This window comes from Scyliorhinus torazame, chromosome 8 (assembly GCF_047496885.1).
Source record: "Scyliorhinus torazame isolate Kashiwa2021f chromosome 8, sScyTor2.1, whole genome shotgun sequence".
Lineage (NCBI taxonomy): Eukaryota > Metazoa > Chordata > Chondrichthyes > Carcharhiniformes > Scyliorhinidae > Scyliorhinus > Scyliorhinus torazame.
In genome coordinates this window covers 220,830,157-220,902,245 of record NC_092714.1, presented here as the reverse complement: position 1 = coordinate 220,902,245, position 72,089 = coordinate 220,830,157, and the positions used below count along the sequence as shown (strand labels likewise).

At 49.1% G+C, this 72,089-nt stretch overlaps 1 protein-coding gene across 1 annotated transcript; it reads right to left on the bottom strand.

Moving 5' to 3' along the window:
* Window positions 1–22,205: 22,205 nt before the first annotated feature.
* On the bottom strand, window positions 22,206–61,712 carry LOC140428389 (CCN family member 3-like). The gene is made up of 5 exons (XM_072514795.1): window positions 61,585–61,712; window positions 60,344–60,560; window positions 49,910–50,158; window positions 34,577–34,791; window positions 22,206–23,342 (listed from the first exon to the last, which is right to left on the bottom strand). The coding sequence occupies exons 1-5, from the start codon at window positions 61,642–61,644 to the stop codon at window positions 23,091–23,093; spliced, it is 993 nt and encodes a 330-aa protein (XP_072370896.1). The 5' UTR covers window positions 61,645–61,712; the 3' UTR covers window positions 22,206–23,090.
* Window positions 61,713–72,089: the final 10,377 nt, after the last annotated feature.

The following is a 72,089-nucleotide window of genomic DNA, read 5'->3' as shown; positions in this document are numbered from 1 at the left end:
CACACAGTCACCCGAGGCGAAATTGAACCTGGGCCCCTGGAGCTGTGGGGCAGCAGTGCTAACCACTGTACCACCGTGCCATGTGGTAGGGATTTTTTTTCCCCCTTGGGTTTTTTGGTCCGTATTAATGATGATCACTTTGAATTCAACGTTTTATTTGATTATTTGAGGTTTTTCCAATGATATGAAAATGATTCCTATTGCTATCACATGGCTCCTGGCATACTGAGTGAGTGACTATGAAAGATGTATGGGAGATAGAAAATGTAAAACGAGAGTTGTAAGCCACAAAATCAGATTTACTTACAGAGGTGCAAAAGAATCAGGTGAATTTGGTACATATGAGCAAATTCCAAATGGAAACTGAGAAAGCTTATCTAGAAAAGGAGCGAGCTGTTAGTGAATGACACTCAGCCCACAAAGAAATTAAAAGGGTGAATAAGAAATGTGCTCATTTACAAACAGCCATAAAAGCATCAAATGAGTAAGACCTTTCAACATCAAACTGCTAACTACAGATGGCAGCATGAGAGAGAAAGGTTGAAGCCACAACTCCAGATTTAGGGGGATCTGATGTGCACCTCGGAGCTGTAGAATCAAAGAATACAGTGCAAGGTGAGGTAGATTGGGGTGAACTGGGGGAAGCCGCGCAAAACTACAGCGATCAGGAGGACATCAAGAGGCCTGACCCTCCTCCTTGGTCTGAACATCCTAGCCCCTCCGCTCCGCAACCAATTTCTATGAACCCCATCACAACAACACAGACCAGGGACATGGGGCGGGATTCTCCACTCCCACGCCGAAGTGGCCGCACCGCCGTGAACGCCGTCGAGTTTCACGACGGCGCAAAACGGCTCCGGTCCCGACCGATTCAGGCCCTGACAATGGGCCAGGATCGGGGCCGCGTCATCTACACGCGCCAGGCCTTGTCGCCCGCGTAAAAGTGGCGCCGCATAGATGACGCGGCCGGCGCCACATAACAGGCGTCATCTGCGCATGCGTGGTTGCCGTCCTCTCTAAGTCCGCCCCGCAAGAAGATGGCGGATGGATCTTGCGGGGCCGCGGAAGGAAGGAGGTCCTCCTTCAGAGAGGACGGCCCGACGATCGGTGGGCACCGATTGCAGCCCACCCCACAGGCCGCCCCCCCCCCCAGCATTCACGCACCGCTCACGATGGCAGCGACCAGGTGTGGACGGCGCCGGGGGGGAACCCGCTGTTTCGGCCTGGCCGCTCGGCCCATCCGGGCCTGAGAATAGCGGGGGTGCCGGAGAATCGCCATTTTGGGTGTCTCCGGCGATTCTCCGGCCTGCGGCCCGCGAAACTCGACCGGCCGTTCCCGCCGCTTGGGAGAATCGTGGGAAGGCGTCGGACAGGCGTCCCGGGAAATTTTAGCGGCCCAGGCGATTCTCCCAACCGGCGTGGGAGTGGAGAATCGCGCCCATTGAGTCTGACACTCCACATACAGTGGCCCAGTTAACAGAAATAGCAAAAGTGATCCCGGTATATGAACCATCTGCAAATCCTTAAAAGTTCTTTAATTACGTCCATCTACAGCGGGTCTGGTTTGTGCCCAAAATGATCCAGACCATTATACTGAGAAAACAGAGCTTAGACACACCAGGCCAATAAATGGGCCATGGACGAATTTGCAAATAGACTATGTGGGCCCCTTGCCACGTTGTAAGTGGGGCGGGGGGTTAGAAATACATTTTGGTCACCATTGAAACCTTCAGCAAATAGATTGAAGCATTCCCTACCAGGACACAGCAAAGGTAACAGCCAATGTTCACTGCCCAGGTGATGCAGAATGCAATGACTCAGCTTGGAATGAAACAGAAATTCCACATAACCTACTCCCACAGTATAGCGGTATAGTGGACAGAATGAAACTGACTTTGAAAGACATAGAACATAGAACATAGAAAATACAGCACAGAACAGGCCCTTCGGCCCACGATGTTGTGCCGAACCTTTGTCCTAGATTAATCATAGATTATCATTGAATTTACAGTGCAGAAGGAGGCCATTCGGCCCTTTGAGTCTGCACCGGCTCTTGGAAAGAGCACCCTACCCAAACTCAACACCTCCACCCAACACCAAGGGCAATTTGGACATTAAGGGCAATTTATCATTGGCCAATTCACCTAACCTGCACATCTTTGGACTGTGGGAGGAAACCGGAGCACCCGGAGGAAACCCACGCAGACACGGGGAGGACGTGCAGACTCCGCACAGACAGTGACCCAAGCCGGAATCGAACCTGGGACCCTGGAGCTGTGAAGCAATTGTGCTATCCACAATGCTACCGTGCTGCCCTTGAGAACAAATAAATCTACACTATATCATTTTACCGTAATCCATGTACCTATCCAATAGCTGCTTGAAGGTCCCTAATGTTTCCGACTCAACTACTTCCACAGGCAGTGCATTCCATGCCCCCACTACTCTCTGGGTAAAGAACCTACCTCTGATATCCCTCCTATATCTTCCACCTTTCACCTTAAATTTATGTCCCCTTGTAATGGTTTGTTCCACCCGGGGAAAAAGTCTCTGACTGTCTACTCTATCTATTCCCCTGATCATCTTATAAACCTCTATCAAGTCGCCCCTCATCCTTCTCCGTTCTAATGAGAAAAGGCCTAGCACCCTCAACCTTTCCTCGTAAGACCTACTCTCCATTCCAGGCAACATCCTGGTAAATCTTCTTTGCACCTTTTCCAAAGCTTCCACATCCTTCCTAAAATGAGGCGACCAAAACTGTACACAATACTCCAAATGTGGCCTTACCAAAGTTTTGTACAGCTGCATCATCACCTCACGGCTCTTAAATTCAATCCCTCTGTTAATGAACGCGAGCACACCATAGGCCTTCTTCACAGCTCTATCCACTTGAGTGGCAACTTTCAAAGATGTATGAACATAGACCCCAAGATCTCTCTGCTCCTCCACATTGCCAAGAACTCTACCGTTAACCCTGTATTCCGCATTCATATTTGTCCTTCCAAAATGGACAACCTCACACTTTTCAGGGTTAAACTCCATCTGCCACTTCTCAGCCCAGCTCTGCATCCTATCTATGTCTCTTTGCAGCTGACAACAGCCCTCCTTACTATCCACAACTCCACCAATCTTCGTATCGTCTGCAAATTTACTGACCCACCCTTCAACTCCCTCATCCAAGTCATTAATGAAAATCACAAACAGCAGAGGACCCAGAACTGATCCCTGCGGTATGCCACTGGTAACTGGGATCCAGGCTGAATATTTGCCATCCACCACCACTCTCTGACTTCTATCGGTTAGCCAGTTTGTTATCCAACTGGCCAAATTTCCCACTCTCCCATGCCTCCTTACTTTCTGCATAAGCCTACCATGGGGAACTTTATCAAATGCCTTACTAAAATCCATGTACACTACATCCACTGCTTTACCTTCATCCATATGCTTTGTCACCTCCTCAAAGAATTCAATAAGATTTGTAAGGCAAGACCTACCCCTCACAAATCCGTGCTGACTATCCCTAATCAAGCAGTGTCTTTCCAGATGCTCAGAAATCCTATCCTTCAGTACCCTTTCCATTACTTTGCCTACCACCGAAGTAAGACTAACTGGCCTGTAATTCCCAGGGTTATCCCTAGTCCCTTTTTTGAACAGGGGCACGACATTCGCCACTCTCTAATCCCCTGGTACCACCCCTGTTGACAGTGAGGACGAAAAGATCATTGCCAACGGCTCTGCAATTTCATCTCTTGCTTCCCATAGAATCCTTGGATATATCCCGTCAGGCCCGGGGGACTTGTCTATCCTCAAGTTTTTCAAAATGCCCAACACATCTTCCTTCCTAACAAGTATTTCCTCGAGCTTACCAATCTGTTTCACACTGTCCTCTCCAACAATATCGCCCCTCTCATTTGTAAATACAGAAGAAAAGTACTCGTTCAAGACCTCTCCTATCTCTTCAGACTCAATACACAATCTCCCGCTACTGTCCTTGATCGGACCTACCCTCGCTCTAGTCATTCTCATATTTCTCACATATGTGTAAAAGGCCTTGGGGTTTTCCTTGATCCTACCCGCCAAAGATTGTTCATGCCCTCTCTTCGCTCTCCTAATCCCTTTCTTCAGTTCCCTCCTGGCTATCTTGTATCCCTCCAATGCCCTGTCTGAACCTTGTTTCCTCAGTCTTACATAAGTCGCCTTTTTCCTCTTAACAAGACATTCAACCTCTCTTGTCAACCATGGTTCCCTCACCCGACCATCTCTTCCCTGCCTGACAGGGACATACATATCAAGGACATGGGGCGAAATTCTCCGGTATCGGCGCGATGTCCGCCGACTGGCGCCCAAAACGGCGCAAATCAGTCGAGCATCGCGCCGCCCCAAAGGTGCGGAATGCTCCGCATCTTTGGGGGCCGAGCCCCAACCTTAAGGGGCTAGGCCGGCGGCGGATGAATTTCCGCCCCGCCAGCTGGCGGAAAAGGCCTTTGATGCCCAGCCAGCAGGCGCAAAATGACATCTCCGGGCGGCGCATGCGCGGGAACGTTAGTGGCCGCTGACGGCATTCCCGCGCATGCGCAGTGGAGGAAGTTTCTTCCGCCTCCGCCAACGTGGAGACCGTGGCGAAGGCAGAAGGGAAAGAGTGCCCCCACGGCACAGACCCGCCCGCGGATCGGTGGGCCCCGATCGCGGGCCAGGCCACCGTGGGGGCACCCCCCGGGGCCAGATCGCCCCACGCCCCCTCCCAGGACCCCGGAGCCCGCCCGCGCCACCTTGTCCTGCTGGTGGGACAGGCATTTTAGCGTGGGGGGTCCTGCCATCCGGCGCGGCGCGATTCCCGCCCCCGCCGAATATCCGGTGCCGGAGAATTCGTCAACCGGCGGGGGCGGGATTCACGCCAGCCCCCGGCGATTCTCCGACCCGGCGGGTGTCGGAGAATCTCGCCTCTCATTTTGAAAATTGTCCTACAAAGTAACTCTACTTGGAATGCAGTCTTGCCCTTTGACCTAAAGATAGTACAAACTACCGTATCCCGCTCAGCAGGTTTTACTCCCCATGTCCTGATGACAGGACGCCCCACGAGAGGAGTGGAAACCTTGACGAGATTGGACGTGTCACAGCCAGAATTGATGCTGTCAGCCATGGAAAGGCTGTACAACAATTGATGGATAATATCAAAGCTGCCCATATGGCCGATGCAGTTAGGGTGGGACGGAAAAAGCAGTTAGGGTATGACAGAAAAAGAGGGTAGCCAAGGAAATTTTTGAGACCCACAAAATGCACTGTGAACCCAGCCCCTTTGTGAAAAGACAAAAATCCCATGTGAAGTCACACTTGGGTTGGCCAAGCTGTATGGTAGCTCCGCCCTGCAAGGCGGGGTATAAGAGCCCGTGCCGCCCCAGCAGCCTTCTTTCTGTACCTGAGCTGCTGGGGGAAACATCTAGCTTATTAAAGCCTTCAGTTAGACTACAACCTCGCTTTAGTGGTCATTGATCGTGCATCAATTGGTCAGTTTCAATCGTTATTGTGCGAAAATAGAAAATAAACCTTTGTACTTACAACACTGGTGGTCTTTATACTCGACTTCGGAAAGATTAAATAATCCAACCGGTTGCAAATGTTGTGTTTAACATAAACAAGCGTCACAGAAACTTTCTTTAATTATTAATGCAATATCCTATTAACCTTTTGAAGGCCAGAAAAAATAAACAAAGCTCATTCAACAGATTTGTCAGCACTTGAGGAAAGGATGGACAATTTAACTTTACAGGTGTGGGTGGACCCTTCAGCAACCTGCTGTTTCCAATACTTTCTGTTTTGGTATCTGTTATAACCTGCCTACTTACGATTGGCTGGGGACTAATGACTATCCCACAATCCTATGGGAGTATGAACTTCCCCAATGAGGGGGGCGGAGAAACTCCTAGTATAAATAAGCTGGCCAGTTCAGGAACCAGCAGGAAGGAGAAGGTAGCAAGGGAAGTTACTGCTACTGTTATGTATATATTGTTATAGTAAATAAACGTTATTATTTTGTATCCTTAAAACTTGTGCTGGATTCTTCGTGGCCCTTACAAAAGTATCTGACTTCCAGCATCTGCAGTTTTCGTTTTATTGTTTGTTTATGTTGAAGGTCATGTGAACAGAGGCTTACTCTTAATTGCCCTGTGTTGAAAGTTACAGAGAGAAAAACAATATAGGTACAAAAGTAAAAATATATATATTTTAAAATATTTTCCTGGAATGTGGTCATTGCTGGCAAGGCCAACATTTATTGCCCATCTTTAATTGCCTTTGAGCAGGTGAAGATGAGCCACTTTCTTCAACCACTTCACCTACAGTGCTGTTGGGGAGGGAGTTCCAGGATTTTAACTCAACAACACCTGAAGGAATAGCAATAGAGGGTGCGATTCAAGGAAAAGTTTCTAAGTGGTAGCGAGCGGGAATTGCTGTGAGCTTGCCGGCGCTCGGCCCGGCAAGATCGTCACCAAAATCGAACGTTAATTTGTCCACTTAAGGTGGCTCTACGGGCTTCATGCTGCAAATCAAGGCTAGCCAGCCAATTTGCCGGGACTGTGCACGACGGCCCTGTGCTAACAAGATAGAGCAGCACATAAACTGCTCTTGCACACCAACCCCCACTTAGTTCGCAGCCATGGTGCCGAGACAACTGGCCCCATAAACCAGCAATGCAGACATGGGGAGGCTCCAAGAGGCGGTCAAGGCCAAAAGGGATGTCTTGTTCCCCCAAGGGTCTCGGAGGTTAAGCCACAGGGCAGCCAGTGCCGCCTGGGACGAAGCGGCAGCAGCTGTCAGCTTGGGCAGTGTGCCCAGGAGGACCAGTAACCAGTGTCATAAGAAGGTCAACGACCTACAACAGGCAGCATTGGAGAGTTGGCAGCACTCCCCACCCCCCCACGAGAAGTTGTCCCCCAACCGTCGGGAGATGGCTCAGACTGGTGGCGGGTTGCCGGACATCAGAATGCTCACAATCTTTGAGGAACGGGCCCTGGAGGTTACGGGGGTGGCCGATGGCAGAGCGGCCACCAACGCGGATGTCAGCACACGCTGCAGAGGTGAGGATCCATCGGGCCCCACCCAGATGGACTATCATACCTGAGTTATTAATACTATACAGATTGACCCCTCTCTCCCACTGACCACATGTCCACTCTCTCATAGGACCTCCAGCTGACAATGCCAGACCATCCGGGATGGTCCCTCCCGCCAGCCTCCCCTAAGAACACCATGGAGAAGAGCTCCGAGGATGCCACCATAGATGCATCACAGCTGTCATGCCCACCCTCCACCAGCACAGAGACACGAACCTCGGTAGCAACCTTAGTGGTCAGGCTTCTGGGGCACATTCTGGTGAGCACCATACAGTTAATGATGCACATAGGGTGGAGGCAGTAACGCCTAGGCGAGACAGTAGTCAGTCTTCTGAATCCCAGGACCCAGCTGGAACCCAGTCAGATGCAAATCGAGGTTAGGGGGGTGGCTGATGACAGAGCGGTCATTGATGCGGAGGTTGGCGCACGACGCAGAGGTGAGGATGCACCGGCATCCACTGGAACAGGTTTACCTGGAGCTGATGCAGACGTTAAGGTGTGGCCGCGATATTCAGATGGAGATGTCAGCGACAATCCAGCAGGTCCATAGCCGATTGGAGGAGCCCCAGAGGCTACGGGTGCAGCAATGCATGGCACCAAGGCCAACGCAGGTTGCGTGGCGACTACAGTGGAGGGCCTGGTGCATGACGTCAGCAGCATGAGTGGAGGTGTCTAAGACGTGGCGCAGTCAGTCACCGCTGTCGCTGAGGGTCTTGGTAGACTGACTCACTGGGGGATGTGACCCAGAACCAGGCGGACCTTGATGAGGTGCTGCAGGACATGTCCCAGTCTCAGATGGGAATAGCAGCCTCTGTTGACGCTGCTGCTGCCGCAGTCTCCAGTGCCTGACCACCAGCCTGCCAGCAGCACCACTGGGGCAAGTTCCGCGGGTTCCAAAATATTATCCATACCATTCAATATCTGAAAGGAATTGGGCGAGGGTGTGAGACTGACAACAGCGATGTCTTTCATCCCAGAATCCTTCAGTCCCCCATTGATCCCACCCCCTCCCACCCAGAATGCCTTATCCACACACACATGACTGCAGCAGGGGCCCTGCTCACCGGACCCCAGACACTGTAACCCTGACACCTACACATAACATTACCTGGACCATGAGCTGGTTTCCTCCCTGTTGCACTCACCCACCCTCCAGCCGTGGACATGGCCCCGGGCCGGGGCCCTGCTCTGGGTATTCAGATGTTGACTGTTGCCTGTGTGGTGTTGCCCCCCACAGTGTTCAGGCACAGTGTCCAGGCATCTCGGTCTGATTGGGATACTAGGCAATAACTCCCACATACTAAATGGAACGCCCACCCACGGGAATCCAGTTGCGATGTGTGAGGTGCTCACTTAACTGCAATTGCCAATTCCCTATTAGCAATAGCCTTCAGCTCACGGCCAGAGGCCTCCACGGTCAGTAGGGTTTAAGGGTGGTCAGTGGGGCAGACAGGCAGGAAGAAAGGTTTCCTCCGGAATGGGTACCTTTCAAGGTCATTGATGATCATCCATTTCCCCAGGACATTAGCCTGGATTATTAGTTGACTGACATTACCACTACCCCACCAAGTCAAATGCTGCCTTGATGTTAAGGGCAATCATTCTCACATCATCTCTTGTATTCTGTATTGAAAGAGCAGTGCTTCACTGATATATATTGTTCAAATAAACATGTAGATATTGTCTTACTCATTATTAAGATATCCATTTCTAATTTATTTTGCTTATTGTTGGCTTTATCCATTATCAGTGCAGTTATGGAAGACGTAATGAATATATGACCCAAAAATTCCAATGGTTTAGTAGACCTTAAACAAGGTGAACCTGAGTCAGAATATGGGTCATAGACCACTCCACTCTTAAATCCTGCTTGAATTGTGCTGAAAGTGAGGGAGAGCATAAGATAAATCCACCTTTGTTTTGGAGGCTTCTTTGGAATTACGATTTATTTCAGGGAGGAAGTACAATTTTTCCCATTGCGATTCTCACTGAAAATTATTTATTTTTCAGAGGAGAAAGATAAGGGAAACCTGGCTTATTAGGAAGCACTGCAGAAGATCCATAACCACTTAGAGATACATTGATGCCAGCATATATCGCTCCAGAGCATTCTTCAATTAACCTGTGGACCTATGAGTCAGGAGGCCTCTGTATTCTGAAGGATGCACGTAAGTATTTGGGACATTTGCTTCCTTCCAGAAAACAAGTGCAATTGTGCAAATGAAACAATGCTCCACTGTGTAAGGGAAATCTGTAATTTCCAAACTCAAGCTGATCTGAGACATTGATAGCATTGGAAAGAAATCTATAAATGCTTCGTTAAACATTGCACCCAATGAGTCAGTGATGAACATCAGCTTTTAGTGATGAGCACTCATACACTTGCTTCCAAAGTTCATAAATATAAATCTAGTAAAGCCTCTTTTACATGTGTGAGGTTAATAAAATTCTTAATTTTTAGAACTATATACTTTGGTTCATAATATTACCTTAGTTTGGGACTGTATCTTTAAATGTAGCTTAAATGAAAGGGGTCATGTGTCTCATGCTGGAGCCTATCTGACTGCAAATTTGGGTTTAATTGATGAAGATCAAGTGGGCAACTCAGAAGGTGTGATTTAAAGTAAAAAATTGGAGTCCCATTTTGTGCGGGTTTAGCAGGGTCATTCCTGGCGAATGGGATTCTTTCTTATTTTTTTGGGAGTCGGCGGGGAACGCCCCACCGAGGCCCCACTCAGTCGCTTTTCCTGTACTGAGGAGCTCTGCTCGCCAATGCAGCAAGAGATCAGAAAAATGGTGGCCGGATCGCTCGACCCCAATGCAAATGGTGCCCCGATTTCTTGACCCCTGATGCCACCACCCCAATGCCCCGACTCACTTGTTGGGGGGGTCCTCAAGCCCCCTCCCCCGTACCCCACCTCATACGGGCAGGGAACCCCCGGGCCCGATCCCCAGCATGGGCAAAATGCCACCCAGCACATTGGCACTGTTAGCCTGACACCCTGGCAGGGCCCCTGCCAGGCTTTCAGTGCTACCTGGGCACCCTGGCAGTGCCACCCTGCCCAGATGGCAGCCACTCATAGGCCCTTGATAATGGGAGACACCATCCCCAAGTACTGTCCTGTCTGGTCCCCATTTGTTGAGATTAGTGCTAAATGGCACCCGGCTGCGGTCGCCTCAGCTATGGTGATATATCCTGGAGGCTGGTTACATCTGGCTTGGGCATAGTTAAGTGAGCAGTTAAGCTTAACTATGCAAGTCTGGATCATGCCTACAATGGGTAGGATCCAGATCGCGACATGTTGTGAGAACTCGTTAGATCTCATGGGGCGGAACCACTGTCGGGAATTCCATAAGAGGCCTCCCATGGGATTTACCGGCTGTGTCCCATCCCAATTCCAGCAGGTTGCAACCGTTAAGTCGCGTCAAAATTGTTTTATTGAAATGGAAGTGAGAAATATTTATATCTAGTGACAATGGAATCTGTTTCTAGGTCCACAATAAGAAGACCCTAAATCTCCTAAGACCCAGAAATTTGTTATCAATATCAGATTGTTAAACACCTGTCACTTTGTTTCTTAGCTGAAAGGTGATCAGAGATAACTGATTACCTTTTCTACTTGGATGCAAGACTCATGCTTCCCATTTCCATGGAGTAGGGTTTGGGGAAGATAATTTTGAGATCAGGTTACAGGCTTCCATATGAATCCAGAACTGTCACAGAGAGAAGGCAGGTGCAGTTCTTGATCTTGCGTGGTCTGCAGCCAAATGGGAAGTGGAAAGCAAGGAGAGGATAAAATCTTGCCAGGCCTGCTCCTTAAGGAGAGACAATGCTGATTCTACCATTCACCACATGGAATGTGCCTGGGAGCTCATTCTCTGTTTGAAAACCAAGTTCTTGAGTTTAAAACAAGGCCGGAGGATTTGGCTGGAGGTAGATGAGAATTCATGGGAAAATTCTCACAATGGAAGATAGCATTAGGAAAGGTGGAAGAACACGTTACAATCCTTGGGAACTGCAAATTACTTGGGATTGGTTCTGAGAGAAGTTGATTCCTGCTTAATGGAGTAATGTAACAAAATTGAGGTTTTCAGTAAATGTAGAAAGGGGCAAATGCTGTTCTGTTTTTTAAAGTATGAGTTACCGACAATAAAATAAAGTTTAGTTAATAGTGTTCTTTTTGTTATCTTCACAGTAAAAGTTTAAAACATGAAAACCTCTTGTGTGTCTTTCTTTCATCTAATAAGTGGAGGTTCAAATTTCTCTGTACAGATTATCAGTCTTTCCCGAGATCATAAACATTCTTGTTGAGATAGATAGCAAAAGTTCATGTATTGATCTAGACTAAAGGTGACATGTCTTATCATTGCTTGAGAATTAATATCATTAGACCTGAGATAAAAATTACCTTTGGCCACTGGGGTAATGAACAGAAATACTGGATTAAAGGCAGTGTACAATAAAAATGTGTATATGTATCAGCTGTGACTCAGTGAATAGTGTAATGTTCTTGTCGGATGGCCTCATTTATATTGTAGCTAAATCTATAAACGATTTATTGACATTAACTCTGGGTAAATATCTACAAATAACAGATGAATAATAGTATGAACATGCACAAGCCAGTTCTCTCCCAGCTCCCTAGTCAGTCTGAGATCACCTGACTTTAACATTCACTTATATACTAATAAGACTCCTAGTGGTCAATCATTAAATTACAACACCGCCACGATATCACTACATCCTTTGAAGGAATAAATTAATACATTATCATCAGTATATTTAGGTGTGATATCATTACCCTGTGAGTATAACACTATTAAGTTTTTTTTCAAATTTTTAAAACTGGTTGAACAAATATATACATGTAACAGCAAGCATAGTATGTAGAAATAGTCCAAATCTACAAACTGAGTGATGTACTATCAATGACGACAGACGAGAGTCGGAAGAGTAAACTGTGGCTTTAATCAGCTAAAAGACACCTGCAGGCAGCCGGTCCCAGAATGAGGGCAGGGCTGGAGGTTAGCTACCATTATACTTGCGCTCGAGGGGCGGAGACAGCAGGGACAAACCCAGACATGTAACAAACAGTAAGAACAGTAAGTACAATAAGTAACGACAATATGTACAATATAATACAGTGGTTAACCACATTCACCCCATGTTAAAAAAGAGTCCGGCGGGGGTGAAGTGGACGGGTTGAATTAGAGATCGAGTCTGTCGGGGGCTCTGACCTTCCGCTGTGATCGCCTCAGTCCCGGCTGTGGTGAGGACACTGGTGTCGGATGAAGTGTTGAGGACTGCGTATCCAGGAGCGTGTCGTCTTCCGGATAAGTAGCAACGGAGGGAGATGGTGTAGGGTCATGAGTAGCAACGGAGGGAGACAGTGTAGAGTCAGTGTAGGGGCAGTGGTGATGGTCGCTGGGGAACCTGCGGGTGCCAAGTCCCGAAGGGAGACTGTGTCCTCCGGCCCGACATGGTGTGCCACGTAGGCATATTGGGGGTTAGCATGGAGGAGAAGGACCCGTTCGACCCGGGGATCCAACTTGTGACTCCTCGCATGCTTCCAGAGGAGGACGGGCCCTGGAACCATCAGCCAGGATGGGAGCGAGACCCCTGAGGTGGACTTCCTGGGGAAGACAAACATTCTCTCGTGAGGTGTCGCATTGGTGGTGGCACACAGGATCGACCAGATGGAGTGGAGCGCATCGGGAAGAACCTACTGCCAGCGGGAGAAAGGGAGGCTTCTAAACCGTAGGGCAAGAAGTACGGCCTTCCAGACCGTCACGTTCTCCCTCTCCAACTGTCCGTTTCCCCGGGGGTTGTATCTGGTAGTCCTGCTTGAGGCGATGCCCTTGCTAAGCAGGAACTGACACAGCTCATCACTCATGAAGGAGGAACCCTGATCACTCTGGATGTCAGTGGGGAAACCGAACAAGGTGAAGAGGCCGTGCAGGGCCTTGGTGACTGTGGCAGAGGTCATGTCAGGGCACGGGATGGCGAAAGGGAAACGTGAGTACTCATCGATGATGTTGAGAACGTACACATTACGGCCAGTGGAGGGGAGGGGCCCTTTGAAATCGATGCTGAGGCACTCAAAGGGGCGGGAGGCCTTTACCAGATGTGCTCTATCTGGCCGATAGAAGTGCAGTACGCACTCCGCGCAGACCTGGCAGTGCCTGGTCATGGTCCTGACCTCCTCAATGGAGTAAGGCAGGTTGCGGACCTTGATAAAATGAAACAAACGGGTGACCCCCAGGTGACAGAGGTCATTGTGGAGGGCCCGAAGTCGATCTACTTGTGCGCTGGCACATGTACCGCAGGATAGGGCATCTGGGGGCTCATGAGGTTCCCAGGTCGATACAAGATATCATAATTATAGGTGGAGAGTTTGATCCTCCACCTTAGGATCTTGTCATTCTTGATCTTGCCCCGCTGCGTATTGTTAAACATGAAGGCAACCGACCATTGGTCAGTGAGGAGAGTGAATCGCCTGCCGGCCAGTAATGCCTCCAATGTCGCACAGCTTCCACAATGGCCTGGGCTTCCTTTTCGATGGAGGAGTGTCGAATTTCGTAGCCCTGGAGGATATGGGAGAAGAAAGCCATGGGCCTGCCCGCTTGGTTGAGGGTAGCGGCCAGAGCAAAGTCAGACGCATCGCTCTCCACCTGGAACGGGATGGACTTGCCTACTGCTACTGGCTTTGGCAATATCTGTTTTGATGCGGTTGAATGCCAGCCATGCGTCAGCCGTCAGTGGAAAAATGATGGACTTAATGAGTGGGCGGGCCTTGTCCGCATAATTGGGGACCCACTGGGCATAATAGGAAAAGAACCCCAGGCATCTCTTCGGGGCCTTGGGGCAGTGGGGGAGTGGAAGTTCCAGGAGGGGGTGCATGCAGTCGGGGTCGGGCCCTAGGACTCCGTTTTCCACAACATAGTCAAGGATGGCTCGGCGGGTTGTGCGGAAAACGCATTTCTCCTTATTGTATGTTAGGTTAAGGAGCTTGGCGGTGTGGAGGAAATGTTGGGGGTTAGCGTCATGGTCCTGCTGGTCATGGCCACAGATGGTGACATTATCCAGATACGGGAATATGGCCGGCAGCCCGTACTGGTCAACCATTCGGTCCATCTCCCGTTGGAAGACCGAGACCCCATTGGTGACGCCGAAGGGGACCCTGAGGAAGTGGTAGAGGCGGCCATCTGCCTCGAAGGCAGTGTATTGGCGGTCATCTGGGCGGATAGGGAGCTGGTGGTATGCGGACTTCAAGTCAATAGTGGAGAAGACTCGTTACTGCGCAATCTGATTGACCATGTCAGATATACGGGGGAGAGGATACGCATCGAGCTGTGTGTACCGGTTGATGGTTTGACTGTAGTCGATGGCCATCCGGTGCTTCTCCCCAGTTTTGACGACCACCACTTGGGCTCTCCTGGGGCTAGTACTGGCCTTTATGATCCCTTCCCGCAGGAGTCGCTGGACCTCCGACCTGATAAAGGCCTTGTCCCGAGCAGTGTGTCGTCTGCTCCTAGTGGCGACGGGCTTACAGTCCGGGGTGAGGTTAGCAAAGAGCGGGGGTGGGGCGATCTTAAGGGTCGAGAGGCTACAGGCGGTGAGAGGGGGTAAGGGTCCATCGAACTCCAAGGTAAGAATTTTGAGGTGGCATTGGAAATCTAGACCTAGTAGTAGGGCAGCGTAGAGTTGGGGGAGGACGTAGAGCTTGAAATTTTTGTACTCGACGCCCCATACTGTAAGGATTGCAACACAGTACCAACGGACTTCCACAGAATGTGATTCGGAAGCCAGTGAGATTTTCTGGGTCACGGGTGAAATTGGGAGGGAGCAGCGTGTACCGTATCTGGGTGAATGAAACTCTCCGTGCTCCCGGAGTCGAAGAGGCAGGTCGTCTCGTGCCGTTGATCCGGACGACCAACATGGATTTAGTGAGGTGATGAGGTCGAGATTGGTCGAGGGTGATGGAGGCAAGCTTCGGAAGGTGGGTGGGCTGATCAAGGATAGCGGAGGCCAGCGTACGATCTGGTGAGCAGGGGCTCCGGGAGGCGGCGGGGTGATTCCATGATGGCGGCCCCCATGGGTCGCACGTGGCGGGTGGCATCGAAGATGGCGGCCCCCATGGGTCGCACGTGGCAGGTGGCGTCGAAGATTGTGGCCCCCATGGGTCGCACGTGGCAGGTGGCGTCGAAGATGGCGGCCCCCACGGGTTGCACGTGGCAGATGACGTGGAAGATGGCGGCGGTCCCCGTGGGCTACACGCAGCGCTGCTGGGTTTAGAAACAGGTCAGGAATCAATGTAAGATTCAAAGCAGCTTAGCCAGTGTTCAAACGTGGCAGTGGCGTCGGCTCCTCGGGGGTCCAGCTCCAGGCGATCAGGCTTGAGCGATGGATCCATCTTAAAATTTTAGCTGATTAAATTGATGTACCATCAATGACGACAGACGAGAGTCGGAAGAGTAAACTGTGGCTTTAATCAGCTAAAAGATACCTGCTGGAAGCCGGTCCCAGAATGAGGGCAGGGCTGGAGGTTAGCTACCTTTACACTTGAGCCCGAGGGGCGGAGACAAACCAGGGACAAACCCAGACATGTAACAAACAGTAAGAACAGTAAGTACAATAAGTAAGAACAGTATGTACAATATAATACAGTGGTTCACCACACTGAGTCGATCAGGTTTTCTGCTGACTCTGTTTGATCTTCTCAAAGTTTGACCTTGCTGCTCAGAACTTGTCGATTCAATGTTCTCCATGACATCCTCATGCTCAGGAGCTGCTGAACTATCCGACACTGCAGCTTGCGTTGATTTTGACATAAATTCCTCATCCATCATGTTGCTGTGAATGTCTTCTCTGGTTTGCAAGAGTGCGCGACGATTCCTTCTTAAAACCAACCCATCCTCTGCCTGTACATTGTAGGAACGAGGTGCTACTTCTTCAAGTACAATGGCTTTTCTCGACCAATTGCTTGAATTTTCTCTTCTCACATGTCAAAGTTCTGGACACTCTATCATAGAACTGCTTTTGTTTTGAATTAACGTTTTGCATTTCCTGCTGTACCACTGCACTCTCCTACTTTTCCAAATATGGAAGGGTTGTACTGAACCTTCTGCTCATGAGTAACTCTGCTGGAAATCTACCAGGTGACAATGTTGACGCTTTGTAATGTGAGTTCGTAAATATGGATCAGATTGGCTGTCCATTACTTTCTGTAATGATTGCTTTACAAAATGTACATTTTTTCGTTCAGATTTTTGGGATCCATACCTATACAAGCATCACTGTTTTTTTGTTTCACCATGGAATTTACCATTGGTAGGTTCTTCTATCTTCTTGATAACTTGTGGTTTCGTATCTGATATGGGTGGCAGGGTAGAAATGTTATTGACATGCAGATCTACATTTTTCAGCAATTTCACTACTAATGGTTTGTACCGGTGCTTTAGATAATGCATCTTCTTCAAATGTTATCTCGTTGGCAAATGGTAGTGCACTAAAATCAGTGAAAACATCGCTGAATTTGCTTATAATGTTCTCAGAATCCTTGGAGTGTTAATCCAATCCTTTGTGGATGCTATATACCAACTGCACTCGACCTAATTCTTCACAGGACTGATCACCTAATAATGAATCCGAGCCATCGGAAACAATACAGAATGGGACGGAATAAACTGTGATCTCCACCACCACACTCAGATCACAAGCACCATAACATTTAATGTTTGAACCATGATAATCTCTCAGAGATATTTTGTGATTTCTTCTAATCGGCTGAATTTTTAGATTTTTAAAATGAGTCATGCTGATTCAGTTGGCTTTGATGCCAATGTCTAACTTCAATTGGACCACTGAACAGTTCACTTCAACTGGTAGCAGCCATTTGTCCTCATCAACCGCATTTATTTTAAATGAAGCATCAGTTTGGATTTTTTTTAGTGCTGGAGAATTGTTTGATGTCTCCCAAAAACTTTTGTTCTCTGTAATTACTCCAACAATCAATGATGTTTCATCACTGGAGACTGGGGGTGGAATCCTCTGACCGCCCCCCCCCCCCCCCCCCCGACCCCCCCCCCCCCCCCCCCCAGTCGGAGAATCCCCGGGGGGCGGAGCAGATCCCGCCCCGCCGCCGACTGCCGTATTCTCCGGCGCTGGTTTTTGGGCGGGGGCAGGAATCATGCCACGCCAGCCGGGGGCCGTTGGCAGTGGCCCCCCGTCAATTCTCCGGGCCCCGATGGGCCGAGCGGCCGTCGGTTTCTGGCCAGTCCAGCCGGCGTGGATTGGATATGGTCCAACACGGCGGGACCTGGCTGGAAGGCCGGCTGGTGCAGTCCTCGGGAAGGTGCAGGCGGGGATCCGGCCCCGGGAGGAGGGGTGGGGGGCACGGTTGCCTGGCCCACAATCGGGGCCCTCCAATCTGCGGGTGGGCCTGTACCATTGGGGCACTCCTTCCTTCCACGCCGGCCCCTGTAGGGCTCCGCCATGGCCGGCGCGGAGAAGACACCCACCTGCGCAATCGCCAGAATACGCCGGCCAGTCTGCGCATGCGCTAAACCACGCTGGCGGTTCTGCGCTTGAACTAACTTGTGCAGTCCCATCGCCGCTGGTTGGCACGGCGCCAACCCCTCCGCCGCCGGCCTATCCCCCGGAAGTGCGGAGAATTGGCCCGATGCCGGCGCCAAGAACGGCGCAAACCACTCCAGCGTCGGGCCAATTCGGCGATTGCGGTGAATCCCGCCCTTGTCTTCCATTGTGCTGACTGATCTGGGGTTGAGTTTAGACTAACAATTCTGAACAAAGTGATTTTTTTCCTTTGCATCTGGAACAAAATTTGCCAAACGCTGGACACTGCCTTAATTTGTGCCTTTGACCACATCTTTCACACAGAAATACTTTGACCTGATCTTTAACCTGTTTGTACAAGGAGCTGCAGTAGCTTTCCTGCCTTTATTTGAAAGTTTCCCTCCTTTTTGGAAAAAGTGTGGCAACCGGAGTGCTTTCCACCAAGAAGACGCCGCCATTACTGAGAAACATTTTGGAATACTGTGCTGCTAGCTCGTGAGCCTGACAAATCTTAACTGTTTGTTCCAAGGACAGCTCCAACTCCCTCAGCCGCCATTCCCTCAGCTTATTTTTATTCACGCCAAACACAATTTGGTCCCGAATCATGGAAGATTCCACTGCAGAAAAGTTACAGGTTTTAGCTTTTAACTTTAAAATCAGTGAATAAATAATCTATGGACTCTTCTGTCTTCTGTAAATGTGATCTAAACCCACATAGCGTTCATGAATTTTATTCTTTCTGGGGGTTCAATGTTCATCAAAACTTCAAATTACTTTGTTAAAATTTTTACTATCTTCATCGTTTGCAAATTTTACCGTATTAAACACAACAATTGCTTTGGGCCCTGCCGCTGTTAGGAGCATCGCTACCTTACACAAATCTGATTAATCTCCTAAATTTAAGGAGTAAGAAACAGATTAAATTATTGTTTAACATGTGCCAGTTGCTATTCACATTACCATAAAATCTGGTGGCTTCAACGACTCCATGCAGTTCATTCGTGCAGTCTGCAAAATTTTCAAATCTCTGTGGACCTCGCGGCAGGCTTCACTCGATGATGTGATTGTTTTGCTTCAGGATTTAATACACCCCCACCTGCTACCATGTAATATTCTTGTTGAATAGCCTGATTTATATGACAAGAACACTTGTAGCTAAAGCTATAAATGATTTATTAACATGAACTGTCGAACACAACCATGATATCTCTAAAAATAGCACACCCATTTTTGAATGAGAAACTGTGGGTTCAAATCCTACTGCAGGACTTGAGCAATGATCCCCCAGTGCAGTGCTGAGGAAGTGTTGCACCGTGGGAGGTGCCATCCTTCAGATGTCCTGCCTTCCTTCTTAGGTGGATATAAAATACCCTGCAGGATTATTTTGAGGAAGTGCAGGTTTCCCCATTGTCTTCGCCAATATTATCAACTCATGAAAATCACTAAAGCAGATTTTCTGGTCATTATCACATTGCGGGAGCTTACTGCACACAAATTACCTTCTTGTGTTTCCTACACTGCAACAGTGTCAACACTTCAAAGTACTTCACTGGATGTAAAGTGGGACATTTTGGCTGGGATTCTCCAATAATGGGGCCAAATTCCCATGCCCACCAGAAAATGGGAGCTAATCACTCTGGACTTTTTTCAAAAACGTCTGGGTTAATTCTCCATTATTAAGGGGGCTTGCAGGCCCTCGGCGTGCACTGCAGAGCTCCACCTGCCAATACGGGGCCCTGCAGCTCCGGCTGCACCTGCGGCACCGGCCCCATGCTACATGGCGGACCCACACTGCGGCGCGGAAGATGGTAAGCCACCCCAGATCGCGTGAGCCCGCTGATCGGTGACCCCCGATTGCAGGCCTGGACGTCGTGGAGGCCCCCCCCCTTCCCCCCCCCCGGAGACTGATCCCCCCGCCCCCACTAGGACGGCCACCGCAGCCACGACACCAAGCTCCTGCCGGGTGGAACCATACGAGAGCCACGCCAGCAGAAACTTGGCCGGTCGACCGCGGAGAATTTCAGCGGGGGCCTCTTTCAACGGTCCCGATCGGTGCCGCGTCGACCGCGCGTGCGCGGCTGGCGACGTTTCTCTGGTCACTAGAGAATCACGCGAAGGGGTCGCGGGTCCAACGCCCCATTCTCCACCCTCGCGTTGGGCGCGATTGCGGCGCGGGGGCTCGGAGAATCCCGGCCCTTGTATTTGTGACAGGTGCTAAATAAATGCAAGTCCTTTTATTAGCAGCACCTCCAAGGCCAATAGATCTTCCCTCAGGTTTGGCACTCAGAGCTGAATGTGGTACTCCAGATAAAATCTAAGCAAAGCTGTGTGCAATGGATTCATCAATTCCCTGCTTTTGTTTTTAAATCCCTTGAGATGAAGGCCAACATTCCACCAGAGGGATCTCATTTCCTGTTCCTCCATACAAACATCCAAAGAATTCTCCGAAATGTTTAATACAAATGCTAAAGATGGCCTCTTCTGACCAGGATGCTAACTCTTGGTGTGTCCGGCTGTCAAGTTATCTAGTGCTGTTAATGACATTATTGTTAGTTACTAGTAACCATACAGATTTTTGTTCTTAAATTACAAAACTCAGGTGATGTTCTTATTCTTTTAAATGTATTTTAGGATGCTTTAATCTTGATTAAAAAGGAATAACCCAATTTTAAAAAAAACTAATCTGCCTGCTCTACTCATTCTCCACAGCCCGAGTATCATTCTGCTTCATATGTTTATCTGCTTTTCCCTTAAAAGATTCCATTATTTCTCCTTGAGTCATTCCAAGCGGTAAAGCATTCTATGCTCCAACAACCCTTTTAAAGAATGTGTTCTAATATGTATCACGCTCATTGAATCATAGAATCACTACAGTGCAGAAAGAGGACAGTCAGCCCATGAAGTCTGCACCAGCCCTTGGAAAGAGCACCCTACGTTTAACCCACGCCTCCTCCCTGTCCCCGTAACCCAGTAATCCCACCTAACCTTTTGGACACTAAGGGGCAATATAGCATGGCCAATCCACATAACCTGCACATCTTTGGACTGTGGGAGGAAACCGGAGCACCTGGAGGAAACCCATGCACACACGAGGAGAACGTGCAAATTCCACAGTCACCCGAGGCTGGAATTGAACCCTGGTCCCTGGAGCTGTGAGGCAGCAGCGCTAGCCACTGTCCCACCGTGCCGCCCCTCTTACTAAAGAAAATAATATTCCCCTCCTCACACTTAATTTTTAAAACTTCCATACATTTCTTATTAAGAACTTCTAGGGGAGTAATTTTCATTTTGATTTGTGCCTTAAAATCAACAACATCAAACAACGCCATCCATTATACACCCCACCTGACATCCATTGAAGGCAACAGAAGGATACATTTGTGAGGTGTGTAATGGGAGGTCAATTGAACATCATCCATTTTACACCACGAGGCAAAGTTCAAATTACGGGGGTGCGGGAGGGACACCCCCCCGTTCCCGTCCCCCATACCGCAGCATGTTTCTCGGCAACCAGAAGCGGTCCGCCGTTGGATCTTCTGGTCCCATTACTATCAATTGGAATTCCCATTGAATCCACCACACGCCACCGGGAAACCCACGGCGTGGGTGTGCCACTGGCAGGACCAGAAGGTCTCGCCGGTGTGAACAGCCGGAGGATTTCGCCCCAATGTAATTTCTGAGATTCAAAGTTGGGTCAATGGCCAGGAAAGCAGCTTTGCTCACCCTTACGCCAGCATCACATTGTCCCGGAATTTGCAGTCGCTGGCAAATGAACAGCTTTCATCACAATCTCACTTGTCCACGGAGTTTTAGTAGGCTTTTTGAACTGCGACAAGTAATTAGAATCAAAGCAGTGCGGTGGCCTCTACCGGAGATTTGGGACCAATGGTAACCGTTCTCGCCACCAGGACCTTCTGGTCCCGCCGAAGGCGAATGCCCACCATGGATTTCCCGGCAGCAGGGGGCGGCTTCAATGGGAAATCTCATTGACAGCCAGCCAATGGCAGGTCACCTCACGGCGCCGAGATACACATCATGGGGGACGCAGAATGTCCCCCACATTGTAGCTACTGTGTATCCCCTTAGCCAATCATCTTTAAGAATCTTTACAGATATGCTTTTAGTAACATTTTGGTGCCAACGAATAAGATTTATCGCATTGTTAAGAAAGAAAATCACCTACAATTCAAACCATAAATTTCTCTGGATTAGTGACTATCCATCACATAAGTTTCTCAACTTTAAGCTCTTCATATATTTCATTGCCAAGTCTACCAGATTAGAGCACAGCTTGTGGAAGAGCAGGACAACTCAGATAGTTTACTTGTGCACGTCTGGGTGCCAGAATATACTGTGCACTTTTGTAATGCCAAGGAATAAGGAGAAATGTTGGGATTTTTGTTCGCGAACGATAACAAAAAGTAATTTAATAAATAGCTTAATTTAAAATTGTGTAAGTGAAGAAGAATTAGAACTAGTTTTTCAGAGTATTAGTGTGTGTGTAAAATGATGAAAATAGATGAATGCGTACACATCTTTTTATTTACAAAGCTAAAACATTCCTTGCCACTTGTTAGACACTGTGTAAAGTGACACGTCTTTTTAATTCATTATGATATAAAAGTAATTGGTGATAATGTGTACTGATTATATACAGAAATTTACACAAAACACATTTCTCAGACAGAAAGTTTGAGAAAATACATTCTCTTAAAACTGATTGCTGGTATACAGTCATGCAAGTGGAAATCACTCTTCAATACACGTTTGGCAAGTTATTCTTTTGCTATTGATTGATTTGAGATAAATAGTCCAATCTTCAACTATGTTGTAGCTGATGTCTCTTCTATTATGATGCTTCTGAGTGCTCATACTCACATTCTGCTGTCTGAAAGATCTTTGGCACAGTGCTCCTGCAAGCTCCTACATTGTGCAAACAATGCAGCAGTGTCCTCCTGCAGAGGGAGCTTGTCGCCCACCAAATGAATATTAGGGTGGGGACTTTGAGTCCTCAGCTGGTCTAAACTGAGGTTGTCAGTTAAACATCCGAGATGTTCATGTAGGTTTATATATGTTTCATGCTTTACGGCAGCAATGAGCAGTGTAGCTTCAAAATCTTGTGGCATAGACTTTTACTGATTCTGCAAAGCACTTGGTGGCTGGTATGTAGTCAAGGAAAGTGTTCATTTTGACTATTTTTTGCTACTTAGTGCTGGAAACTCAATTTTAAAGGGGTGCTCTGAATAATAAACAGGAGCTGTTGTACACCTAATATTTCCGTCTAAATTATTCAGGAATGTTGGCCTGTTTAAGTCTTCAGTAGAGCAACACTTTTTTTTTATGCTGTACAATCTGGTATGGAAATAATCTGATCATTGTATTGCGGCATGTTAGAGGGTTCCAGCTCATTTGTAAGCATGCGAGCAGTTATAATGACAAGCACAGGAGATGATGAACATCATTTGCTGTTTCACGATCCTGCTGTGCATGCACTTGAACTCCACGAGTTCTGATCTGGTTTTATGTGGAGTGCAGCAGCGACCATCAGAGCATGAACCACAGTATCTGGGTCTGTAGGCCTTAACACTTATGCAGTTGTTGTATTCAAATTGAATCGGTTGCGGTGCCCTTGTTGTTGGCCTGCAAATCTTCCTTCTCTGGAAAAAAGGACATTTTTTAAAAATTACTTTTTCTGAGTTCCAAAGGCAGGGCTCAGATGTTGTTTGGTGTAGACAGAAAACAAAAACTAAGCTGTGAAAAGCAACTATCTGGCTTGAAAATACATCCCTGTTGTGGGAGGGCAAATTAGAATGAGACTAGCTGTCTCGCTCGAATATGCAGATTTGTTAAAAGGTGATCCCGCCCATAAAGGGTGTGGTGGTATGTATTAAGGGTAACACGGTACACCATGAATGCCGAGGAGCTATTGGAGGACAGATGCTGGATCCCGATTGGATCCGCCGCCTACTGGGCTCCACCCAGATAGGCGGGGTATAAGAACCTGGGTTAATCCCCGCAGCTGCATTCTGTGACTGAGCTGCTGGGGAACGAGTCTGAACAAGTCTGCTCAGTAAAGCCTCGATTGAAGTTCTTTACATCTCGCCTCGTGTGTGATCGATGGTGCTACAATTTATTGAGCAGACTTAAAAAGGAATATGGAGCTCCGGATCACCCCGGAGTGCCTGCGAATCGGCCCCCAAGCAGCTAACGCAACATCGGCGTTTAAGCACTGGCTGGCGTGCTTTGAGGGATACCTCCGAACGGCCCCCGGCAGACCAACAGAAGACCAGAAGATGCAGGTCCTGCATTCCAGGGTGAGTCCCGAAATCTACTCACTCATCGAGGACGCGGAAGAATTCCCAGCGGCGCTCAACTTGCTGAAGGAGATCTACATTAAGCCCGTCAACCAGGTCTACGCATGCTACCAGCTCGCGACGAGACGGCAAATCCCCGGGGAATCGCTAGACGATTTCTTCAATGCTCTAACGATCCTGGGACGAAACTGCAACTGCCCAGCGGTTACGGCGAACGAACATACGGACCTCCTGATCAGAGACGCTTATGTAGCAGGTTTGGCATCGTCGCAAATGCGCCAGAGACCTTTAGAGAAAGACTCTCTCGGACTCACAGAGGTACGGGCCCTTGCAGCCTCCCTCGACGTGGCCTCCCAAAACGCCCGCGCCTATGCCCCCGACCGCGCTGCAGCCCCTTGGGCTCCATGGACCCCCGCCGCGACCAACCCCCCGGCAACCCCCACCCCTCCGCAAGCGTGCGCAGCCAGAATCCCAGACCACCCGGCGGGGCCCCGCTGCTACTTTTGCGGCCAGCCAAAACACCCCCGCCAGCGCTGCCCGGCCCGCTCGGCCACCTGCAAAAGCTGCAGTAAAAAGGGGCACTACGCAGCGGTGTGCCAGTCCCATGGGGTCGCCGCTATCTCCGGGGAACAAATGGGACCACGGGCTCAACCCCCCCAGTGACCTACGGGCGCTGCCATTTTGGACCTCGGACACCACAAGGGGGGGACGGGCGCCGCCATCTTCCTACCCACGGGACGCGTGCGATCCATGGGAGCGGCCATTTTGTCCACCCCCCGGCCGTGTGCGACTCATGGGAGTGGCCATTTTGTCCACCACTGACCGCGTGCGATCCATGGACGCCGCCATCTTGGCTGACAGGCAAGGACCCCAGCATGGACGGCTCCACACAGCCTGAAAACAACGATCTGATACACCAACCACGTTTGGCATCGGTGACCCTCGACCAGTCGCGGCCCCGGACGCTCCAGACGACAACGACAAAGGTGCTGGTGAACAGGCACGAGATGCCGTGTTTGATCGACTCGGGGAGCACGGAGAGTTTTATTCACCCGGACACGGTAAGGCGCTGTTCCCTTGTAATTCGGCCAAGCACCCAAAAATTTTTCCTGGCAGCGGGGTCCCACTCCGTTGAAATCAAAGGGTTCTGCATCGCAAACCTAACGGTGCAGGGGAGAGAGTTCAAAAATTACCGGCTGTACGTCCTTCCCCACCTCTGCGCTCCCACCCTCCTGGGGTTGGACTTCCAATGCAATCTCCAGAGCTTAACATTCAAATTTGGCGGCCCAATACCCCCACTGACTATCTGCGGCCTCGCGACACTCAAGGTCGAACTGCCCTCACTGTTTGCGAACCTCACCCCAGATTGCAAACCCGTCGCCACTAGGAGCAGACGGTACAGCAGCCAGGACCGGACGTTTATCAGGTCCGAAGTCCAGCGGTTGCTGAAGGAAGGCAAAATCCAGGCCAGCAATAGTCCCTGGAGAGCCCAGGTGGTCGTAGTGAAGACAGGGGAGGAGCAAAGGATGGTCGTAGACTACAGTCAGACCATCAACAGGTACACGCAGCTAGATGCGTACCCTCTTCCCCGCATATCTGACATGGTCAATCGGATTGCACAGTACAAGGTCTTCTCCACCGTGGACCTTAAGTCCGCCTACCACCAGCTCCCCATTCGCCCCGGTGACCGCAAGTACACTGCCTTCGAAGCAGACGGGCGGCTATACCACTTCTTAAGGGTTCCATTCGGTGTCACGAACGGAGTCTCGGTCTTCCAATGGGAGATGGACCGAATGGTCGGCCAGCACGGTTTACGGGCCACGTTCCCGTACCTCGACAACGTCACCATCTGCGGCCACGACCAGCAGGACCACGACGCCAACCTCCAAAAATTCCTCCAGACCGCTAACGCCCTCAACCTCACCTACAACGAGGAAAAATGCGTGTTTAGCACCGGCTGTCTAGCCATCCTTGGCTACGTAGTGCGTAATGGAGTGATAGGCCCAGACCCCGAACGCATGCGCCCCCTCATGGAGTTCCCTCTCCCCCACTGTACCAAAGCCCTTAAACACTGCCTGGGCTTCTTTTCTTATTACGCCCAGTGGGTCCCCCAGTACACAGACAAGGCCCGTCCGCTAATCCAGTCCACTACTTTCCCCCTGTCGACAGAGGCCCGCTCAACCAAGCGGGCAGACCCGTGGCCTTTTTCTCCCGGACCCTACACGCTTCAGAAATTCGCCACTCCTCAGTAGAAAAGGAGGCCCAAGCCATAGTGGAAGCTGTGTGACATTGGAGGCATTACCTGGCCGGTAGGAGATTCACTCTCCTCACTGACCAACAGTCGGTAGTCTTCATGTTCGATAGTGCACAGCGGGGCAAGATAAAAAACGACAAGATCCTGCGGTGGAGGATCGAACTCTCCACCTACTTGTACCGTCCCGGAAAGCTGAACGAGCCGTCCGATGCCCTATCTCGCAGCACTTGTGCCAATGCACAAGTGGATCGTCTCCAAGCCCTCCACGAGGACCTCTGCCACCCAGGGGTCACTCGTTTCTACCACTTCATAAAGGCCCGCAACCTCCCGTACTCCGTCAAGGACGTCCGAACAGTCACCAGGAACTACCAAATCTGCGCAGAATGCGAACCGCATTTTTTCAGGCCAGATAGAGCACACCTGATAAAGGCTTCCCGTCCCTTTGAACGCCTCAGTTTGGACTTCAAAGGCCCCCTCCCCTCCACCGATCGCAACACTTACTTTCTTAACGTCGTTGACGAATACTCCCGCTTCCCCTTCGCCATCCCCTGCCCCGACATGACTGCGGCCACGGTCATTAAAGCCCTCGGCACCATCTTTACCCTGTTCGTTTTCCCTGCCTACATCCATAGCGACAGTGGGCAGCACGGTAGCATTGTGGATAGCACAATTGCTTCACAGCTCCAGGGTCCCAGGTTCGATTCCGGCTTGGGTCACTGTCTGTGCGGAGTCTGCACATCCTCCCCGTGTGTGCGTGGGTTTCCTCCGGGTGCTCCGGTTTCCTCCCACAGTCCAAAGATGTGCGGGTTAGGTGGATTGGTCATGATAAATTGCCCTTAGTGTCCAAAATTGCCCTTAGTGTTGGGTGGGGTTACTGGGGTTATGGGGATAGGATGGAGGTGCTGAACTTGGGTAGGGTGCTCTTTCCAAGAGCCGGTGCAGACTCGATGGGCCGAATGGCTCCTTCTGCACTGTAAATTCTATGATTCTATGACAGGGGGTCCTCCTTCATGAGTGACGAGCTGCGTCATTTCCTGCTCAGTAAGGGCATAGCCTCGAGCAGGACGACCAGCTACAACCACCGGGGGAACGGGCAGGTAGAGAGGGAGAACGAAACGGTCTGGAAGACCGTCCTACTGGCCCTCCGGTCTAGGAGTCTCCCAACTTCCCACTGGCAGGAAGTACTCCCGGATGCCCTTCATTCTATCCGGTCCCTGCTGTGTACCACCACTAACCAAACGCCTCACGAGCGCCTCCTTGTCTTCTCTAGGAGGTCCGCTTCTGGAACGTCACTTCCGACCTGGCTGGCAGCCCCGGGACCCATCCTGCTCCGGAAACATGTGCGGGCGCAAAAATCAGACCCACTGGTGGAGAAGGTACATCTACTCCACGCAAACCCGCAGTATGCCTACGTGGCGTACCCAGACGGCCGACAGGTCACGGTCTCTCTGCGGGACCTGCCGCCCGCCGGAGCTCCCCACCCCCCCCAACACAAATCACCTCCCCCTCACTCCCGCCGGTGCACCCCACAGCCACCCCCTTCCCGGGGGGATCAGTTCTCCTCCCAGGCCCATCCAGGGGTAAGGAAACAGAGGGGGACAGCGCGATGCTCCCAGAGTCGACCGGACCCGAGCCAGCACCACCACCACCACCCGGGCTGAGACGATTGGAAAGGGCGACCAGAGCACCATCTCGACTCATCGAATCGACTTAAGATGTATATAATTCAGTGGCCCAGTAAAGCGGCATTGTTGTAAATAGTTAACGCTGCAAATCGGGTAAAATGTGAATAATTCGGTGGCCCAGTAAAAGCGGCATGATTGTATATAGTTCAATGGTTAAGGCACCGACCCTGTAAACCCCTACCACCATACCACCCACCACCCCGCCTGGTTCTTTTTTAACAAGGGGAGAGTGTGGTGGTGTGTATTAAGGGTAATACGGTACACCATGAATGCCGAGGAGCTATTGGAGGACAGATGCTGGATCCCGATTGGATCCGCCGCCTACTGGGCTCCACCAGTAGGTATAAGAACCTGGGTTACTCCCCGCAGCTGCATTCTGTGACTGAGCTGCTGGGGAACGAGTCTGAACAAGTCTGCTCAATAAAGCCTCGATTGAAGTTCTTTGCGTCTCGCCTCGTGTGTGATCGATGGTGCTACAAAGGATTCACATCGCGACATCTCGTATGAATCTCCCGGCATCCACCAACCACGCCGTGCAGCTTTTCGGGTACAATGTGACTGGTAGATCGTGTCCATAATCAGTTTACACTGAGTATTATACCCACTTCAAATACTTAACTACCAATGCAGTCGCGACTTCCGGGTGCGGCTATGCAGAGCTAGGTCACATATTCGGTAGCTCCTGCTTGGAATGGACTTTTGGGCTTGTTACAGGGCCCCCACGGCATTTGTTTGCCATTTCCCAGTGTGGGAAGAAGGCTGCAACATTCCCCCGACAGTGTCCCCCAGGAAGGGTATGTCTCTTGGTTGCCAGACACGGCAGAAACAGTAAAAGATTTGGCTGCAACTGCAGGATAAACAGGGCCTCTTCCAGCATGCAGGCGGGGGAAGGGCAAGCTAAAAGCTGCAAGCTGACCTGAGGGCCTGTATCAAAGGTGAATTCTAGCAGCAGAGGGAACAACTGTGAAAAGTTCTCATCAAGGCCACTGAAGGAACTTCCGGTTGCGGTGATGCCTAGCTAGCCGCACGCTCCGGCGGCTCCAGCTCCGACGGATCTTCGGGCTCTTTTCAGAGCCCCAACGGGGAATTTTTCAACGACACAACCCGGTGTGGGGTGTGTGAGAAGGGAGTCCCCCCCCCAAACGAAGGAGGAAAAAACCGGCGCCGGCGGCTGCAGCGCGAGGAATCGTCGACCAAAGGGTCAGAAAGGGAGAAGTACAAGATGGCGGCGGAGAAAGCGCAGGCGACATGGGGGCCTGAGCAGGATGAAATCGTGAGACGGTGCGTGGAGCTGCTGAAGAGGGAGGTGCTGACCCCGATGCTACAGGCAATTGAGGGGCTCAAGGAGACATTAAAGACCCAGGAGACTGAGCTCCGCGTGGTGGAGCAGAAGGTGACAGATATTGAGGACGAGATCCTGGGCCTGGCGGTTAAGACTCAGACGCACGAGGCACTTCAGAAAAAGTGTACTGAAAGGATCGAGGCCCTAGAAAACGGAGCGCGAAGGAAGAACCTTTGGATACTAGGTCTCCCTGAGGGTGTGGAAGGAGTGGACTGTGGAGAGTACGCAAGTAAGATGCTGAGCTCACTGATGGGTGCTGAGGCCCCTGCGGGCCCCATGGAGGTGGAGTGGGCAAATCGGATTCCAGCGAGAAGACCAAAAGCGGGAGAACCACCGCGGGCGATAATCGTGCGATTTTACCGCCTTAAGGTCAGAGAAGAGGTCCTGAGATGGGCTAAAAAGGTGCGGAGTAGCAGATGGGAGAATGCTGTGGTACGGATATACCAGGATTGGAGTGCGGAGGTGGCGAGAAGGAGGGCGAGCTTCAACCGAGCCAAAGAGGTGTTGCATAAAAGGAAGGTGAAGTTTGGGATGCTGCAGCCGGCAAGACTATGGGTCACGTATCAGGAGAGACACTATTATTTCGAGAGGGCGGAGGAAGCATGGTCCTTCATCAAAGAAGAGAAATTGGACCGGAACTGAGGGACTGATGCTGCAGGGATGTTATTGTTATTGTTTTTGTTAATGTTACGGTGGAAGTTAATTGAGAAGTAAACAGGGAAGGGGGGAGACATTGGGGAAATGTGGGCGCCGGTGAGGGGGGAAAGACGGGACATAGTCGGAGAATGGGGAAGGAGAGGGGGAGGGGAAAGGGAGCTGCGCCATAAGAGGCGGGTCAGGTAAAGGGATGTTCCCGCGCCAGAAAGAATAAGGCGGGAAGACAGGCGCAAGGCAGATGGGAGTTCCCCCACACGGGGGGGGGTCGAGGAGTGAGCAGGAGTAGCCGGGGTCAGCTGAAGTCAGCTGACTTACGGAAGTGATATGGGGGGAGCAATCATGCTAGATAGGGATCTAGCGGGGTGGGGGGCGGGGGGGAGGGGGAGGGGGAGGGGGACAACTGGGTTGCTGCTGCGGAAATCCAAAAGGAAATGGCTAAAGAGTGGGTGGGCGGGGATGGTGTGCGACGCTGGGGGAGCGAGCGGGAGCGCGGAGGCGGGATATGGGACTGGCCTAGAGAAGGTAATGGCTAGTCGACACGGGAGGGGGGCAGGTAGCCCCCTAGTGAGGCTGATCACGTGGAATGTGAGAGGCCTGAACGGACCGATAAAAAGGGCCCGAGTGCTCGCGCATTTGAAAGGACTAAGGGCAGACGTGGTTATGCTCCAAGAGACGCACCTAAAGGTGGCGGACCAAGTTAGGCTAAGGAAAGGATGGGTGGGACAGGTGTTTCACTCCGGACTGGACGCAAAGAACAGAGGGGTGGCCATTTTGGTGGGGAAACGGGTAGCATTTGAAGCAAAGAACATCGTAGCAGATAGCGGAGGTAGATATGTAATGGTGAGTGGTAGGCTGGAGGGAATGGAGGTCGTGTTGGTTAATGTGTATGCCCCAAATTGGGACGATGCGGGATTCATGAGACGGATGCTGGGGCGTATGCCGGACCTGGAGGCAGGAAATTTGATTTTAGGAGGGGACTTTAATACGGTGCTGGACCCGGGGCTAGATAGATCCAGCTCAAGGACCGGAAGAAGGCGGGCAGCGGCCAAGGTGCTTAAGGGGTTTATGGACCAAATGGGGGGAGTGGATCCATGGCGATTTCTTAGACCTAGGGCTAGGGAGTTTTCCTTCTTCTCCCATGTCCATAAAGTGTACTCCCGGATAGATTTTTTTGTGTTTGGAAGGTCGTTGATCTCTAGGGTGGAAGAAGCTGAGTACTCAGCCATAGCGGTTTCGGATCATGCCCCACATTGGGTGGACCTGGAAGTAGGAGAGGACAGGGAGCAGAGAACACTCTGGCGATTAGATGTGGGACTGATGGCGGATGAGGGAGTGTGTGCAAGAGTGCGGGGGTGTATTGAGAGATACCTGGAGGTCAATGATGACGGCGAGGTCCCTGTGGGAATGGTCTGGGAAGCATTAAAAGCGGTGGTCAGAGGAGAGCTGATCTCTATTGGGGCCCACAAAAGGAAAACAGAGGCCAAGGAAAGGGAAAGATTACTGAGGGAGATTTTAAGGGTGGACAGGGAATTTGCAGAGACCCCGGAGGAGGAATTGTACAGGGAGAGGAGACGACTCCAGACGGAGTTTGACCTTCTGACCACCAGAAAGGCGGAGGTACTGTGAAGGAAGGCACAGGGGAGGAGGTATGAATATGGGGAAAAGGCTAGTCGCCTGTTGGCGCATCAATTGCGAAAGAGGGCAGCAGCGAGGGAGATAGGAGGAATTAGAGACGAAAGGGGAGACACGGTGCGAAGGGCAGGAAAGATAAATGAGGTGTTCAAGACCTTCTATGAGGAACTGTATAGGTCTCAACCCCCAGAGGGAGAGGAGGGGATGCGACAGTTCCTGGACCAATTGAGGTTCCCGAAAGTGGAGGAGCAGGCGGTGGCAGGCCTGGGGGTGGCGATTGAGGTGGACGAGGTTATTAAGGGACAGGGAAGCATGCAAGCAGGGAAGGCCCCGGGGCCAGACGGGTTCCCGGTGGAATATTACAGAAAATATGTGGACTTGTTGGCCCCGTTGATGGCGAGGACGTTCAGTGAGGCCAGGGAAGGGGGGACTCTCCCCCCGACGATGTCGGAGGCGACGATATCGCTAATTTTGAAGAGGGACAAAGATCCATTGCAGTGCGGGTCCTATAGACCATTTCATTATTGAACGTGGACGCCAAATTGCTGGCAAAGGTACTGGCATCGAGGATAGGGGACTGTGTCCCGGGGGTGGTGCACGAAGACCAGACAGGGTTCGTAAAAGGGAGACAACTGAATGTTAACGTGCGACGACTATTAGGGGTGATAATGATGCCCCCAGTGGAGGGGGAGGCAGAGATAGTGGCGGCAATGGACGCAGAGAAGGCATTTGATAGGGTGGAGTGGGAGTATTTATGGGATGTGTTAAGGAGGTTTGGGTTTGGGACCGGGTTTATTAGCTGGGTTAGACTTCTTTATGGGGCTCCAACGGCAAGCGTAGTTACAGGTCGACATAGATCGGGGTATTTCCGATTATGTAGGGGAACAAGACAGGGATGCCCGCTGTCTCCATTGTTGTTCGCGTTGGCAATTGAACCTCTGGCCATGGAGTTGAGAGACTCCAGGAAATGGAGAGGGGTGATTAGAGGGGAGAAGAACACCGAGTCTCGTTATACGCAGATGACCTATTGTTATACGTGTCGGACCCAGCGGGGGGGATGATAGAGGTTATGCGAATTTTGAGGGGGTTCGGGGAATTCTCGGGGTATAGGCTAAACATGGGGAAGAGTGAATTATTTGTGATACATCCAGGGGACCAGAGTAGAGAGATAGAAGGCTTACTGCTAAGGAAAGTGGAAAGAAACCTCCGATACCTGGAGATTCAGATCGCTAGGAGCTGGGGAACCTTGCACAGACTTAATCTGACACGGCTGGTAGAACAAATGGAGGAGGACTTCAAGAGCCTCTATTGCTGGCGGGCAGGGTGCAAGCAATTAAGATGATGGTCCTCCCGAGGTTCTTATTTGTATTTCAATGTCTCCCTATACTAATCACCAAGACCTTTTTTAATAAAATAGATAGGAGCATCACGAGCTTCGTGTGGGCAGGGAAAGTTCCGAGAGTAAGGAGGGGGTTCCTTCAGCGTAGTAGGGACAGAGGAGGACTGGCACTACCGAACTTGGGTGATTACTATTGGGCCGCCAATGTGGCAATGATACGTAGATGGATGATGGAGGGTGAGGGAGCGGCGTGGAAAAGACTGGAGAGAAAGTCCTGTAAAGCGACGAGTTTAGAGGCGCTGGTGACGGCGCCGCTACCGTTCTCACCTAAAAAGTTTACCACGAACCCGGTGGTGGCGGCAACACTGAATATCTGGGGACAGTGGAGGCGACAGAGAGGGGTGCGGGGAGCCCTGGTGGGGTCCCCTATCAGGAACAACCATAGGTTCGCCCCAGGAAGAATGGATGGAGGATTTCAGAGCTGGTACCAGTTGGGAATTAGGAAATGGGAGATTTATTTATAGATGGGATTTTTGCGAGCTTGGGAGCATTGGAGGAAAAGTATAAGTTGCCCCGGGGAAATTACTTGCGATATATGCAGGTGAGGGCGTTTACTAGACAACAGGTGAGGAAATTTCCGTTGCTCCCGACACAGGGGATATAGGACAGGGTGCTTTCAAGGGTGTGGGTCGGAGAGGGCAAGGTGTCAGAGATTTATAGAGAGATGAGGGAAGAGGGGGAGGAGTCGGTGGGCGAACTAAAAGGAAAGTGGGAAGAAGAATTAGGGGAGGAGATAGAGGAGGGGATGTGGGCTGATGCCCTAAGCAGGGTAAATTCCTCTTCCTCATGTGCCAGGCTTAGCCTGATTCAATTTAAGGTGCTACATAGAGCACACATAACGGGGGCAAGATTGAGCAGGTTCTTTGGAGTGGAGGACAAATGTGGGAGGTGTGGCGGGAGCCCGGCAAACCACGCACATATGTTTTGAGCGTGCCCGGCACTGGAAGGGTATTGGAAGGGAGTGACGGGAGTGATTTCGCAGGTGGTGAAGGCCTGGGTCAAACCAGGCTGGGGGTTAGCTCTATTTGGAGTTGCGGAAGAGCCGGGAGTGCAGGAGGCGAAAGAGGCCGATGTCGTGGCCTTTGCGTCCCTAGTAGCCCGGCGCAGGATCCTACTCATGTGGAAGGAGGCGAAACCCCCCGGACTGGAGGCCTGGGTAAATGATATGGCGGGGTTCATTAAACTGGAGCAGATAAAGTTTGCCCTGAGAGGATCGGCTCAAGGGTTCACCAGGTGGTGGCAGCCATTTCTCGACTACCTAGGGGAACGTTAGAGGGAAGACAGATGACCAGCAGCAGCAACCCAGGGGGAGGGGGGAGGAAGGGGGGGGGGGTTTAGTTTAGTTTAGGTCAATAGACAATGGGGTTTTGTTACCTGTGTATTGTTAAAAATTTCTGTTTTGTTATTGTTTCGTTTGCTTTGTAAGAGGGAAAAATTGTTGTTTGGAAAAAATTTTCAATAAAATATATTTTTTAAAAAACTACCAATGCAGTCTTTCACCCTTATTTAAGTTATGCAATTTTACATTTTAATCTGATCATAGTGTGTTTTACCAGCAACAATTTGCTGAATAAATTACCAGCTAATAAATAATTTACTATTATTCACCATGTGAGCTGGTTTTGTCTGGTCCTGTTGGCATGGTCTCACTACACAGAGTTGACTTTGTGATTCCAAAATACAATGGTGATTCTTGTTGGAAATCCGTGTAGATACGCCCATCCCACAGCTCCTGGAACAGGCACTCCACTCACTGCTTTGTTCTGGGCAGTTGTAAGGCACATTGGAGGGATATCCTCCAAAGAATGCTTCTGATCTGAATGCTGAAGATAAAATAAGAAATAAGCTGAGTCGTTTCAAAGTTAGTCATGAAATTAACCAATAATAATTCATGCATTTGTTTTGGCTGTTAAAAAACAAGATTCTTGACTTCCGGGTGCGGCGATGACCAGCTAAGTCGCATGTTTCGGCAGCTCTTGGTGGAACGGTCTTTTGGGCTCTTAACAGGAGCCCCAACGGCAATTTTAACGGCAAAAAACACTGTGCGGTAAACCAGAAGGGAATCCCCCCCTGGACACGGATGGAAAAAGGAGAGGAAAGTGGCCGGATTGCGGTGGATCCTCTAGAGCAGCGGCCAGGAAGGCAGGCACAAAGCAAGATGGCGTCGGAAGGAGGCAGTTTAATATGGGGCCCTGACCAACAAGAGTTCCTGTGGCGTTGCGTGGAAGAACTTAAAAAGGAGATGAAGAAGGAGCTGTTGGCCCCGATATTACAAGCGATTGAGGGGCTAAAGGAGGAGCAAAAGACCCAGGAACAGGAGCTTTGGGTCGTGAAGGCAAAGGCTGCTGAGAATGAGGACGACATACAGGGCCTGGTGGTGAAAACAGAGATGCACGCGGCACAACACAAAAGGTGTGTGGAAAGGCTGGAGGTGCTGGAGAATAATGCGAGGAGGAAGAATTTAAGGATTCTTGGTCTTCCCGAAGGTGCAGAAGGGGCGGACGTCGGGGCATATGTGAGCACGATGCTGCACTCGTTAATGAGATCGGAGGCCCCGACGGGTCCGCTAGAGGTGGAGGGAGCCTATCGAGTGATGGCGCGAAGACCGAGGGCTGGAGAAATTCCTCGAGCCATAGTGGTGAGATTTCTCCGATATAAGGACAGAGAGATGGTCCTCAGATGGGCAAAGAAAACTCGGAGCAGTAGGTGGGAGAACGCGGTGATCCGCGTATATCAAGATTGGAGTACGGAGGTGGCGAGAAGGAGGGCAAGCTTTAATCGGGCCAAGGCGGTGCTGCACAAAAGGAAGGTTAAATTTGGAATGCTGCAGCCGGCAAGACTGTGGGTCACACATCAAGGGAAACACCACTACTTTGAAACGGCAGATGAGGCGTGGACATTTATTGTCGAGGAGAAACTGGAATAAGCGGGCCAGAAAAAGAACGTTTGGGACAAAGTGGTGGGGTGAATATGTGGGATGAAGGGGGGGAAAAGGGGGAAGAGATGACTTCCCAAGTTGTTAATCCTGCGACCCTGTAACTTTTCTCTCTTCCCCATGTCGTGGGGGAAGGGGGGAGGGAGGATGAGGAGCTGAGGGCGCCGGCCATTGGGGGTGGGGCCAAAAGGGAAGCGTGGGCTTTGTTCCCGCGCTATGGTAATCACGGCGGGTACAGGGAAGCAGGAAGGAGGGGGCCTCGCACAGTGTGAGCCGAGGTCACGGGGGGAAGCCGAGGTCGGCCAGAGTTTGCTGACTTCTGGGAGCAACATGGGGGGTGCAATTACGCTAGTGTGGGATCTAGCGGGGTGGGGGGGGTTAACTGGGTTGCTGCTGCTGGGGAGCTGGATTGGGGTGGGGTGGTCGGGGCGGGAGGGCGCCATTGGGGGGAGATACGGCTACATGGGAACCGGGTGAGGAGCTGGATCGAAAAAGGAGATGGCTAGTCGACAAGGGGGGGGCGCGGGTAAAGAGTCCCCCAACCCGGCTGATCACGTGGAATGTGAAAGGGCTGAACGGGCCGATTAAGAGGGCACGGGTACTCGCACACCTCAAGAGACTTAAGGCAGATGTGGTTATGCTTCAGGAGACGCATCTTAAACTGATAGACCAGGTCAGACTACGCAAAGGATGGGTGGGGCAGGTGTTTCATTCAGGGCTAGACGCAAAAAACAGGGGGTGGCCATACTAGTGGGGAAGCGGGTAATGTTTGAGGCAAAGACCATAGTGGCGGATAGTGGGGGCAGATATGTGATGGTGAGTGGCAAATTGCAAGGGGAGGCGGTGGTCTTAGTGAACGTATATGCCCCGAACTGGGATGATGCCAACTTTATGAGGCATATGTTAGGACGTATCCCGGACCTAGAGGTGGGGAAGTTGGTAATGGGTGGAAATTTTAATACGGTGCTGGACCCAGGGCTGGACAGATCGAGGTCCAGGACCGGAAGGAGGCCGGCTGCAGCTAGAGTGCTTAAGGACTTTATGGAGCAGATGGGAGGAGTAGACCCCTGGAGATTTAGTAGACCTAGGAGTAAGGAGTTTTCGTTTTTCTCCTATGTCCACAAAGTTTATTCACGAATAGATTTTTTTGTTTTGGGAAGGGCACTGATCCCGAAGGTGATGGGGACGGAGTACACGGCTATAGCTATTTCGGATCACGCTCCACATTGGGTGGACCTGGAGATAGGGGAAGAAAAACAACAGCATCCACCCTGGAGAATGGACATGGGATTATTGGCAGATGAGGGTGTGTGTTTAAGGGTGAGGGGGTGTATTGAAAGGTACTTGGAACTCAATGATAATGGGGAGGTTCAGGTGGGAGTGGTCTGGGAGGCGCTGAAGGCAGTGGTTAGAGGGGAGCTGATATCTATTAGGGCACATAAAGGAAAGCAGGAGGTTAGGGAAAGGGAGCGGTTGTTGAAAGAACTTCTGAGGGTGGACAGACAATATGCGGAGGCACTGGAGGAGGGACTGTACAGGGAAAGGCAAAGGCTACATGTAGAATTTGACTTGTTGACTACGGGTAATGCAGAGGCACAATGGAGGAAGGCACAGGGTGTACAGTACGAATACGGGGAGAAGGCGAGCAGGTTGCTGGCCCACCAACTGAGGAAAAGGGGAGCAGCGAGGGAGATAGGGGGGGTGAGAGATGAGGAGGGAGAGATGGAGCGGGGAGCGGAGAGAGTGAATGGAGTGTTCAAGGCATTTTACGAAAGATTATATGAAGCTCAGCCCCCGGGTGGGAAGGAGAGAATGATGTGCTTTCTGGATCAGCTGGAATTTCCTAAGGTGGAGGAGCAGGAGAGGGTGGGACTGGGAGCACAGATTGAGACTGAGGAAGTAGTGAAAGGGATTGGCAGCATGCAGGCGGGGAAGGCCCCGGGACCAGACGGATTCCCAGTTGAATTCTATAGGAAATATATGGACTTGCTGGCCCCGCTACTGATGAGAACCTTTAATGAGGCGAGGGAAAGGGGGCAGCTGCCCCCGACTATGCCAGAGGCAACGATATCGCTCCTCCTAAAGAAGGAAAAAGACCCGCTGCAATGCGGGTCCTATAGGCCCATTTCCCTCCTGAATGTGGACGCTAAGATTCTGGCCAAGGTAATGGCAACGAGGATAGAGGATTGTGTCCCGGGGGTGGTTCATGAGGACCAAACTGGGTTTGTGAAGGGGAGACAGCTGAATACAAATATACGGAGGCTGCTAGGGGTAATGATGATGCCCCCACCAGAGGGGGAAGCGGAGATAGTGGTGGCGATGGATGCCGAGAAAGCGTTTGATAGAGTGGAGTGGGATTATTTGTGGGAGGTGCTGAGGAGATTTGGCTTTGGGGATGGGTATATCAGATGGGTACAGTTGCTGTATAGGGCCCCGATGGCGAGCGTGGTCACGAATGGACGGGGGTCTGATTATTTTCGGCTCCATAGAGGGACGAGGCAGGGATGTCCTTTGTCCCCGTTATTGTTTGCACTGGCGATTGAACCCCTGGCCATAGCATTTAGGGGTTCCAGGAAGTGGAGGGGAGTACTCAGGGGGGGAGAAGAACACCGGGTATCTCTGTATGCGGATGATTTGTTGCTATATGTGGCGGACCCGGCGGAGGGGATGCCAGAGATAATGCGGATACGAGGGGAGTTTGGGGATTTTTCAGGGTATAAACTGAACATGGGGAAAAGTGAGTTGTTTGAGGTGCATCCAGGGGAGCAGAGCAGAGAAATAGAGGATTTACCGTTGAGGAAGGTAACAAGGGACTTCCGGTACTTGGGGATCCAGATAGCCAAGAATTGGGGTACATTACATAGGCTTAATTTAACGCGGTTGGTGGAATAGATGGAGGAGGACTTTAAGAGATGGGACATGGTGTCCCTGTCATTGGCAGGTAGGGTGCAGGCGGTTAAAATGGTGGTCCTCCCGAGATTCCTTTTTGTGTTTCAGTGCCTCCCGGTGGTGGTCACGAAGGCTTTTTTCAAAAGAATCGAGAAGAGTATTATGAGTTTTGTGTGGGCTGGGAAGACCCCGAGAGTGAGGAGGGGATTCTTGCAGCGTAGTAGGGATGGGGGGGGCTGGCACTACCGAGCCTAAGTGAGTACTACTGGGCCGCCAATATTTCAATGGTGTGTAAGTGGATGGGAGAAGGGGAGAGAGCGGCGTGGAAGAGATTGGAGAGGGGAGTCCTGCAGGGGGACTAGCCTACAAGCAATGGTGACGGCGCCGTTGCCGTTCTCACCAAAGAAATACACCACAAGCCCGGTGGTGGTGGCTACATTGAAAATTTGGGGGCAGTGGAGACGGCATAGGGGAAGGACGGGAGCTTCGGTGCGGTCCCCGATAAGAAGTAACCACAGGTTTGTTCCGGGGAGAATGGATGGGGGATTTGGAGCATGGCAAAGAGCTGGGGTAGTACAATTGAGAGATCTGTTTGTAGATGGGACTTTTGCGAGTCTGGGAGCGCTGACAGAAAAATATGGGTTGCCCCAAGGGAATGCATTTTGGTATATGCAACTGAGGGCTTTTGCGAGGCAACAGGTGAGGGAATTCCCGCAGCTCCCGACGCAGGAGGTGCAGGATAGAGTGATCTCAGAGACATGGGTGGGGGATGGTAAGGTGTCGGACATATATAGGGAAATGAGGGACGAGGGGGAGATCATGGTAGATGAGTTGAAAGGGAAATGGGAAGAAGAGCTGGGGGAGGAGATTGAGGAGGGGCTGTGGGCTGATGCCCTACGTAGGGTAAACTCATCGTCCTCGTGTGCCAGGCTAAGCCTGATACAATTTAAGGTGTTACACAGGGCGCATATGACTGGAGCACGGCTTAGTAAATTTTTTGGGGTAGAGGATAGGTGTGCGAGATGCTCGAGAAGCCCAGCGAATCACACCCACATGTTCTGGTCATGCCCGGCACTACAGGGGTTCTGGGTGGGGGTGGCAAAGGTGCTTTCGAAGGTGGTGGGGGTCCAGGTCGAACCAAGCTGGGGGTTGGCTATATTTGGGGTTGCAGAAGAGCCGGGAGTGCAGGAGGCGAGAGAGGCTGATGTTTTGGCCTTTGCCCGGCGCAGGATATTGTTAATGTGGAAGGAAGCCAAACCCCCGGGTGTGGAGACCTGGATAAACGACATGGCAGGGTTTATAAAGTTAGAACGGATTAAGTTTGTATTAAGGGGTTCGGCTCAGGGGTTCACCAGGCGGTGGCAACCGTTCGTCGACTACCTCGCAGAAAGATAGAAGGAATGGAAAAGAAGAAGACAACAGCAGCAACCCAGGGTGGGGGGGGGGGGGTGGGGGGCGGGGGGAGGAATCGGACGGACTATCAGGGATGTTATTGTATATGTATAGGCATCTGTTATAGGTAATTGCATATTGGACTGTTGGACTGTATCTTTGGAGAGTATTTATTTTTGACAAGGCAGTTGCCATTTAGTTATGTTTTTGTTTCTGTTTATATATTATTTATTTATTTGTTTAAAACTGGCCACTGTTATTTATATTGCTTTATTGTTGTGTAAAAGAAACACTACGTATTGTTATGTTTGGCCAAAAAATCTTGAATAAAATATATATATTTTTTAAAAAACAAGATTCTTCATGGCTGCTAGCCCCAGGCAGAAATCGTGATGCCCCATTGAATCGGGCATGAGAGCCAAAATGCTATTCTCACCGGGCGTTGTGAGTGTCCCTGCCCCCTCCCCCGGCCCTGATCAGGTTCTTGTCCAGAGCAGCTGAGAATTCCTCATTTACATTCATTTGAATGTAATTTTTGGGCAGGAAGCCTGATTCACCGGGTTCTTGGGATGCTTCCCGTCGCCTCGCCCCCCCCACTACCAAGCCAGGAGTCACATGAATTAGTGCAGGTCCTGACAAGCAGGGACCTGGCGCCTTGGACTCCAAGGGGAGCAAAGGGGGGCTGAGTACCTTCTCTACACTTATCTCTAGGGTGCCGGCAGGGGAGGTCTTTCAGGGGAAGTGACGGCTGGGCAGCTCAGGTCCGGGGGAGTCTTTCCTGGGTTGCGATCCATATGGCAGGTCTTCCCTCAGTAGCTTTGAAAATCATTCAACTTTCTTTTAGCCTGTCAAGTTATAGTTAAAATTCTTTCCTCTGATGTGCTAGAACCATTTGATGTCTCTCCCAGCATGTCAAGTTCAAAGATCTGTCAGATGAAAGTGAAAAGGTGTTCCCTTTGATATGTTGGGAATCTTTGAAGTCCTTTTATGTCAGTCAATTTCATTCCTCTTTAACATGTTCATGGCTATGTGCATGCTGAGATGCCTAAAAACGTTGAACTGCATTATTTACATTCAATTTCAAAGTCCATTGCCTTTTCCAGGCCTTTTTATTGATGGGTCCAGGCTCTTTCAAAGGAAGGTTTGGCTTTGTTTGTTTTTACAAACTTCACAGTCCATTAACTCGGAAGTGCTTCCACTTTTGAGCATGTGTTCTTTCGAACCACAGTATTTTTTAAAGAGGCAGTCTTTGTTCTGAAGATCTTCCGAGAAACAGCAGGTGCTCTGTCTGAGTGCTTCCCCCACCGCCCATCCCGGGAAAGACCCCAACCTGTGCCCCTCCAGCCCAGTCCAAGCCCCCGACCCTCAGAGAGGGTGTTCCCCCCCTTCCCCCCCCCCCCCCCCCCCTCGGAGTCCACGATGACAGATTGGCAGTGTCAAGGGGCAGGGCCCTAAGGTGGGGGGGGGTGGGGTGGTCAAGGGGGGACTGGGAGGGGAGGGTGCAGCTGAAGGGGCCCGAAGAAGGGCCCTGAAAGGATGGGCATTTGGCGAGCCCATAACGAATTGTAGCTCACTTGGACGAGATGGGGTGGTCATGCTAGTGATTTGGAAGGAGGGCCTCTCCGGTTTCCCCGCTGGTGGCAGTACTTTGTTTTTGGTGACAAACTCCACTTTAAACCTTCCTCCAGTCTGAAAAACAACCATTAACCCTGTTACCCATCACCCAGCAAATTTTGTATCCATGTTACTACTGCCCCTTTTATTCCGTGAGCTCTCAGTTTGCTCAGGAGTTGTGCGGCAGTTTATTAAATGCCTTTTCTCAGAAACATGAAAGGGTAGCCTGGGACCTGGCTTTGCGAAGGGAAAGCCCAGATCCTATCTCAGCTGGAGATCAAGATACAAACCTCAGAGGCTCAACCTACTGAAGAAGACTCCTTGATCTGCACCAGGAGCTGTTAACAGTATCGAACATCCTGCCTGGGAGTTGCCACAATATTGTCCAGGACATGACAGCAGTTCCATTCCAGTATGTACAGAAATCTGCTGTCTATCATAGCACATCTGGTCACCTCTGGGTATGATATAGATAGAACTTCTTAATAGGAGTCTGGTTCACAAGCTTCACAAGCTCTGAGTGAAGCTCAAGACTGCTGCTGCCTTTTGGATGCTTGTTATCTGGTTTCAACTGTGTTTCCAAAGTGTTGATTATTTCAGACAGTCCCTGTATCACCTCACCAATCATAGCCAGGCTATCTCCACCAATGGCTTCTCTTCCTGCCCTTAAATCGTTACTTCAAATCCATGAAGAATGTGTCTTGATTCCCTCATCTTCCACATTTACAGGCTGCTTCTTGGCAAAATCATGTGATGACATATCTATCCCCCAACTTCCTTCAACCCTACATTCATAGATTATCAAAGAATTTACAGTGCAGAAGGAGGCCATTCGGCCCATCAAGTCTGAACCGGCTCTTGGAAAGAGCACCCCACCCAAGGTCAACACCTCCACCCTATCCCCATAACTCAGTAACCTCACCCAACACTAAGGGCAATTTTGGACACTAAGGGCAATTTATCATGGCCAATCCACCTAACCAGCACATCTTTGGACTGTGGGAGGAAACCAGAGCACCCGGAGGAAACCCACGCACACACGGGGAGGATGTGCAGACTCCGCACAGACAGTGACCCAAGCCAGAATTGAACCTGGGACCCTGGAGCTGTGAAGCAATTGTGCTATCCACAATGCTATCGTGCTGCCCACATTTCCAATTCACTTCCAATCTGCCCCTAAAACATTTTGAGTTGGGTTCTCCATCTGGCAACGCTGGAAGCACGAGGCACAATCGGGCGGAGAATCGCGCACCAGCTGAAATTCGAGGCCGGCAGCGGGCATCTGCCACAGATACAGTAAACACCGTTGGTATAATCATTAACGGCCCCGATTCTCCGGGGCTCCCACGATGCTCTGACTCCACCAGAATCGATGGCAAGGTTCACTTGTGGTTTTAAAAATTGGGAAACAGATGCAGTGGCTGCTGAGGGAGAGAGGGGAGTTAGACATGTTCCCGGAGACGTGACCGTGGGCGGCCGGACCTGTCACTGGCATGAGTGGCTGAGGGTGGCCATCTGGCCGGGACGGGGGGAGTAGGGGGGCGTGACCAGGGGATGGGCCATGGGGCGGGGTGTGGGACCGGGTTTTCCAGGCATGGACCACCATTATTGCATCCTGCAAGACAGCCATCCTGCTGCGCACCCCATTGACCGCACACCGTTGCAAAGAGTGATACCGGCCAGATGGGTCCTCCCCCCGTACCCCCTCTCTTCACCATCCCACCCACCAACCCACCCCACGCACAACCGGGTGCCCCCCTGCTGGCAGGGCATCATGCGGCCCAAGGGCGCCTAAAGTAACTCCTAACGGACAGGGGCAGCAGAGCATGGGTAGTGCCAAACACCGGTACCCCAGCCGGCAGGGACGGCTGCCAGGGTCAGAGGCAACCTCGGGGTCAAGCACCGACGGGGTCAAGGGTGCGATACGGAGGGCAGAGTGCCAGGGGGAATATCCAGGGATGGGTTTGCAGATGAGAGAGGAGTAGGGGGGAAGGGGGACATGTGGGGGCAAAGGCTGCAGTGCAGGCCAGGGCCACCATGTAACCAGCGGCATGAACATCCTGTCCCAGTGCCCCCATGTGTCCACGCTCACTGCACCACCCCCTCACCCGGCATCTGCCGTCCCCTCCGTGATTCCTACCTGCCTCAGTACGGGGTTTGGGCCCTGGGTTGGCAGTATCAGTGGGTCTGGTCCATGGGATGGAGGATGATTACAGCGCACGGTGCGATGAGCTCTGCTGCTCCACATCATTCAATAATACCTGACCCCTGCCCACGGTAGCACTTTCCACCATCCACCCGGGTGATCCATGCATGCGAGCTGGCCATTCCATCACACGGTCCCACCGAAACCTTGGGGTGGAGAGGAAGGGGGCGGGGCCTGGTACCAGGGTGATGTGAGGTGGCTGAGCTGGGGGCCCTGGCCTCCAACAGCTGCCCATACCCCCCACCCCCAGCGCCCCCTCTGCAGCCAGCTCAGCTCAGCCCAACTCTCACATCCTTTTGACAGAGCACCGAGGCAGGGTGGAACATTTGTGAACAGGTGTTTATTGTGCACAGGTGAATAGGTTTCTACAGGTTTGTGCCCTAGCCTCTAACACTATCCTGCGTACTGCACACGTGCCAATTTAACTGGTGTTGCACACAAGATTGTACCCCAGGAGCCTCTTCACTATAATGCCCAACCGAGGTGAGTGTCTCTGGGATGGTGAAGGATGTTGGAGAAGCTGTGATGGAAATGCCGGAGTTGTCCCAGGATAGGTGCTCCGGAGTGTCGAGGAGTGGCGTTCGGGGGCTCATGTTGCTGTCCGGTTCTGCCTCATCACTCAACATGTCTTGGGGTTGTGGCTGGGGTCAGGGGACACCAGAAGGACCCGCCTTGTTGCCACGTGATCCAGCAAGACTCAAGACATGATGCATGGTTGGATCGTAGGTGGGGGTAGTGTGCAGGTGGTGAGGTGCTGGGTTGGGGTGGTGGAGGGGTAGTGTGGGGTTGGTGTGGAGGTGGTGGGGTACTGGGGTGGGGTTGGTGGGGGGTGGTTGGATGTGGTGGGGTGCTGGGGTGGGTGTGGTGTGGAGATGATGGGGTGCTGGGGTGGGGTAGTGGAGGGGTGGTGTGGGGGTGGTGTCGTGCTGGGGTGGGAGTGATAGAGAGGTGGTATGGAGACTGTCAGGTGCTGGGGTGGGGTGGTGCGGGGGTGGGAGCGTGGTGAGTGGTGTGGGGGTGGTGCCACATGTGACATAGGGATTCTGGTACTCAGCGGGGGCTCACTTGGTTCCCCAATGCCGACCTCCGTCTCGGCGACTGCCCGCTCCACTGGCCAACCCACCAGGCCTAATGCCCACCGATCCATGACGGTGAGGGGCCGTGGGTCTAGCAGGGCCCCTTCGGTCCATTTTCTCTCTCTCTGGGTTGTGCGCTGCTTGTTCTTGCAGGGGGCACACAGAAAATACACCGTGTGAGGCAGTCAGACAGGGGCAGCACAGGGGGTGAGCAGCCTGTGTGTGCCGAGGTTCTGGCCATGGCAGGTGGTATGAGTGTTGGCATGTGGTGCAGGGTAGGGTACCAACAGACTGCCGGTGGATGGGGTTTGATCACCCTCCGTGTGGGTGGGGTGGGTGGGTACGGGTGTGTGGGATAGTGGTTAGTACCAGGGGCACAGTGTTGGTTACTCACCCTGGCCACCCTGAGGAAGTTATGCAGCTTTGTATGGCACTGCTGGCTGGTCCTGGCAGTGGGGCCCACAACGCTCACGGCCTCTGCCACCTTCGCCCAGGCACGGTGTACACCGGCGGGTGGCAGCCTCCTTCCCACCCTGAGGAACAGGGTGCCCGCCTCTCCTCCATGGCATCTAGCACTGTCTCTCCGCATCTGCGAAATGGGATGCTGCTCTTCAGCGTGCCATCTTGTTGGTTGGAATGTGTGTGAGGGGAGTGGAGGTCTCAAATGTGGCTGCAGCTTGTCAGCCTCTCGAGTGCCTATCCTGACCCTGGCGAATCGGATGCCGTTTTGCACTGGAATTGCACTAGTTCCACATGGCGCCGGTTCTAGCCCATTAACAGATCCTGAATTGCTCCGGGACTGGCGCTGCTTTCGTGGTTGTAGAACACCATCGATTCAGTCCCGGCGTCAGCCAGAGAATCCCGCCCCAAGCTTCTCTGTGTATTAGCTGCCTTCCTTTGCCTGCTTGGAGGTGTTTAAGCCCAATGTTCTAATTTGCTCCTTAACCCCCTAAATCCTCAGCAACTGCTCTTTTGCGGCCCCCTTTAGCGGCTGTGGCCAGACTTTTGAGCATACTGCCAATTTTCTTCTACTTGGGTTCAGTGTTCATTGTTGTCTGATTCTGCCTGTATGAAGTTCCGTGCTCTGCTTCTCTCTACTAAGAAGTGCTATATAAGTGAAGGTTTGTATTCTAATGTTTGTACTGTATGGAAGGATCTGCAACTAAATGTTCAATAACTAAGTAAAGAGCCCATATATCCACTGCAAACCTGGGTGGGGATTTGCCTTTATTATCAATTATGCAGATTATCATCGATCCTAATTCAACCAAAATGGTTTCATTCCCATGTTAAAGATGGGTAAAATATTGGCCATCATACAAGGCTATCAGTTTTGACTATTTTATTATGAAACATAGACACCCGGAGCAGGCCATTCAGCCCTTCAGCCTGCTCCGCCATTCAATATGATCACGGCTGATCTTCCATCTCAAGGCCATACTCCTGCTTTCTCCCCATCCCGTTTGATGCCATTAAAATCTAAAATACTACCTATCTCTTTCAGTGACGTAGCCTTCTGTGGTAGAGAATTCCACAGGTTCACTACTTTTTTAGTGAAGAAATGTTTCCTCATCTCAGTCCTAAATGGTCTATCCCGTATCCTGAGACTATATCCCCTGGTTCTGGATTCCCCAACTAGGAAAAACATCCTCTATGTATCTAGTCTGTCCGGCCCTGTTAAAATTTGATACATTTCAATATGATCGGCTCCCATCCTTCTAACTCTTGTGAATATAGACCCAGTCGAACCAATCTCTCCTCATAGGACAGTCCAGCCAATCCCGGTATCAGCCTAGCGAACCTCTGCTTCACTCCCTCTATGGCAAGTATATTCTTTCTTAGGTTGGGAGACCAAAACTGCCCATAATACTCCAGATGTGGTATCACCAAGGCCCTGTATAACTGCAGTAAGACATCCCTACTTCTGAATTCAAATCCTCTTGAAATAAAAGCCAACATACCATTTGCCTTCTGAATTGCTTGCTGCACTTGCCTCTCCATTTTCATTATGTTCTGCACAAGGACACCGAGAACCCTTTGTACATTCACCCTTCCCAATATATCACCATTTAAATCAATGTTTTTCAAACTTCTTTGCTGGCAACCCACTTTTACCAAATGGCCAGCCTTCGCAACTGATTTTGTGGTTAGTTATAGATGAGGTTTATAGGGGATTTAAATAAGAAATCATTGGGAGTAATTGACTGAATCATATTAACCATGAGAGTAAGAGAAGCTGACTAACTGGGAATTAATCAGATAAGACTTAAAATATTCATATTTTGCAAGTTGTTCAAGACTGGCCAAAATCCAAGGCCAGTGACAAAAGAATTCATTGTAGGCAGATGCCTTCCCAGGCCTGGACATATCCGTTTCCATGGTAACGGTCAGTCAGGGTCATAATGACTTTTCGAAAACTGTGTTAACCTAATTAATGTTAGAGGCATAATTGGCAAACCAGGGTATGGATAATTACAAAATCACACCCAAATCATTTATCTCTTAAATTGATGGACAGACAGTTCGGCTGAATTGAGTGAAGTGTAAATTTGTTAAAGCCAATCACAGCTGTAAAGAGAGCAAAACCTTAAAAGATCAGTTGTCGGGATGAGAAAACACTTCTTTTCTGGAATCAATCTATCACTTTCTGAAACCTATGTCTTGCTGCTGCCTTTGCTATCACCATTTTTCTTCTGTTTAAATCACTCAGTCATTTTGTACTGTGCATCTTGATTTGAAGAAAATACCAAGAAATATAATTGTATTTTGAATCCAACTACTGTATTTGCAAAAGACAATCGATCTGACGAGCTTGCTGCAGGGCTAGTTGGAACTTTCTCTTAATTTTGTACTGAAATTGAATCACCAGTAGACACTAAAAAGCTGACGAATAAAGTTTCAAATAACTTTGCCAAAACGTACATTCTGGAATCTCTGTTATTTGAGAACTTTAAAGCATATCCAGGGTTCTGAATAGACACAGAGATCCACCAATTGGTGAGCCAGCCAGGAGAGCTATCAGCGACCGACAATTATGGAACGCAATTTTTTGAAAAAATGTTGGTCTTCTAAATACTGTTTCCTGGTACAGCATGGCATTGAAATAAAGATACTTAATATGTTCTGCATTCACAAATGGATGGGGATGGTTGTGCGTGTTCAATTACAATGTTGCACCGCAGTGTTATGTTTTAATGAGCAATGGGAGTGAATGTAGGCTGTTTGGGAACATTGGAAATTCTCGTGAGTGGAACATGGTTGCTGTATGCGCAGCTCCTCCTTTCTTAGTTAGATATCATTCTCGGGTCAGAATGAATCCTTTCTTTTTGTTCAGTCTGCGGAGCGGTTGAAAGTAGGTTAGACTGCATGGGTCCAATTACCGTCTGTGCGAACAGGGTTTAAAATGGGCGAGAGCATTCCGTTCACCTCCTGGGCTGATGGTCTTCAGCCATACTTAGGAGTTGTTACTAAGAGGCCAGACTCCTGTCTCCAGCATGGCCCTGGGAGGAGTTGCATTGAAATCGAAAGGTCCCAAACCAGACAGTCTCTCAACAACAGAGGGGAGACAGAGAGGTGCAACAAACCAGCCCGAGTTTGTTTACAAATCAGTGTAACATGTTTTATTCTGTTTGTCTACCCACAATTTTGAAGAGAGGAAATAATCAACCAAACTCGGTGTCTCCTAATTTGAATTCCACAGATTTAGCCACCGCGTGTTTCAACGGGGCTGCAGGTGAGGTGACCATTAAAAGAACGACAGAGACACTCTGAGTCCCTCGCCTTTCATCAATGAGCTGCTTTTTGCTTTCACAAGAGTATGAGGAAGGCAGAGTGTTGGGCAGAATGTGACTTTGTGTTCAATTGGAGGAGTTCTGCCAGCGGTGACAGTGCTCAGGAAAGATTTGGTTTGTACAGTATTTTATCAGCTAGGTCCCGGGGAGTGGGGAAACATGCATTGCAGCCTCAGATATTCAGCTGTGTGTGTATGTGTGTGTGTGTGTGTTGGAGAGTGCCTTTAAACAGTGACATATGCTGGGGGTCATTTTTGGCGGCCCGTTTGTCAACACCCCACAACCCACTCAAGGGTCGCTACCCCCACTTTGAAAAACACTGATTTAAATAACATCTTTCCTTTCTGCTTTTCACACCAAAGTGTATAACTCCCCATTTAGGCACATTGTACTGCACCTGCCATGTGTTTTACGACTCACTAAACTTATCTAAATCACCTTGAAGCCTCCTTGCATCCTCCTGACAACTCACAATTCTGCCCAGTTTTGTGTTGTCAGCAAATTTCGAAATGTCACATTTGGATCCCTCATCCAGGTCATTTATATATATCGTGAACAGCTGGGATCCAAGTGCTGATCCCTGCGGCAGCTCACTGGTCACTGCCTGCCACTCGGAAAAAGATCAATTTATTCCCGCTCCCTGTTTCCTGTCTGGCGACCAATTCTCTTATTCGTGCCAATATATTACCCTCTATCTGATGTGCTTTCATTTTGCCCACTGACCTCATTTGAGGGACCTTAACAAAAGCCTTCTGAAAGTCCAAATACACCACATCCACTGGCTCTCCCTTTTTTATTCTACTAGTTACATCCTCAGAAAACTCCAGTTGATTTGTTGAACATGATGTGCTTTTCATAAATGAAGATGTTTAAGTGATATGCTGAACGAGCTAAGTATGATACAGAACACATAAATCACGCCTATTCTGATCACTTAGGCTGCCAACCAAATCAGTCACTACAGCCGGCTTCCACTGTTCCTGTAACACGTGAGGGTTGAAGTATATTATTATATGCTCATGAACTCTGAATGATTACCTGCCAAGGCATTGCCAAAGATACCATTGTCTTGCTTCTCACATATCCATCGAGGACAGCATTCCCCTGGGATCTCAACACGTTTTGGGTAAGGGCAGTCTGGCCCAGGCAGGCGGACGTCTTCACTACAGCGTGGGATGCAACCAATTCCTCCATCTGAGCACCAACAGTGATATTTACAGCTGGGCTGGAACACATCTCCATCCTTATAGATCATCCCATTGAATTCACATGTTCCAGTTTCAAGTGCTAGACATAATTTAAAAATATTCATAATTCACCTCTCATTTACACCGAACTTACCGCAATATAGTTCAATATGTTCAAAAATATAACACTATTACATTATATTACAATAGAATATACAAGGCGGGGAATTTGTGGTCACAAATGATGTTCATTAAACACTCTGAGGGAGTCAAAACAGTGCAGCGCCCTCTAACGCAGACTGTAACCAGTGTGAACAAGTGCTCTGTCTCATTAACCAATCCGAATGAAGATTGCTCAGCAAATCAGATTGATGCATGCAAGAAGTCTAAATAATAATAATCACTTATTGTCACAAGTAGGCGTCAATGAAGTTACTGTGAAAAGCCCCTAGTCGCCACATTCCGGCACTTGTTCGGGGAGGCCGGTATGGGAATTGAACCCGCGCTGCTGGCATTGTTCTGCATTGCAAGCCAGCTATTTAGCCCACTGTGCTAAACCAGCCCCTGTGAATGTCAGTGAATGTTAGAATATTTGATTCAATGCCCAACCATGTTGGGAAGCGAAACAGAGGAATTAGGACAGAGAGGAGAGAGAGAGGGAAAAAGGTGCAGAAAGAAAACTTTTTTTTTTCAGTCATTTAAACAAAAACAATAATCAAGATCTGAAGGAATGAGTCACCGCGGTTGCGAAAATTAGCTTTTGGTGCCACGATCTTTGGGCAATAATGGAGGCCGGGACATTCTGGGACGGGACCAGAAATTCCTACCCAAAATCAATAAGACCTTTGGCTAGTCTGTCAAATTTTCTGTTTCACCCATGAGAATACCTGTCACTGGCATGAAAGAAAACCCGGCTGAAGACTTATCAAGCCAATAAATTTAAATTTACACTCAAATGGAAAAAAAACGTTTTTTTCTGGTTTGTTTACTGAAGACCTAGTGGGCAGCAAATGCAACTTTGTGCAATCCTTGTGTTTTATTGGCAAGTCTAACAGTGAGGTTCCTGGAGGAACAGGACAGCTAATGGAGTACCTTCCCTGATGTGTTCTCTGCAAATTCTCCGTCTAATTTACTCTTTAATAACGGTGGTGCTGACAGCTACAAAATTATACTAACTACAGAACCAAGGCTTTATATGTCTTAATATTCTTGGACAAAATATTGGCCTGGACTTTGCAGCAAGAATAAATGGTGAGGCCATCAATGTTCCCAGTTATCATAGAGTAACTAAGACAGCACCTTCTGGGACCTGCACTTGTGCAATGAAAGGCAGAAATCTGGAAATTGCTGTCAGAGTTCCTGCTTCTCCAGAAGACTCATATATTGGTTTCTTGCCGAGAGATTTGGCATTAAAATAAATGAAAGGAGATGAATGTGTAGTACTTACCCTTTGGATATCCTTTACATATGCAAACAGAAAAAGCCAGGGTTTGTACCTTCAAGTGCAATTGTATTTGCTAAATAATCATCATCAAACAACCTCTTTAGAACTAAAAGAAAATGCTTTTGCATGTGTGGAGCTTCAATCCTTCAGTTCGTAACTATTTTTGGAAATGTAAAATATATATATATTTCTTTAATTTCTGTCCTTTAATCTCTCTTAATCCCATCTTTTCTTCTCTCTTTTCACTTTCTGTGGATTATTTGATATCAATTAAATATTCTAACTTATGCTTCTTGATTCAGATTCTGTTGGTTCATTGTAATTCCGTGTAAGTAGGTGAATTTTGAATAACTTAAGATCGGGTCCTGTGTGTCTCAATGCGGATTCTTAATTTTGATTGGTTGGGAAAGGACACTGTTGGTTGCCTTCTTTGCAAGTCCCACATCCCCTGCCTAGGCAACCGTGCAGTTTGACGCCAGAGGTTACCTCTCAAAACACCACGAAAATCTGTGAGCCGCTGTAAGCACAATGAATGGAAGAGTTGTTGGTTCTTCACTGACCACAAAACCTGGGCCATACCAAGGGCGCAATCGCCATTTATTTCTTGCATATCTGCAAACTTGCGCACAGAGGAGTGCAGTGATGATTCAATATTGTGCAGAATCATGCTGCTTTTATACCACATGGAGATAATTTGCAATTTTATAGCACTTTTCATAATCTCTGGACATTCTCAACTGCTTCACAGCCACTGATGGCTGTGCCTTTAGTTGCAAGGACCCCCCTCCCCCACCCCCCCCCACACACACACACTATCCCCCAGCATCCACCCACCCCTATTCCTTTTTTCTCCTTTAAGATGTTCCTTAAGACCTACCTCCTTGACCAAACCTTTGGTTCTCGCCCCTAAAGTTTCCTGATGGATGTAAAATGTTGATTGATGCACTCATGTGATGTGCCCTGGGATATTTTACTATTAAAAGGTGCCAAATAAATACCAGTTGTTTTTGTAAAGTGTTGTCATGTGCAGTGGGATTTCGTTAAAAATGATTGCACTATGATTAAAATGTGCAATTTACAAATCAATAATGTTCTGATGATTTTTGACCTTTTGTTACTGTGTAAGGATGAACACAGAAGCAAACATAATCATGGTGGGAGAGGTGGCTCACGTTCGCTGACGACGAAACAAAGCCTCAAATCACCAGATTTGTGAACGAAAATTGTAGTATTTCCAAATCCATGGTGATTCTGAGATTTCATAGAAATTCCAAATTCAATACCAAAACAGACAGAAAAATTAGAAATCTTGCCATGTGTTGTGCGTGATTTAATAATAGACAGCAATATTCTCCAAATATATATGATGATTACTTAATTTAAAATGCCTCTAAATGAGCAAAAGCTTATGTAAAATTGATCCTCCCAGAGGCTCTGAAGCCTAAAGTTTTATTAACCACATGATAAAGTCCAGCATCGCACTGTAACTCTGTGAATATTTATGTTTGATTGGGTCAGACAGTGAAAACTGTTGGTGGATTGAGATAAACAATACAATGTATGAAGGCATATTAGGAGATGTAGATCAATATTTAAAATCAAATTACTCTAAAAATTCATTCTCGCCTGTATGGTAGCACGGTGCTTAGCACTGTTGCTTCACAGCGCCAGGGACCCGGGTTCAATTCCCAGCTTGGGTCACTGTCTGTGCGGAGTCTGCACGTTCTCCCTGTGCCTGCATGGGTTCCCTCCGGGTGCTCCGGTTTCCTCCCACAAGTCCCGAAAGACTTGTTAGGTGAATTGGACATTCTGAATTCTCCCTCAGTGTACTCGAACAGGCACGGAGTGTGGCGACTAGAAGATTTTCACAATAACTTCATTGTATTGTTAATGTAAGCCTACTTGTGACACTAATAAAGAGTATTATTATTATGTAATTGGGGGAGGGGCAGAATTCATGCTTTACCCATGTTGGTTCCTGTTAAAGCCGTTGCCTCCTTAATTCTATGGTTCTCTGTACTGATGTCTGTCTGCACACACAACAGGGTGATTTAGCACAGTGCAATACTAGCACATGTGTTCTACATGGCTTCAAGCTCCTAAAGCCAGTTTGTCTCTCTTAAACAATAGGTGCTGCTGACTGGCACTGCGGGAAAGAATGGAAATGGAGCATCTGAGAAGAGAAGACAACAAAGCTGTGCAGGTTAGGTGGATTGACAATACGAAACAAAAATGTCCCTTAGTGTCCAGATGTGGAGGTTAGGTGGTGTTATAACCTATGCGAGATCTACGGGCTTGGAGCAATCAGTCTCCTCGTGAGTCTTGCCAAGTACGAGATCCCCCGCTAAGGGGGTGGGGAACCCGAGGGCATTAATTTTTTAAAATAAATTTAAAGTGATCAATTCTATTTTTTTCGAATTAAGGGGCAATTTAGCGTGCCCAATTAACCTACCCTGCACATCTTTGGGTTGTTGGGGTGAGACCCACGCAGACATGGGCATAATGTGTAAACTCCACATGCACAGTGACCCAGGGCTGGGATCGAACCTGAGTCCTCGGCGCCGTGAGGCAGCAGTCATAACCAATGCGCCACTGTGCCGCCCCCACCCAAGGACATTCATGATTGAGTTTCATATAAAGTTGGCCAGGTATGGAACCGACAGGGCAGACCTGGCAGGGATCTGATGTGTGTATAACTGCTTCACAATAAACATCGTTTTCTTTACTTACTCGATTCAGATTCATCTGTAGCTTACTGAAGTGGTGTTACGGTGATCGGGTGGGAGGGGTGGCGGAGGCAGTGGGCCTAGTTCGGGTGCTCTTTCAGAGGGTTGGTGTAGATTTGATGGGTCGAATGGCCTCCTTCCGCATTGTACGGATTCTATGATTCTATGAACACAGTTCACAGATGGACCATTCGAGGTCCTAGCCATGGAGGGAACCTGTAGATCCACATAGACCACAATGTGAAGGGAATGGGCGCAGTTGGTCAAAGAGGTTAATGTAAGGAGTGTGGCCCCTAGGAACTGGCAGCAGTACCAGAAGACCTGATCTGACGTGCATTGTCAAGATCAATGAATTTATCTTCGCATGTCATCTCCTGTCCACCACTCTCACTCTGCTCACTCTGCACCACATCCCCATCATTCACCCATCAGCAATCACTGGAAGGGAATGAACGGCAGACTACGGGTGTGTGTTAGGTGTGGCACATTAGGGATGGATTGCACAAACATTAAACAGATAGGGGCTGCAGTGCTATGTGAAGGTTGCAGTTATCCATAGTCCTTGTTGGAAACGGGAACTATGTCAAGAATCACATTTAAGTTCAGGGGTTGGCAGGCAGGAGTCAGTGAGTGCAGATATTCCTGCTGAGGAATGGAAAGGGGTCACAGATGACAGGCAGTCCAGGGGCTATGTGAACCTCACAATTTGAAGTCAGAGAAAAGAGACAGTGCAAAGGAGTATCAGGCAGCAATCATTAGGATCATGGTGTTCCCCAGCAGCAGGTGTGCTCTACAGGAAAACTGCACAGCTTGATGTACAGGGCTGTCCTATAGGTGTTGTCCCTGTGTGTGGCAGGCTCTGTATTGGACTGCGGAGGGTATGGTGATGGTCACAAGGGTCATCTGCAGCCTCCAGATAGGGAACACATAATATCGGGGGGGGGGGGGGGTCATGTGAAACTCTCATGGGGGATCTCCTGTAAGTGACAGTGCACACAGGCTCCAAATGGAGTGGGTACAGGTCATCACCTCGCAGGTGATGGGCTCAAAGAGGGTGGGTGTGTGCCAGTGTCCATCACCACAATTACAGTTCCAGTATCAGTGAGTGAGGCTGGGGAATAACAGGTGGCAACTCTACCTGCACACCTTGAGGCTTCAGGCAACTTGAAGATAAGCTGTCAGTGCGAGAGGGTCAAACTCTGTTCTGCAATAAAGCTGCAGTACCACCATCTCGACATTCATGCAAAACTGAATCTTCCAAAATGGGAACAGGATCGGTTCTGTCTGGCATGAGTATTGTGAAGTGTGGGAGGACCATGAGACTGATCTCCGGGGCTCCTTCATGGGACCTATACTCACTTATTACTGTTGCTACAATGGACAGGGTTCGTAGCAATTATGCAGGACTCAGTGCCCATTGCCCAAGAAGCAAAAGTAAACCTGATTTCTAATTTTGTGTTTTGAAAGAGATCGGCACAATTCAATAGCCTCCAGTCAAATTTTGAAAAGCTACATAGTGTAAAGCAGCAAAGCAGCCCTGAGAGTAAAAGTTATTGTGAAGGGGGTGAAGCTGCATCAATTCTGCCTTTCTATTGGTGAAGGTAAGTCATGGGGTGACAATCAAGGCTTTTATCGGTGGCCAAACGGGTTCTATTTATTCGCCATGAGAAATGAGTTATGCCAAGTCAATAAGTGGAGTTGAGAGCCACATTGGGTTAAAGAGGAGCAATGCAATCTAAGTTGCCAAAGCTTAGCTGCCCTACTTCACCCATAGTTCTCTCATTCACACCTTTGTACTCAGCACCGTTTAATCATTCTGGTCTTCAATATCTTTTTTCAGAGAGGAGCCAAAAGTGAGAATTGACCCAGTAGTCCAGGGAGCTTTTCTACGAATCCTCATTCGAGGCAGGAGTTGAAAGGGAGAAATGTGTTGGCACACATAACTCCAGCAGGTGGCACTGCAGATGGGACAAAGCTAGAGGGAGTGTGAGTATCAACAGGAGGCTGAAGAGCAGAGATCCAGACAGTGGAGATGACTCGCAACAAAGGGTCTGTCATCCACAAGTCACCTTTCTCCAAACAGCGAGAGGCAGTGCAGGAAAAGCTCCGATATACCAGAGATCTGGTCCATCATATATGCCACTTGCTCCAAGATCTGGCACCAGGAGGGTTTGGAGCTTCCCCCTGTCCGTGGCGCTGAGAGTGACGGCAGCGCTCAATTTCTTTGCGGTCTGGTTCATTCCAGGGAGCAACTGGGAACTGGTGCGCCATTTTACAGTCTGCAACACATCGGTGCATTCAAGAGATGACCAAAACCCTTTACAGAAGGGATCATCATTATGTGAACTTCACTCAGGAAGGTGATTGCCAGGCTCAGCAATTCACGGGCTTGCAGCTACCTCTGGGCTACCTGGGCACACACTCGCTCATAGAGCAGACCACAGGGCTGCTGAAGATGCAATTCAGATGCTGAACTGCTCAGGTGATTCTCTTCAATACGCACCAGGGACAGTATGCTGCATGATCACAGTTTCTGTGCCCTTCACAATCTGGCTATGCAAAGAGGTGAGGCCCTGCCAGAGGATGAACTGGAGGAAGAAATGAGGACAAGGAGATTTTAAAAAGCCCTGGGGATGATGAGGGTCAGCATGAGCGAGCAGATGCCATGGAGGAGGGAGACATGGAAGGTGTTCCCGTGATACCCTCATAGCCAAAAGGTTTCAAGAGGAGTAAAACTATGTTCGATCATCAGGAGGCATCTACTCTAGCCCTCCCAAGCCATTTCATGACTTCCGAGAGAATAGCCAAACCGTCTCTGAGACACTTGAGTCCTAAGTGTTCACTTGGGTCAGATCTTAGCTGTGGTCACCGGTCCTGGTGATGTTCTCACTCTGTCAACTTAAAGTCCAGCAAGGAAGAACAGTGATATGAGTTGAGGCTAGATGCTTTCCACATCTGATAAGGATGCAAACATCATTGCGAAGCAAGTGCGGACCAGCGTAGGACTCTCAGCCTAAAGTGCATGTCTTGATTTGGGACACTATCAGTCAGGAAATCCAGATGCGCAGAGTCACATATCTGATGTGCCCACATCAGCCATTGCAATGCCTTGAGGAATAAGGGTTGAGAACTCACCACTCATACAAGCCGAATAAAGAATTACACATATCTCCCTGACAACACAGTCCAGAAACAATTTGCATTGGGGTTGACATCACATGAATGTTAATCTTAAAAGGGGATACTTGTGAAAAAGGCTGAACCTTTGACCATAACAGTCACATACCAATGGAATGGTTTTGAAAAAGTGCAATTTATTCACAGTGATTTATTCACAGTGCACCCGTGACCCTGAGACAACATCAAAACTTTTTAATTTTCCTAGCTACCTCTAGGGCTTAGTGCAGCCTGGCATCTGAGCAGGTGGTGAGAGTGACGGCTCTCTGCTATGACCTGTTGCCTGTGAAGATCTTGACGGACGTCCTCTGGTGGCCTGAGCGCTGGAGGGGCCCAGACTTGCAAAGGTCTCCTGCTCAGGGCCAGAAGCACTCTTGGCGGCTGGTGCTGCTGGAGCTGGTGTGGGCACAGGTAGGGGGGGACTCTGAGTGGCTGCACATCCTTGGAGTATCCTGATTGGAGGCCCCAGGGGTGTCCAGTTGCCACTCATCCTTCCTGTGGATGCCAAAGGGCCCCGGCATGCCCCTTGGCCACGTTGGAGCACCTGCAGAGTGGTCAAGGTTGCCTTGTCCCCATGTGGCCCACATCCTGACAGTGCCCACTAGAGTGTGTGGCCAATGGAGTGCAGTGCCAAGCACAAATCATCTGCTTCCTGCACTGGATGACACTTTGCGGATGGGTGACAGCTCCAGTGACACTCTGGGCAATGGCTTCCCAAACTGAACAGATGAAGTTGATGTGCTTCTTTGAACCATCCCTGGGGTAAAGGGGGTGGGTTCTCACTCCACAAATAAGGGTCTCAAGTGCCTTGGCTCTGAAAGGTGAAGCTGCCTTCTTCTTGAGGCTGCTCACTCTTTGCTGAAGACAGGTGGGCTGGAGAGAGTGAATTCAGTGTGTTGAACTGGTATTTTATTTGGCACTGGACCCTCCATACCCGTCATCTGAGGGCAGGCGAACGAATCAGATGAGAACTCGTCTGTGTGAATTGCAGGATTGGGTGAAGAGACGGAGCTGAGATATGTACTTGGTTGTAGCAAGAAAGCAAGCTCTGTGTCACCACAGGAGCGATCCCGGGGTGTGTGCAGACAGACATCGTCGGGGGCAGCACCCCTCTATCCCTCGCCTCATTGAAAAGCTTGACCAACAACGGCCCTAATAGCCCTGAGAATTTCTTGAAGAGTTCCACCGGATACCCGTCCGGCCCTGGGGCCTTACCTGACTGCATAGCCTTCAAGCCCTCAGCTATTTCATCGGCCCTAATTGGGGCCCCTAGCCCATCCACCAGCTTCCTGTCCATCCAAAAAGCGCCTCATCCCCTCGGGCCCCGTGGGGGTTTCCGAGCGATAGAGTCTGCTGTAAAAGTCCCTGAATGCCCTGTTTAGCCCAGCCGAATCCCCTACCAAATTCCCATCCCCATCGACCACCTTTTTTATTTCCCTGGCCGCCTCCCTCTTCCTAAGCTGCTGTGCCAGCATTCTGCTGGCCTTCTCCCCATGGTCATAAAACACCCCCCTGTCTCTTTATTCTCTTTAGATGCGTGATCATAACATGTGACACATTGGGCTGGATTTTCCCAGTTTAGCCATGATTCCAATATTGGTCTCAATTCCAGTTTAGAAATCTGGAAATGGCCATGGTAAGGCATTGGGCATGATCTTCCTAGAGGCAGCCAATTAGGAAGGCAAATACGAGAGCCCAATGCAATAAAGATGGTGGGCAGGGATGTAGGAGGCCCAATCATAGGGTGTGTAGGGGTGTCCAACTGGCAGCCCCACCAGGAGAGGTGGATGCTGCTGAGGCAGGTAGGAGAGTGTGAGAACACATCAACATGGATATGCTCTCTGGCACATTCTGCAAATGTTACACTGAGAGAGCTCACAGCAGGCTGGGCCATCAGTGTGGAGGGGAATCCACAGAACTTCTTTCAGTCACAGTGATGGCATTGGGGCAGTAGCGCCTTTACTGGCACATGGCCTACAGATGGGAGATCGTTCTAGAGAATTGGCAGACTCCACACAGGGTGGTGGGGGGTTCAGGGTGGGGGAAGAAACCCCAACAACGGGAAGGTCCCAGAAAATGCCCTAAGTGGCATAATCGGCTGCGAGCTACTTCGGAGTGGGCTGCTAACTTTCTTCCTGCCTAATCCTGGGAAGCACCCCTGAGCTGGAAACATCTCAGAGAGCTGTCCCGACATGGGTCTGTGCTATTTTCCTCTTGCCGTCCCCCGTCCCCCCCTCCACCACCACCCATCCCCCGCCCCTCCATTCCTGCCTCCACGGGACTGAAAACTCTGTGTCCATCATTTGAACTCCGGTTCTCGCCGTTCAGGAACCACGGACCCCTCCACTGTGCAGTAAAACATGGATTGCACTCAATCTCTTTGCTGACTGTATTTCCCATTCTGACCCGTCCACCAGCTGCCAATTTTTTCCTCCAGCCAAGATATTAGATGACTGAATCAGACACAGAGAGTTGGCATGTTTCTGATCTCCCATTGCCAGGAATGTCGTCTTGGAGCCACCTCAACTCAAAGAGACCCACCACCCACCACCTCCTCAAGGAGATTAATCATTTTCTGCTCAAATCAATGTATCGGATGATATATAAAAAAGACTAAACTGTATCCAAATTCTATGATTCTACTCATGGGATCTTAAAGCACCAACACCGTCATGAAATGTAACTGAAAATACCTGATTGGCATGAAAAAAGTCGCAAGGTATTTTAAATATTGTAACAGAAAACATATTGCAATTAAATTTAACAGTGCAATGTTGGCCTGAGCTGGTGCAAGTAACAGATGGACACAGTGATGGAATGACCATGCGGTGGGCATTCCGCAAGCAAATGATGCAACAGGCCGAAGGGCCTTGCTCCAAAACCTTGTGCGTTATTCCATTTATACAGTTAGTTACCTTGTATTGGTAAGTAAACTTACAGGTACATATCCCTCTGGTCCCAGAGTAGCTGATGCTGTGATCACAGAACAGATGCTGCTGGGGATCACACACGTCCAACGCGGTGCAATATTCTCCCAACTGCTTGGCGCAAAGCTGGCAGCAGCCGCAGGCATCCACAACCATGGGGGCTCCCGGAGCGCAGCGGGGCGGAGTCGGGGGGCAGCGGCAGGGGTAGCGGCAGAGCTGGGCACCAACCTGCGGGCAGAAGATAGCAGCCGTCAAAAGAAAAACCTCATCACCCAGCATGCATGTTGGTGAACTCAGCCCAACGCATCACACAAGCTTGCCACCTTCCCATTGATTCTGTCTACACCTCCTGCTGCCTCAGGAAGGCAGACAGCATTATCAGAGACCCCTCCCACCCAGGCATTGCATTCTTCCAGATCCTTCCATCAGGCAGAAGGTACAGACGTCTGAATATCCACACATCAGACATAGGAACAGCTTCTTCCCCACAGCTACTAGACTACTCAACGACTCTCCCTTGGACTGATCTGTTCCATGTAAGAACACTATTCACGACGCCCTATGCTGCTCTTGCTCAGGTATTGCTTTATTTGGCCCCTTGTTCCGCACTGCAACCAATCACTGTTTGTCGATGTACCATTTGCCCATTATTCTTTTGTCTACTATGTACATAATGTGTATGTTCCCTTGGCTGCAGAAAAATACGTTTCACTGTACTTCGGTACACGTGACAATAAATAAAATATCAAAATATCAATCAGTGTGGCATGGATACTGGAAGAGGCGGAGCTGTGGGGATGGGTAATAGGAAAATACACACAGCAATCACAATGGCGAGGTGGTCAAGACCAGTGATATTTTAGTTGAATAACACAGTGAGGAAATGGGGAGAGTGGAGGACGTTTTGTTCCTATTGGAGATCCACAATCCCCGAAATTGTCATGGTTGCATTCTGAAGTACAATGTAAGTCACGGAAATAGAGGGAGAAAAAAAAGAATTTAAAACCTCTCCAGTAAACCAGGCCGATTTAGCAATTTTCCTCTGTTGTATTCGAAGTGACTAGTATTGTAAAAATGTATAATTCCTCTGGACACGGACCTGGGAAAAAAATACAAACCTTTGGCAGCTATGACAATTGCGTTTACTTCACTGAGAATCTGTTGACATGAGGCAATAGCTTAAATAAACTATCGTCTTTTAATAACGCGTCTGCTTAATGTGCAAAGTAGGACCACAAAATAGTTATCTCACCTCGGATGCAATGCACAGGACACAAAACGTCAACGTGCTCTCTGCCCAGACTCTCCTCATGCTGTTTGTATGCAGTGTGCTGGAAGCAGTGATGTGGAGATTTCTGCAAAGCTGCTTGTTTTAAACTTTGCAGACTCTTGCGAGTTTGGGGAGTAGCAATATATAGGCAGCAGTGACGTTAATCGCAGACTTGGACGGCAAACAGAGACAACTCTGGAACACTACCAACTTTGTCCAAATTCCGGATGCCAGCTGACATTTTGACATTCGCCAGCATGAGGTCCAATTAGTTATTGAATAACAGTTAAAGAGCCAAACAGAAAGTTGCGTTGTTTCTCGGATTCCTCCTGGCTGTAAGGAAACATTGCACTCTGACTGGGTACGTCACCTGCACCTTGCATTTGACTGCAAATCGATTGGGAAGCGTTCCGCCCAATGAGTTACGTTTACTGAATATCTAAAATCACACTCATGATTGTTGCTTATGTTTGACCAATAAGTGACCATAAACTGAAGGAAATTTCAGCAAGAGGTGACCCCTCATATTCAGGATGCACAAGAGGTGGCATGGTGGTTAGCACTGCAGCCTCAGAGCTCCAGGGACCCGGGTTCAATTCCAGCCTCTGGTGACTGTGTGGAGTCTGCACGTTCTCCCCGTGTCTGCGTGGGCTTCCTCCGGGTGCGCCGGTTTCCACCCACAGTCCAAAGATGTGCAGGTTATGTGGATTGGCCAAACTAAATTGTCCTTAGTGTCAAAAGGTTAGGTGGCGTTACTGGGTTATGGGAATAGGGTGGAGACGTCGACTTAACTATGCTGCTCCTTCCAAGGGCTGGTGAAGACTTGATAGGCTGAATGGCCCCCTTCTGCACTGTGAATTCTATGATTCTAAAATAAAATAGTTTAAGTATCCTGATTTGGAAATATATCACTGTTGCTTCATTGTCATTGGGTCAAAACCCTGGAATTCTCTCCCTAACAGCACGTGGGTGTACCTGCACCACATAGAAATTAGGAAAATGATTAGGCCATTCAGCCCTTCGAGCCTGCTCCACCATTCCATTTGATCGTGGCTGATCCTCCATCTCAGTGCCATATTCCCACTTTCTCCCCATACAGCCTGATGCCATTAAAATCTAAAAAAAATAATGGATTGCAGCAGTTCAAGAAGGTGTCTCACCATCACCTTGTAAAGAGCAATGAGGAATGGGCAGGAAAGGCTGGCCCGGCCAATGCCACTCACATCCCACAAATGATTATAAATAGTCCAGGTTCAATAAAGTCAAATCATGATATTCATGTGCAGGTGTCCCAGACACTCATACTCGCAGTAGACTGGTCGATACTTCATGCCATGTTCGTAGTGCCAGCTGGGCAAGGACAAGGTCCTTGAAGAGTGAACCCCCCCCCAATGGCTATATCCAATCTTGCAGGTGAATTGAAAGATCCAGCCAGAGTCATCAGCCGGGGTACACCCCCTCCTCCGCATCCCACAAAGATCCAACAAAAGCCCTTGAAAAAGACGCAAAAGCATTTGGGCGCTACTTTCAAAGGGAGTGAGGGTCAACATTTTAAAAATGTATTTTTCATATAGGGGTGATACTGGCAAGGTCAGCATTTATTGCCCGTACCTAATTGCCCTGGAGAAGGTGGTGGTAAGTTGCCTTCTTAAACAATTACAATCCATGTGGTATATGTACACCCCTCGTGCCATGAGGAAAGGAATTCCAGGATTATGACCCTACAACAGTGAAGTAAAGGTGGTATATAGCACTGCAGTGACTTTACAATCCAACCCATTAACTCTGTTTCTCTTCTACAGATGCTGCCTGACTTGGTGCTGACTAGTTCCAGCATTTTCTGTTTTTATTCCATTCTAATCTATCCAGCTGTACCCAATGAAACTCCAGCAATGGCTTTTCTTCCCGTGCTTGTACTGCTTCCTTGGTTTCTCCTTAGCCCCTACCATTTCATACCTCTATGTTTCCCCTCAATGAAACCACTTGAAAGCACAGTGCTGGATTCTCCGTTTGGGAGACTGTTGATGCCGCAACTGAATTGGTGGACTTCCATGACAACAAATTTGGTGCCAGCCCTGGAGCAATTCATGATTGGTTAATGGGCTAGCACCGGCGCCACGTGGAACACAAGCGATTTCAATGTAAAATGGTTTCCGATTCGCCAGGTACATTGGCGAGGCCATGCAGACGCTGCGACAACGGATGAACGGACATCGCACGACAATCGTCAGGCAGGAATGTTCCCTTCCAGTCGGGGTACACTTCAGCAGTCAAGGGCATTCAGCCTCTGATCTTCGAGTAAGCGTTCTCCAAGACGGCCTTCAGGATGCGCGATGTCGCAGAATCGCCGAGCAAAAACTTAAAGCCAAGTTCCGCACGCATGAGTATGGCCTCAACCAGGACCTTGGATTCATGTCTCATTACATTGACCCCCCACCATCTGGCGTGGGCTTGCGAAGTCCTACCAACTGTCCTGACTTGAGACAATTCCCACCTCTTTAAGCTGCACTCTTATCCCTCTCTCCAGTCGTTCCGTCTGGACCTGTAAAGACTTAATTACCTGTAAAGACTCCCATTCAAAGTATCTTCTTGCATCATTGACTTTGTCTATATATGTGTTTCTGGAATCCACCTCTTCATTCACCTTATTATGGGCCAGGGTTTAGAGAACACCAAAGTATATCAAGGAGTTCACCTAACCCACAACTTTAAATAGATTTTGGTTATGGGGAGCACAAGGGTCCACTTTACAGGTGTGATGCAACAGAGAGCTAAAGTATGTTTAAAACAAAACAATGTTTATTCTATAAATCCAGTTAACATTTTATAAACACACAGTAAACAGTTTATCAACTGCCAATCCTGACCATCCCCCAAAAGGTATAGTACGCTGTAGATAACCCTTGATATCTTTCCAAACAACATCCACAAGTTAAGCCCTTTTTAAATAAAGATAGCAGGTTTACATTCTCTATAGAAACAGGCATTACTTTGAAATCATCAATGATCTGGAGACATTCCTTAGCTTATAGAGAGAGAGATCATTATACAGATGCTTGCTTTGAATGCGGCTATCCACCTCTGAAAACGAAACCAAAAACACACTGCAGCTGCCAACTCAAAAACAAAAGAAAAAGACAGACAGCCCAGCTCCACGCACACACTGACACCACTACAACTATTTGATAAACACCCATTTCTTAAAGGTACATCCACCTGTCACCGCCCCCCAAGAGAAAAAAAAACATCAACTTTAAGATGGTTTCATTTTTCACCTTTTCACTTTCCTTTAAGAAATATTGACAGTGAATATACTTTTTTTTTAACAAAACAAAACATGCAAACAGGTATAATAACATTGTCCATTTTAGTTCTCCTTCCTCCAACTGGAATCCCTCTTGATTGACAGTCTCTTTGGACAAGAAAGTTTCTGCACGATCCATCCATTTCGCTATGCCTCGGCATTTCTCTTCAGTTCAATCCGATCACAGAGCCCCTTGTAATTCTCCAACACAGGAGCATTGGTTAACACAGCCTTCAGACAGTCAAATGCCTGTTGACACTCCACTGTCCACTTAAATTTGCTACGTTTCTTCAGCAAGTCCATCAGTGGAGTAGCCACACTGCTAAAGTTCGGCACAAATTTTCAGTAAAATCCACTCATGCCAAGAAATCGCATTATTTCCCTTCGTGTCGAGAGTATTGGAAACTCCCCAATAACTTTTGTTTTCACATCCCATGGGACCATTCGACCCTGTCCGATTGTATGGCCAAGGAAAGTGACCTGGGCTTTTCCAAATTCACTTTTAGCTAGGTTTACCACCAAACCCGCCTCCTGAAGTCGATTGAATAATTCCATCAGATGCTTTAAATGTTCTTTCCATGTCTGATTGAAAATTACCAGATCGTCAATGTATACCACACAATTGGGTAATCCTGAAACAACTTTGTTAGTTAATCGTTGAAATGTGGCTGGGGCGTTTTTCATGCCAAATGGCATAACTTTGAATTGGTATATACCATCTGGAGTCGCAAAAGCTGAAATCTCCTTTGCCCATTCGGATAAAGGTACCTGCCAGTAACCTTTAAGTAAATCCAGTTTGGAAATAAAAGCTGATTGTCCCACCTTCTCAATGCAATCCTCCAAATGTGGAATAGGACAAGAGTAGGTTCTTGTAACTGCATTAACCTTTCTATAGTCCACACATAACCATTGGACACCGTCTGGTTTCGGTATCATCACTATGGGTGAGCTCCATTGGCTGCAACCCACTTCACTTATGCCATTTTTAAACATACTTTCAATTTCCTTGTTAACCTGTGCCAATTTTAAAGGGTTAACTGGAACAGCATTTCCCACATCTACATCATGTATAGCCATTTTAGTGCTTCCTAACGTATCTCCACAAACTTGCCCATGAGATATCAATAACCCTTTCAGGTCAGTTTGTTTTTCCTCTGGAAGGCAGCTCAACAATTTATCACAATTTTTAAGAACATCCTCATTTTCCAATTTAATTTGAGGGATGTCAAATTCAAAGTCATCTGGATTTGGTTCTTCACTTTCTTTGAGTTAAAATCATTAAAACATCCTCCTTTTGCTCTCCTTCCATTTCAAAGTACCTTTAAAGCATATTCACATGACACACTCGGTGAGTTTTTCCTCTGTCTGGCGTTCTTACCACATAATTCATCTCACTTAATTTCCTTTCAATCTGATAAGGTCCACAAAACCTTGCTTTTAAAGGTTCACCTACCACTGGTAAATATACTAACATTTTATCTCTACTGGCAAAACTATGAACTTTTGCTTTCTTTTGCTACCTGTTTCATCACATTTTGTGCAATTTTTAAATGCTGTCTAGCCAATTCCCCATCTCTATTTAATCGTTCCCTAAAATTTGACACGTAATCCAATAATGGAAATTCCGACTGCTCACTCACCAATTTTTCCTTAATCAATTTAAGTGGCCCTCTTACCTCATGACCAAAAATTAGTTCAAAAGGACTGAATTTGGTTGACTCATTAGGTGCATCCCTAATTGCAAACAGTACGAATGGAATTTGTTTATCCCAATCCTCTGGATAATCGTGACAATAAGCCCTCAACATTGTCTTTAATGTCTGATGCCACATTTCTAACGCTCCCTGCGATTCTGGATGGTACGCAGTTGATTTAAATTGTTTTATTCCTAAGCTATCCATAACTTCTTTGAATAACCTTGAGGTAAAATTTGATCCTTGATCCGATTGTATTTCTGTGCGTTGTCCATATCTAGTAAAGAGTCTAAGTAACTCTTCCACAATCTTTTCAGCTGTAATATTACATACTGGAATGGCCTCTGGAAACCGAGTAGACACATCCATTATAGTCAAAAGATAGTGATTCCCACTTTTCGTTTTCGGGAGCGGTCCTACGCAATCAATTAAGACCCTTGTAAAAGGTTCCTCAAATGCTGGAATGGGTATTAAGGGTGCTGGTTTTATCTCTGCTTGAGATTTCTCTATCACTTGACATATATGACATGATCGACAAAGCTTAACTACATCTTAATGTAATCCAGGCCGATAAAAATATTTTTGTATTTTAGCTTGAGTTTTCCTTTCTCCCAAATGACCCCCCACTGGTCCCTCATGTGCTACTCGCAACCTCCTTTCTATCATGTTTGACAAACCTGTTGGGAGTTTTTTGAGGATGTTCCTTGTCGTCTAGATAATGGAGAACAAGTGTATTTGGTGTAGTTGGATTTTCAGAGGCTTTTGATAAGGCCCCAAGGGATTAGGGCAATATATTAGAATGTATTGAGAATTGACTAACAGAAAGCAGAGAGTGGGAATAAACAGATCATTCTCAGGATGACAGACTGAAGTTAGTAGGGTACCGGAAGGACCAGTGCTTGGACCAGAGCTATTCACAATCTACATAAATGATTTGGATGTGGGAACCAATTGTAATATTTCCAAATTTTCTGATGACACCAAACTGGGTGGGAAAGTAAGTTGCGAAGAGGAAGCAAGAAAGCTTCAAGAGGATTTGGACAGGTAAAGTGGTTGGGCTGGCATATGGCAGATTAAAAATATTGGGCTGGATTCTCCACACCCTCACGACGAAATCACCGCTGGCGCGGGTGTGGAGAATCCATGTTGCCGCAAGAAATCGGGACTGGCGCCGGTTCACCGATTCTGCGGGCTCCAAAAAGCGAGTACGCCGCGCTGCCTGGGATCTACCTGGGGCCATTGCCAGTGGCCCGCTCAGCCATTCTCTGCCTCCGACTGGCTAAAGCCCGACGGCATGAAACTAATGTGCTCCAGTTGGTCGGGATACTCCCGTGGCGGCTGCGGACTCAGCACCTGGAGAGGAGACACCAGAAGTGATCATCTCCCCAGACCCAGAGAAGGATTTCAACAGAGTCGAGTGGAGATAACTCATGGAGATGCTGGTCTGAGTTTGGGCCAAGGTTCACCTCGTGGGTGAAATTACTGCACAAAGCTCCCATGGCAAGTGAATGGACAAACACCACCAGCTCTGAATACTTCCGGCTGCACAGGTGCACAAGGCAGGGATGCCCACTCTCCCCACTGCTATTTGCCCTGGCAATTGAGCCATTGATTATCACCCTCAAGTTGTCAAAGAGACAGGAGGGCATCCAAAGGGGAAACACAGAGCATTGAGTCTCACTCTATGTGGATGACCTGCTCCTCTATGTCTCAAGCATAAGTCTAATGATGACCATGCGTTGTTGATTGTCGTAAAATTCCATCTGGTTCACTAATATCCTTTAGGGAAGGAAATCTGCCATTCTTAACTGGTCTGGCCTACATATGACTCCAGACCCACAGCAATGTGTTTGACTCTTAAATGCCCTCTGAAATGGCCTTGAAAGCCACTCGGTTGTCTTTAACCTCTATGAAAGTACAAAAAAGGAATGAAACCGATAAGACCACCTGTCATCGACCCAGGCACCAGACACGACAATGCCGAACCCAACCGTGTGACCCTGCAAAGCCTGTCTTACTAACATCTGGGGGCTTGTGACAAAGTTGTGAGAGCTGTCTCACAGACTAGTCAAGAAACAGCCTGACATAATTATTATCCCAGAATCATACCTTACAGTCAATGATTATTCTGTGCCCCAGACACCACTATCACCAATCCTGGGTTCTTCCTGTCTCACCGGCAGGACAGACCCAGCAGAGGTGGCGGCACAGTGGCATACAATCGGGAGAGGTCCTTAACGTCGACTCTGGTCCCTATGAAGTCTCATGGCTTCAAGGTAAACATGGGCAAGGAAACCTCCTGCTGATTACCATGTACCGGCCACCATCAGCTAATGAATCAGTATTCCTCCATGTTGTACACCACTTGGAAGAACCCCTGAGGGTGGCAAGGGCGCAGAATATGATCTGGGTGGGCTTCAAAGTCCATCACCAAGAGTGGCTCGGTAGTATCACCACAGATCGAGCTGGCTGGGTCCTAAAGGACATAGCTGCTAGACTGGGACTGTAGCAGGCGGTGAGAGAACCCACAAGGGGGAAAAAAGGCACTTTAAAAATATATATTTTTATTGGCATTTTCCAACTTTAACAGTATAACAGTTTTACATATAAAGCACATGATATTTACAAAGTAGCAACTCAAGTATGTCTGATATTTACATGTAAGTTTGTGTTTTATGTACAACGTTTTTTACAAGAAGTTCCCCCCCCCCCCCTTCCCCTGTTGGAGGAAGTTCCGCATTTTCTCTTTTTTCTTCCTCCCACTGGGAAGTTTCTTTTTGGTGTTGGGGGGCAGGGGGGTGGGGGTGGGGGACCTCATCCTCACCAACCTGCCTGCTGCAGACGCATTTGTCCATGACAGTATCAGTAGAAGTGACCACCGCACAGTCGTTATGGAGACCCATCTTCACATTGAGGATACCCTCCATTGTTTTGTGTGGCGCTACCACTATGCTAAATGGGATAGACTTTGAACAGATTTAACAACTCAAGACTGTGGGCCATCAGCAGCAGCAGAATTGTATTCAACCACAATCTGCAACCTCATGGTAAGGCATATCCCCCACTCTACCATTACCATAAATCCAGGGAATTGCCCCTGGTTCAATCAAGAGTGCAGGAGAGCATGCCAGGAGCAACATCAGGCAGAACAAAAAATGAGGTATCAACCTGGTAAAGATACAGCACAGGACTACTTGTGTACCAAACAGCAAAGGCAGAAAGTAATAGACAGAGCTAAGCGATTTTACAACAAACGCATCAGTTCTAAGGTCGATGGTGGTGGACAATTAAACAACTGACTGGAGGAGGAGGCTCCACAAATATCCCCATCCTCAATGATGGAGGAGCCCAGCACATATGTGAAAAAGACAAGGCTGAGGTATCTGCAACAATCTTCAGACAGAAGTGCCGAATGGATGATCCATCTCGGTCTCCTCCGGAGGTTCCCAGCATTACAGATGTCAATCTCCAGCCAATAAAATTCACTCCACCTGATTTCAAGAAATGGTTGAAGGTTGTAACGGCTATGGACCCTGACAATATTCCGGCAATAGTGCTCCAGAGCTCACCGTGTCCCTAGCCAAGCTGTTCCACCATAGCTACAACCCTGGCATTTACCACGCAATGTGGAAAGTTTCCCAGATGTGTCCTGTACACAAGAATCAGGATAAATCTAACCAAGCCCATTGCCGCCCTATCAGTCTACTCTCCATCATAGAAACATAGCAAATAGAAGCAGAAGGAGGCCATTTGGCCCTTAGAGCCTGCTACAACACTTATTATGATCATGGTTAATCATTAATTTAATAACCCTGATCCTGCCTTCCCCCTCTATCGCTCGATTCCTTTAGCCACAAGAGCTACATATAATGCCGTCTTGAAATTACACAATGGGTGGGATTCTCCGACCCCCCGCCGGGTCGGAGAATCCCCGGGGGGCAATGCGAATCCCGCCCCGCCGACCTGACACCGGCTGTCGTATTCTCCGGTGCCGTTTTTTTGGCGGGGGCAGGATTCACGCCACACCGGTCGGGGGCCGTTGACAGCGGCCCTGCCAGCAATTTTCCGGGCCTCGATGGGCCGAGCGGCCATCCGTTTTTGGCCAGCCCCGCCGGCGTGAATCACTCACCTCTGACACCGGCGAGATCTGGCAGGTAAGTCGGCGGGGGCGGTCCTTGGGGGGGGGGGCGTATGGGGATCCAACCCCGGGGGGGCCCCCATGGTGGCCTGGCCCACGATTAGGGCCCACCGATCTGCGGGTGGGCCTGTTCCGTGGGGCACTTCTTCCTTCCGCACCGGCCCCTGTAGGGCTCCGCTATGGCTGGCGCGGATAAGAGAACCCCCGCGCATGCACCAAAATACGCCAGCCGGTCTGCGCATGTGCGGAACCACGCCGGCAGTTCCGCACATGCGCGAGATCACGACGGCCCTTCAGTGCATGTGCAAACTTACGCCGTCCCTTCGGCGTCGGCTGGAGCGTTACCAACCCCTCCGCCGTCCACCTAGCTCATAGAATAGACAGTACTCATAGAATTTACAGTGCAGAAGGAGTCCATTCGGCCCATCGAGTCTGCACTGGCTCTTTGAAAGAGCACCCTACCCACGCTCACACCTCCACCTTATCCCCATAACCCAGTAACCCCACCCAACACTAAGGGCAATTTTGGACACTACGGGCAATTTAGCATGGCCAATCCACCTAACCCGCACATCTTTGGACTGTGGGAGGAAACCAGAGCACCCAGAGGAAACCCACACACACAGTGGGAGAACGTGCAGACTCCGCACAGACAGTGACCTAAGCCGGGGCTCGAACCTGGGATCCTGGAGCTGTGAAGCAATTGTGCTAACCACTATGCTATTGTGCTGCTCCGAAAGAGGGGGAAAAACGCCCATTGATGCTACCATGGCAACTAACAGGTTACACCTCTGTGGCCTCAAACATACCCCTGGTATGTTTTAATACCATGGGGCAACATGTACATAGTTAATAATACGGCTGTTTTGGCCAAACATTCGGAGTTTACTGTGAATATGTCTCTTGTTTCTGTAGATGTTTCCTGTGTGTTCTTACCTTCTGTGTTTTGTTATAAGTACAAATGAAAATCAATAAAAATACATTTTTTTAAAAAGCAAAATATCTTTTGACAGATACTGAATATATTCGTGACATTCTAAATTGGCTTCTTCATTCTGTTTTTGTGGATTTTTCGAATCAGATTTTGTCGTAAAACCAACTCTCGAAAAATTCTGCCATAGAAGGTGAACAGAATTACAGCTTTGAGTGCTGTAGATATAATTAGGTGCATTTTGGAGCACTAAAATATAGAAAAGTGAATTATCTCATGTGGCTGCTGCTCTCTTGTGATATTTACAATTGCAAGAAGGAAATTGCAAAATTTGGATTCTCTGATGTCTCCAAGTGCTTTCTACATCTAACATTTCCAGTTCTTAACATCGTTTAATCTTCCTTTTGAATTGTTGTATTT

Excerpts from the sequence above, each read along its gene's own strand:
- LOC140428389 (XM_072514795.1), bottom strand. The coding sequence starts at position 61,644 with ATGAGGAGAGTCTGGGCAGAGAGCACGTTGACGTTTTGTGTCCTGTGC. Across the intron at positions 60,561-61,584 it reads TCCTGTGCATTGCATCCGAG|GTTGGTGCCCAGCTCTGCCG; the intron begins GTGAGATAACTA and ends TTCTGCCCGCAG. Across the intron at positions 23,343-34,576 it reads AGACAAAACCAGCTCACATG|AGAAGGAAGATTTGCAGGCC; the intron begins GTGAATAATAGT and ends CCTTTTTTCCAG.